We start from the raw sequence: 70934 nt of genomic DNA, 5'->3' as shown, positions 1-70934 counted from the left end.
TTAAAGGCTATTTATGGAACCACTCCAAAAAAATCTTGAGGAAGTCATTTTCCCTGGAGCATATACCCAGGAAACCTTTGAAGACAGTTTAAATGTACTCTTTTAACCTCTGAAATGGAGAGCATCCACAGCTCTGTTGAACCTAGGCTGTGAGAGTGAACCACCCGGAGAGCTTTAGAAATCCTGTTGCCTATGCCCTGCCACCCCAGAGATTCTGACTGAAGTGGTGCAGCCTGGGCATTTGGGTTTTTAAAAGCTCTCCAGAAGACTCCTGTGCACAATCAAGTTGGAAACTTTTGTTCTAAAACTTTTCTTCTTGAAGTGTGGTTGATCCATGGACCTGCAGCATCAGCCTCACTAGGGAGCTAGTTAGAAATGCAGAATTTGGGCCCAGATACACTGAATCAGTCTGCATTTTAACAAGATCTCCAGATGGTTCACTTGTTCAGCCAAAGTTGAGATTGTCTAGAACTCAGATAAAGAATGCTAGAAGCTGACCACATGTCTCCCTTAATTCAGGCTAGAAATGGTTTTCCTCTCTTATCCCCCATCTCCAATTGGGTACCAAGTCCTGCTGATTTTCCTTTCAAATAAAACTCCCTTGTGTCTCACAGTGTTATCCCCCCAAGAACCTTTCCTCTTCTTCAAGGGCCCTGCTAAAATAAATCCTTTCGTCACCTCTGCTCAAAAATGTTCAATGGCTGCCTCTTCCCCACCATTTCAAATGTGAATTTCTCTGCCAGACTCCAAGGCAGTCCCACATTTGGATCCAGGTGACCTGTCTAACCTGATTTCCCCAAGTGTCTCTCTGGTTCCAGCTGGTCTTTTCCCCAAGTCACAAGAGGCCAGCCAATTCTTTTTCTTGGCTCCTAAAAAACCATTGCCTTTGTCTTCCCCCTGCCTCTCCAAGTCTTATTCATCTTTCAAGGCCACTTTCTTTTGCTCCGGCACTTAAAATTTGAACCACTTAATTATGAGCCCAGCATCTTTTTACATCAGGGACTAATTTTCATGCACCTAAGGGCCAACTGACCATGGAGCTGTAAAACAGGACTAAATGCACCCTGGAGATGAATCCAACTTCTTCCCACTCAGAATAGGTTTGGGCAAACCTCTCTCCTCCCAGAAAGGTACCTCAGCTGATGCTACCCCATGACCGCACCTATGATAACACTTTGCTCTCAGCACTTCAGTCAGGCCAGGTGGTTTTTCCTCTTCCAGCAGACTAAGGGCCCTTGAGTTGAGTCCTGCAGCTTCTATGGGTCCAGTGTTGTGATCACTAACATAGCAGGTGGGTCCTGGTGCCACTTATGGGCAGATCATCTTGCAAGGTGGTGGTGGTGGTGGTGGTGGTAGGAGAGGAGGAGGAGAAGGTGGATAGAGAGGCAGGGACAAAAATTATCCATGGAACAATGGTAACAACAGCTCCCACGTGTTGAAGGCTATCTATATGCCAAATGCAGTTCTAAGTGTTTTGTATACTATTTCTTTATTAAAAAATCTTTTTACTCTAAAATAAAATAGAGATTCAGAAAGTCAAACAAAATAAATAATGAATATTACAGGGCAAATATCTTTGTAAACGCAATCCAGATCAAGAAACAGAACCTGGCTGGGTCCCTAGAACCTCCCATGTGTTCCATCCCAACCCAAACCTCTTATTTCCTTTCCTCATGAAACAAAGCCATTGTTTTGACTTTTTTACTGTAGTAAAACACATAACATAATTTAACCATTGAACCATTTGAACCATTTTTAAGTGGTGTACAATTCAGGGACATTAAAGATATTTGCACTGTTGCACAACCATCACCACTGTCCATCTCCAGACCTTGTTCACCTTCCACAACCAAGGTCTGTACCCACTAAACAGCACTTTATTACCCCCTCCCCACCCCCTGGCAACCACCATTCTCCTGACTGCCCCTGTGGATTTGGCTATGTTACTGAACTCAAACCTGTCTGTGCACCACATGCATGTCTGAGACACCAGTTTTGAAGCAAAGAAAGTTGGACTATCAGAAGGGAAGCTCATTCCCAAAGCTGCCTTGCCCTCTTGACCTAGGAACAGCTTATAAACAGGAGGAGAGGGTAAGGCCTTTCTCAAAACCTTGAAGAGAGACGACTTGCACCAATCTGGAGGTAAGTATTCTTCTACAATCAACGGGTAAATGGGGTGGAGGGGTAAGAAGGCAAAGTTCATTAAATAGGGAATAAAACAATGCAGAGCTAAGTTAATGAGGCAGCTAATACAACTATAGTTCTGCTTATGCTTTTAAAACAGGTCTAAGGGGTGCATGGGTGACTCAGTGGGTTAAACATCTGCCTGCCTTTGGCTCAGGTCCTGAGCCCAGGGTCTTGGGATCAAGTCCTATGTCAGGCTCCTGGCTCAGCAGGGAGCCTGCTTCTGCCTCTTCCTCTATGCCCCCACCTGCTCATGCTCTCTCTCTCTCTCTCTCTTAAATAAATAAATAAATAAATAAATAAATAAATAAATAAATAAGTAAAACAGGTCTAGGAACAAAGGGTCCAGCCTCAACTACTCTAGGTATTTCATGTAAGTGGACTCATACCATAGTTTTCCTTTTGTGAGTTCTTTATCTCACTTCATATAAGGTTTTTAGGGCTGTTCCAGTTGCAGCAAGGTCAGGGCTTCCTTCCTTTATAAGGCTGAGTGTTATTCCATTGCATGCACAGACCACTGAGGTTTCTCACGGCCAAACAGCTAGAAGATGGTGAAGTCAGAATTCAGATACAAATATACAGAAATACAAATATACCTAGAAGTGCTTCTTCAACAATGACTTTGAGTTCATGCTGTCAGCACCACCACTGAAAACCCTGGATACACATTAGTCATTAGGGCAACTTTAAAAACAAAATCATTAAGGGGTCCCACCCAAAGCCAATTATATTTCTTGCTCATGGGGCTCTAATATGTTTGAAAAGCATTCCAAGGAATTTTAATAAGCAGCCGGGATTGAGAAACACTGCATTAGCCCTTCCTCTAACTACCCGAGAAAGCCTAAATACTATTTGATCGACATGTAAATCTCATTCGGGACCGCCAGTGAAAAAAATTCAGGAAGTACTACCTGCCTGTTGCAAGTTAGGGGAAAAAATCTCCATCAAAGTAGTTCTCCTGCACTTCAGATATGCCCCTGTATATTTGATGAATCTATGAGGCAGTCTTCAGTTGTCAAGGCAACAGGGCAGGCTGGAAAGGAATGACGAAAGCCCCATTCTAGAAACCTTAACTCCCCACTGCCATCCTACTGAGCTGAGCCTTTCTGTCACCCATTCAGGCAAATGATTGATTAACTGAGCCCTTCCAGGCCAGATCTGGGGAGACTGCTATTGGGGATTAGTTGCTTGGTTATCATAACCTCCAGCTTCCAGGGAATCAGTGGGGGCCAGGGAGGTATCCACTGGGTCACAGCTGTTCTGGAGCAGTTGCAATTCCAGGTTCCTGCCAGCAAAGCAACAGACAACAGTGATGTTGAGATCAGGGCTCCTGGTGTTTTGTGCAGAAACAGAAAAAGAAGTTAGGCTTCGTTACCTACTTACCATTGCCTATCTTCTCTTTAAGCATAATTCATGGAGACGCATTCTGCTAGCACACCATTACTCACCAGAACTTAGTGGCAAACTCTTGGCAAAAATAGCCACAATAATTTCCTTTGCTGCATCCACACACCCAGGCAATGTGACTTTGCAGCATCTTCCATCAAGAGATGAAGGCCTTGAGTGCAGGCCAGTCTTATGATTTATGTGGCCATTAGAGGCAAGAGAACTAGTGGTGTACTAGTTCCAAGTGTGGGAGTCAAAGGGCCCCACACACTTTTTATTTCTTTTGTGGGATCCTGTCGATCATCACTATGAGAACAAGCCCAGGCTAGCCTTCTGGAGGATGAGAGACCCCAGGATGTGAGATTAGCAGCTGAAGCACCTCTACCCCAGCCAACTCAGCAGCTGATGACAGCAGATACACGAGTAAGCCCAGCCAAGACCAGAAGAACCAATTAGATGAGCCCTAGCCCTAAGCCCAACTAACAGAATTATAAGGCAAGAATATGGTTATTGTCTTAAGCCACTAACTCCAAGGTAGTTTATTACACAGAAATAACTGTGTGATATGTGTGTATCCGCTAACATAGTAAAGTTTTTATGTTCTATTAAGTTTGTGGGACTTCAAACTTGCCTGAGTGGATACCTATTCCATCATAAAGAAATGAAGTAAGATCTAATACCTACCCTTCAGAAATTAATAGACTTCTTCGAATAGTGGGAAATTATGGGCCTTTTGCCATTTGGACAAACTAGTCCAGACTTGCTGAGGAGTTCTAGGAAGGATTCAAATTGCCAAAAAAAAAAAAAAAAAAAAATCCAGCTGGCAATGATCTGGAATGTACTGGAGGGATGACTTTGCGATTTGCTGGTGGAAAAATGATGGGCACAGCTGTGGAAGTCAATGAGAACTCAGAGATAAGGCATATATAGAAAGAAGGCTGGCTATTACATCCATGTTGGGGGAATGTCTACATTTGGGGACAGGAGCAGAAAGAATATGGAGAGCTAGAGAGACTCGCAAGAGGTGGACAGCAGGCTACAAGACTGGGACAAGGCGGTGTCCCATACAGAAAATTGCATACTTCCTAAGCTTCACTCTTTACAGTTCATCTATTATACTCTTGTGCTGTGGATTAAATTAACTATATCCTCAGCTTATGGAACATATGTTTATATGAGGCCCTCTTGTTTTATGGCTTTATTTCCTTATACTCCAGCCTCCATTCCTGTTCATTCCCCCTTAATTGCTTGAACCATCTTTGGAAATAGCTAAAACATTTGGAGGTAAATCTGGTGACTAGGATGGGTAACTGGTCAAGGTGATTTGTTCCAACACCAGATAAATGGCCTCTCTCAGTGATGGCTAGTTGTAACCTGTAATCTTTCTTTACTCATCCAGCAGATATTTCTAGAGCATCCATCCCATGCCAGAAATATTCTAGGCACTCAAGACTTAACAGGGAGCAAGAAAAACATGTGGGTTTTTTTTTTCTTGGTTTGTTTCCAAGGACCTTATATTGTAGTGGGGCTGCATGATGAAACTATAAACAAATGTATTGACAGGATAAATTCAGAAATAGATTCAGCAAGTATGAAACACAGGAGGATGTGACTTGTTTGAGATGGAGGTTATTTTAGGTGGCATCATCAGAGAAGTGCTCTCTGATGAAGTTATTTTGGAGTCAAGACCCAAATGACAAGAAGGAACCATCTTGAGTAAAGCCAAAGAAAAAGAGTTCCATGCAGAAAGACTGGCAAGGGCAAAGGCCCTGAGGTTGAATGAGAGAGCCTCGCTCAAGGGACAGAACAGTTACCATAACTGGAAGAGGAAGATTGACAGGAAAGAGCAGGAGGGAAGGCAGTTGGAGAAGAAGGCAGGGGTAGTCCTGTGGGCTGTGGTAGGTGACCTGGATTTTAAGTAAGTACAGTGAAGAGGAAGTCACTGGGCATTTAGGGGAATGCCTACATTTTAGGGGAATCATTTTGTCCGCTCTGTGGAAACTGCATTATGGAGAACTAAGAGTGGCTGCTGGGTGCAGTGAGGAAACTGTGAGTACAGTGTGGAGGAATGGAAGCTTGGAGCAGGGATTGGCAGGTGCAGGGAGGGAAGAGGACAAGTTTGGGAAATAGAAATGAGTACACACAGGAGGCGCTTTCAAGTTTTTAGAACTCAACATTATGAGCCTCCTACATGAAAGCTTAACACAACACCCTTAGCCCATACATGCTATAAATACATAATGAAATAGACATCTTCAAAGGTGACATGCTTACCTCATCATTTAAAAAATTTCAGTGGTGAAAACTAGGCAGTTGATTTAATTATTTCAGCTCCTCAAATTCTTTGAAGACTGTGATGTTTCTGAAGGGAAATGATTCTGTTTAACAATGAGAGTTTTCAAATTTTCACTTACGGGCCAACTGAAATGGATAGTAATTTTCCACGTAGGCTTTTTCCTCCTTTCTGGAGAGAAATTAATGCTGCTCCATGGTGTCATCGTGGTAGAAATAAAGAGGTCCATGTGATATGAGCTGGACTGAGGGAAAGTTGCTTTGCATACTGAACGGGCAGCGGGCCGGCTGTTGAAAATCCTCTCAACAGAGTGACCTCCCTTTTGAGTGTGTGTTCTCTCTTCAGGGCTGGCTTCGTAGCTAATTTAGTGTCATTTAGCTTTATACTCCTTGAACTCAAGAAACATCGTATCTGACAGGATTAATAGCATATAAAATTATTGTGATTAAAGCCATTTCACTTGAACACAACCATCACTCTTGCGGTAGGCCTACAATAGATACTAAATGATTCTCGTCACAAGAAAACGCTGGGTAAACCCCAAAGGAGGGACGGTTAGTACTCATCAGAATATCAAGGTCCTGAAGAACAAAGAAAGGCTGAGGAACTGTTCCAGATTAGAGGAGCCCAAAGAGGAATGTCAACTATGTGCAACGTTGGATCCGAGATGGGCTCCCAGAGCAGGGGGTAAAAAATGCTATAAGGAGCATTATTAGGAGAACTGGTATAATTTGGATATGGACTGTATGTTAATAATAGTATCCCAGTGTAAAATAACCAGGATTTGGTCATAGTGTTTTAATTACATGAGGGAATGACCTTGTGCTTAGGATATGTGGGCTGAGGTATTCAGGGGTAAAGAGTTATGATATATGAAAATTCGGATGTGGTTCAGCAAGAAAAAACAGGAAAAATACAGAGAGACATGTGGCAAAACACGGTGAGTCTAGACAAAGGGTATGCAAGTGTTCCTGGTTTCATTCTTGAAACATCTCTGTGGATCTGAAATACACAGTGTAAAGAAAATGTTTAAGAGTTCTTGAAAAAGAAAAAGAGGGGCGCCTGGGTAGCTCAGTCCATTAAGCGTCTGCCTTGGGCTCAGGTCATGATCTCAGGGTCCTGGGATCGAGCCCCCTTGTTGGGCCCCCTGCTCAGTGGAGAGTCTGCTTCTCCCTTTCCCTCTATCCCTCCCCCTTGCTCCTTTGCAAAAGAAAAAGAAAAAGCCATTTTACCTTACAGATCACCTCATAGACTGTAAGGTGGACCCTGGACGAAGGTCATAATTAGGTATTTCTCACCGTGACTATTCACAGATGAGGCAACTGTGCCAGGAGAAAGGGGAGCCCTGGAATTCCAGCAGGAGCTTCTGGGATCGTTTTCATCCAGACCTTCTGGGGGTTGCTGACTGAAGCTACTGTCTCACGTGATCAGCCCTGCTTTTCTGCTATCTGGGTTCTCTCAGGATCTTTCTGTTCTCCATCTGTAGCTGTTCTTTGGTTTTCTCCCCTCAGCTCCTCTTTTAATGTCTGAGGTCCCACTTTCTGCTCCTTGACCTCCTGGGCTTCATTTTCCTCAACTGTAAAATGATTGCTGAGGTCTTCCCCCATCTAAAACTGCTAATTAGGGTGCTTCACAATATCCAATTCAGATCCCTCCTCTTGACGTCATAGAGAGCTGGAACAGGAGGACTGTCCATGAGAGGTGAAATCAACCACTAATCATTGCAACCTATGTCCAGCAGGTTCCATGTGCCCAGACCCATTCACAGTGGTTAAAATTCAGAATCCCCAATCAAGCAGACTTATTTTCAAATACTGGTTCTCTCTGTTCTTATTTGCTCTGGGAATTTGGACAAGATATTTAATCTGCCTAGAAAACCTCAACTGCCTCATCTGTAAAATGGGATCCATACTCGTACTTATTCCAAAGGGCCATTGAGAAGATTAAATGAGATAATACAAAGTGCCACATAGTACGCACTCATTACAAAACACTATTTCTTTTCTTTTCTTTTTTTAAAAGATTTTATTTATTTATCTGAGAGGGAGAGAGGGCATGTGAGCACAGGGAAAGGCAGCACGAGAAGCAGACTCCTCACTGAGCAGGGAGCCCATCCCAGGGCTCAATCCCAGGACCCCAGGTCATGATCTGAGCCAAAGGCAGATGATCAATTGACAGCCACCCAGGCCTCTAGACAAAACACTATTTCCAAATACTATTAATAATATTCTGCTATTATTTAGAATATAAGAAAAATCCCTTTCATCCAAGATTAATCCAATTGAAGTTCCATGGTTGAAGTTATACACAACCAGATAACAGTGCAGAAAGGCAAGAAATTTAGTGATAAAAGCTGTGTGGCAGAGATGAACAAGATTTTAGTAGATGAGGGAGGAAGGCCAGTTTGGGCTGTGATTGGAATTATTCCTGGCTTAAACACACAAAGTACTATCATGTATGGTACAACTTAAAATATATGTATTACGGGTGCCTAGGTGGTTCAGATAGATAAGCATGTGCCTTCCACTCAGGTCATGATCCCAGGGTCCTGGGATCAAGCCCCACATCAGGCATCCTGCTCAATGGAGAGCCTGCTTCTCCCTCTCCCTCTGCCTCCTGTTCCCCCTGCTTATGTGTGCCCTTGTTCTCTCTGTCAAATAAATAAATAAAATCTTTTAAAAATATATTTACTATTTTTGAAAATTTGTTAAATGCAAAATTAATATATGGATATATCTAACTTGTAAATATAATTTCGTGTAATGCAGACTTCGAAAAGTCTCCTTTATTGTCTAACCAAATCTCACCCTCCCCCCCCAGATATAATCACTAGTATCACTTGGGATGAAGTTGTTAAAGTTTTTCTTCTTCTATTCATTTTTGTTTAAATAGCCTAAAGCAGGGTAATAAAGGATCTAGAATTTACTGTCGTAGTGGTTCGTTGTTCCTTTTATCAATACGAAATCCCTTTTGTCCCTTTGATGCTTTCTGATTCTAATTTGCCTAGAAATACTGCTCTTCAGTCCTCTTTTGGTAGGTTTTACATAGTAGAGTTTTTATATGTATTTATTTTCAACCTTTGACATAGTTATGGTATAGATACATCATTTGTCAATAGTGTAGATCTAGGCCTTCCAGTTCTGGCCAACAATTGATGGTATATCAATGTCTATTTTGCTGTTCGTCCCATTACTCAGTTTTTAATTTTAAAAATGCATTTTTAAAATTTCCTAGATCTCTAATTGATTGGTTTTTATGACTACAGTACCCTCTTAGATTTGCCTAAAATTGGGATTATAACCATCTAAAAGTTTCTTCTGCTTGCTTTACTAATTGTGGTTCTCAGTTTGTTGAGTTTGGCGAGCCTTTCCATGTTGCTGATCCACTCAAAACAGATTCTTGTCCTGATTTCCTCCTGACCTGACTCGTGAATATTTTGTCTGTTTGTCATGGCCCCCATGATTGATTATGCTGGATGAAAAGGCTCTGCTTCTAGGTGGAGTATACCACTATCACCGTCCAGGTTTGGGAGTAGATGGTGGGCACAGTGTGTGCTGGTAGGCAAGGCATGACATCTTCTGGACATGAGTGATTTCCAATAGTCCTTTTGATCACTTCCTTCTAAGGACTGTGTTCTGTCTCTCCCATCTAACTGCTAGATTGACTTTACCTGGATTAAGACTCCAATTGAGCACCATCTAGCTGCTGGGGAGGCAGACCGGGAAGAGAAGTTAATGATCTGGCTTGTCTGTTGGCATTTTCCCAACCAGTGATCCAGAAGCCACCCCACCCAGGTCCTTGTCCACCCTCATTTTTGCTACCTTTAGGCTTAGAAGTACCCCACATTTTAAAATAGTCCTCTCCTACATGGGTTTTTACTCTTTATAGGATAATTTTATTTCCTTCTGATCTACTGAAAACACCCCTTCTTTTTTTTTTTTTTTTTGAAAACACCCCTTCTTGATTTCCAAACTGATTATGTGTTTGTCTTTAGATATATTTTCCCTATAACTTCTATGATTGTGCAGTGGGAAGGAGAAGTTACCAAATATTGTCAGGAGCCTATCTCTTTCTGAATAGACTTTAAAAACTGTTTTTCTTTTAGTTTTGTCCTCAAAGAATGGAGGAAATAGTGTTGCATTTATTTATTACAAGGAGTTATCTTTATATTCTATCAGAGTTATATTTCAACCCCTGGAAAGCATATTGCATTATAGAGATGTTCTTCTTAAAAGAGAAATCTTTGAAGAATGCCAAGGGTTATCTTGGCAGAAATCCACAGTAAACAGAGCTCTGGCTGGAAGAAATCACAACATGCAATCTCCCGGATAAATGATCCTGTAAGAGGAGGTACAATTCTGCCTCTGCCAGCACCGTGTGTGTACGTGCAGTGTGCGTGCACGTGTGCGCGTGTGTATGTGTCTGTGTGTGCTCTTAATAGAAAATTTTATTTGTAATTTCATGTTAGTTAGTGGCCAGTTATTGGCCAAGGCTTGAAATTAAATTAGGAAACAAGTACAATGAGAACTTGTATCCATCCCATGAGGGAGTTCCTCCTAGGAAGAAAGGACAACTTCTGCCTTTTCCTTCATAAAATAGCAAATTCAGCATTCAGGTTCTACTCTTTTATATATAAAGTGTAGGTTTCAGAAGGAACTCTAACCATTTACTCAGACTAGCAACACTGTGCTCTCCCCTCTCGAGCTCACTTCACTGATGGTTATTATTCATTCTTATATTCATTGCATTAGCTCATTTTTGCTTTGCAATGAACCCCCCAACTTTTATGGGACTTAACAGCATTTATTTAGCTCAGAAGTTGATTGGGTATTTTTCCATGCTAGGTTTGGCTGAGCTCAACCGGGCTTTTTCATGCATCTGTAGCCAGTAGGTGATCTGGCTAAGGACTGCCTGGGCTGTTGGCTGGTGGAGCGACTGGCCTGACTGGTCCATCTGTCTCTCATCATCCAGCAGGCTATGTTCACTCCTTTACATGGAGGCTGAGTTCCAAGAGCAGCCAGAGGGCAAGCCCCAAAGCATGAGCTCCCTTGTCTTCAGCTCACCTCATTCTTGTTTATGCACCATTAGTTAAAGCCAATCACAAAGTAAAGACTACATTCAAGAGGTGACAGAGTGAAAGAAATTTGTGACCATTTGTAATCTATCAAGTTATATATACATTTTTAAAGATTTTATTTATTTATTCATGAGAGACACACACAGAGAGAGAGGCAGAGACACAGGCAGAGGGAGAAGCAGGCTCCACGCAGGGAACCCAGGTGGGACTCGATCCCGGGACTCCAGGATCACACCCTGGGCCAAAGGCAGGTGCTAAACCATTGAGCCACCCAGGGATCCCCTATCAAGTTATATTTTAATTAAATCTGTTAATGTAGCTTAAAGATTTCTCCACAAACTTGAAGGTATTAAGAAAAAATAGGGAGGGAAATTGAGTTCTAGACCTGGTCCACCATTTTTTTTTTCAACATGATTTTAGGCAAATCATTTAGCTAGGGAGCTCAATTTTTCCAATATTTAAAATGAGGGGGTTGGATTATCTCTGAGGCCTCTCTACTCACTTTATTATTAGTGAAAAGAAAGTTGACATTTATCATAAGAGTTTATAAAAAAAATTCTTCTGAATTCATGAAAATATAGGAATTTCTACGCCAAGAATATGAGTTCAGGGTATTCCCAGATTCAGACTTTGAATACTTAATCCCCAAAGAAAAACTTTCATCTTCTCTTGGACTTTTTTCTATCTTTCCACTTGGTCTCTGACCAGATTTTTTAAGAGGAGGTCAAACCAATAAATTTAGGCTTAACCTTCTTGCCTTGCTATGCTGATCTGGTCTCCCACATCAACTTTGACCTCACATCAGACTGTGTCTGATACCTTCTTTTTATTCCTAATAGTTTGCTCCTAGTTCTGTCACACATTGATCATCAATAACCATTGGTTGAATGAATTGAATACAAAGTTGCCAGTTTGCATGGAGTAGAAGAAGAATATGTTCTTTCGAGGACTGTAGCTGCATATTTCTTTGGGAAACTGGAAACAGTGCAGGCTGTACCTCTAAGCCCAAGTTAGAGGTTTTCTACACTCAGGAAGAAACTGGTATGATTTGCTGTGGCCGTGAGAGGGGGGGAAAGCAGGTTGTTTGGTAAAATGAGGAGCTCCATCTTGCTTTCTCCAGGACACGAGTGAGTGGTCCCATTCTGTTTAGAATAGAATACGATGGTAAGGAAATGAAAGTTCAGCTACCCCCTGGGCATCACTGATCTGGAACATTAAAGGCCCTTGAACTACAGCTCTTTAGGGCTGAGCTTAGAACTGGCATCAACTCCCCCAGCAGCAGGAACAAATCCATTCATGCAGCTGTCTTGGTCTACATATGTGCACGCCAGCCCAACTTCCATCACAGAATGAGCACCAGGAGGGAGATGGGGAGGAAAACAGGTCATGTTCACCCTAGAAAACTAGCATTTGGATAATCAGCAGGGGATCAGAGATTTTTTTTTAAGTCATTGACTTTGCATCCAAAGTCTGCCACTATTCTGTCTTGGGTTTGGGCCAGGATTATCTCTGAGGATAAAAGATGGAAATAAGCAACCTCATATTGTATGGGATTTCTCCCATTTACCTTAAACATGTTACAACAACAAAAAAAACCCACGTTAAATAACAAAGAAAAAACCCTTGTTATTTTCACTGACTCACAACAGAACTATGAAATTTAATGCAAGATAATTTATTGATTAACTCACTGAAGTAGTTAGTAAAGATCACTCTTGCAGGGGGGAATATATATGATTTGGGGAAAAAGTGTATTCAAGGGATTCGTGTTCATTTTAAACCTGGAAGTATGACTACTAATGAAAAATTGAGGCCGAAGCTTCTGATTAAAATTGATTTAAGGGTGGCCTTACCCAAAGCCAAGGAAATGCAGTAGACATTCTCATTATCTCTCATGCTTGGTTGTTCTCCAATTAATTAATTAACCCTTAATTGTTCTGCATAAGACTCTTGTGAGCCAGGAACCTGGTAAAGGACTGCCATTTTCATGGGAAAGAACGTGAGACAGTGGGATGTAAAATGATCTCTTAAGTTATAGAAGGAATCTATATTAGCACTTGGCACAGAAGGTGCATCCTCCAGGCTGCTTCTCCTGCACCATAAGGGGGCTTCTCCTGAATAAGCAGATGGTTGCTCTTTGTTCTCCATCAAAGGCAGCCCTTTTAACTTAAAGCAGGAAGGAGTTAGATGATGCACCAAATTATCTGCAGCCTTTCCAGACAAGCAATTACGATGCCATATAGTACCTGGGTTTCCAAATCTTGCCTATTTACAAAGGGTTTAAAAAGGAGAGAGAAAAATGGGCATATAGAACCATACAATGATCTTTATCTTCTTATGACTGGCTGCATCTGAACTGTTTATTTCCCTGCCTTCTAAAGGGATCAAGAAATTTAAAGTGGAGAACGCATTTTTAGTACGTTGTGCAGGCAATGCATCGTGAGTGCTCAGCCATGTTCACATTCTTTTTCAACATTTTTAAATATTCTTCCAAATCATCTTGAAAGATTGAAGTAAATGAATATTTTGGTGGATATAATACACTGTTAGGCCCAAAAGCTCTTTATTTCAAGATTAAGGAGACGAAGAGAAATTACAATCAGAATAAATCCGGAAAACCGAAAGGGGTGGGTGCTCTTAATGAGTTGGCAGATAGACCGTGAAATCCCACCCTGAAAAGCAGGAACAACTTGGCTCCACAGCCTTACCTTCATTCAGATTCATGGAAGAAGAAATCAACAGTGTTTGAAGTGCCTCAGAGCAAGAATGAATGTGACAAGCACCAAGGGGATTACTGAAAGCATGAATCCAGCTTTGTGTGGCAGGGTTACTGAAATCCACTTTATTCACTTTTAAAGCATTCAGAGGGGGGAAAAAAAGAAAAAAAATACAGTATAAGCAGATGTTTCCTTTTCAGTGTTTTTAGAAAACAGTCTGGGCAATTGGACACAGTTGCTTCCTTGGTCCACACAAGCCATCATTGTTCTACAGGTGGTGGACCGTTGGATCCCCATGTGGGAATTTGCCCCAGTGTACTTCCTCCACCACACTCCATGGGCATTCAGGATTTAGACGTTTTGTGAATCCTGATGTTGCTAGGGAAAAGAAACCTTCCAGCTCCAGTTTAGAGGGATGAAGCTAAGGTCCCATGACCTTGGCCAAAGGATCAAATTGTCTTCCCAGCTGTAACAGGCTGAGTAGTGTCCATGCCCATCTTACCTCCATTCTTGTGTTAAAGCCCTAACCCCCAGTATTTCCAAGCGCTTTCAAGGAGGTAATTAAGTTAAAATGAGACCCACCTAGAGTGGGCCTTAATCTGTCTGGAGTCTTTATAAGAAGAGATTAGGACACCAGAGGCAAAAATACATTCACAGAGCAAAGGTCACATGAGGACATGGTGGTCATTTGCAAGCTATGGAGAGAGACCTTGGGAGAAACCGCCTCTCTGAGGACTTTCAGTCTCCAGAACTATGAGAAAGTAAAAATTCTGCTGTTTAAGCCACTAGTTTGTGGTATTTTGTGAGGGCAGCCTGTGCAGACTAGGACACCAGCTCTTGATTGTGTCTGCTGTTCAGCACTGACCTGCAATTGAGTGGACTTCCTGTGTCTAGGCATGCAGTAGGAGCTCAAAATTACTTGCTGAATGAATGAATGGATGAATGAATGAATGAATGAATAAAATTGACATCCCTCTTCTTCAGTTTCTTTATTTCTCTAAAACATGCATAGTGATAGTGATAGTAAGATCCAGTCTTGAGCATCATGAGTTTTACATTTCAAGCAGTTCCCATAGAACTTGGGCTATTTTTCTCTATTATACCCAATTGGTTTGCAGTACAGAAAATCACACAAATTAAAAATTGATGAGACAGGTCCTCTCACATCTGGCTCATCCTTTAATAGTTGGATTAGGTTGTCTTATGATATTCTTTACTTCCACCACTGTCCACCCCTGGAGTCCCAGTGAATGAATCAGACTCCAAGAAGTAGAACTTGGGCCCGGACCGTGCACTGGGGAGGGAGGAAGAAAGGCCAAGTCCTCGAATACTTCAAGTACAGTAAGTAGTAGAAGTTTCATGATTTTCATCCTGACGACTCTTCCACTATGGACTAGATTTGACTTCTCCTTGCTCACAAAATTTCCTCAGCTTCACACGGTCACCTCCCTCCCTAGGAAATAATCTTCCACAAGAAAAGCCCCTAAGTGCCATTCACAGGGCCAGGCTCTGGGCTGTCTATATTTCATGATTATGGAGCCAGCCTGCCACACACTCCATTAATCTCTCCAACCAGCCTCAGACTCGGACTGCATGGAAAGTGTATCCAATTTTAACCTGTCTTCCATGAGGCTTTGTTTATGCAAATGGCACTGTCTTGGGGAGCCCTGTGCCCTTTTTGTGTTCCCATGTCTTTTCCATTTCATCATTACATTATTTTTCATTTGCGACTTCTCATTGTTGATTTGCCTACATCCTGCATGCCCTTTAGGTCAGGAGCTTGTGAAGGCACACCTGACGTTGCTTGCTGTTCTTGTAACCTGTCCCCAGGTGTGAGCAGAGAGTGCTTAATAACTAAGTGATGGGCTGGGAGGTGCTGTTCATTGTCTATCTCTACCTTTGGTCCTTCTGCCCATCTTTAGTACTTGTATTCTTGATTTTGTTTCCCCTTGATGGTTTTTTCTGAGCTGTCACTCTAGTGGAGCACATCAAAACGGACAAGTATGCCATTGAGAGGTAAGCAGACAGGGAGAACGTTTGATGTTTTTAACTTTGAAATGCTGTGTGCCACCAGGAAAAGCCAATAGGATAATTTTAGCTGTACGGTGGGTGAGGAACACACCACACAAGGGATATGTGAGCTCATAAGAGCAGCCATTACAAGAAGAACTAAGATGGATGCCAATAAAGGGAGAGAAAAGGGGGCATTTCTCCCAGCCAACTGTCAGACCCGAAAACCGGGGGTGCCAGGGAGGAAAGCCCTGACAAAATAAAGGAGACGGAGGCTGATGGCAGAGAAGGAGAGCAAGACATCTAGAAAGTGCCACTGGAGCCAGCCTTCTTCTTCTGCCAAGGATGCTCTGCACTACTATGCATGGATCACTCCCAGAACCTGGGACACCGAACAGCGAGCTCAGGTACAGAGGATAACTGGCCCCAGGGCTCCTCCTTGCTGATTAGAATTTCCTTCTGTGTCACATTTAGATCTTTCATCCATTTTGAGTTTATCTTTGTGTATGGTGAAAGAGAGTGGTCTAGTTTCATTCTTCTGCATGTGGATGTCCAATGTTCCCAGCACCATTTATTGAAGAGACTGTCTTTCTTCCAATGGATGGTCTTTCCTCCTTTATCGAATATTAGTTGCCCATAAAGTTCAGGGTCCACTTCTGGATTCTCTATTCTGTTCCACTGATCTATGTGTCTGTTTTTGTGCCAGTACCACACTGTCTTGATGACCACAGCTTTGTAGTACAACCTGAAATCTGGCATTGTGATGCCCCCAGATATGGTTTTCTTTTTTAAAATTCCCCTGGCTATTCAGGGTCTTTACTGATTCCACACAAATCTTAAAATAATTTGTTCTAACTCTCTGAAGAAAGTCCATGGTATTTTGATAGGGATTGCATTAAACGTGTAAATTGCCCTGGGTAACATTGACATTTTCACAATATTAATTCTGCCAATCCATGAGCATGGAATATTTTTCCATCTCTTTGTGTCTTCCTCAGTTTCTTTCAGAAGTGTTCTATAGTTTTGAGGGTATAGATCCTTTACATCTTTGGTTAGGTTTATTCCTAGGTATCTTATGCTTTTGGGTGCAATTGTAAATGGGATTGACTCCTTAATTTCTCTTTCTTCAGTCTCATTGTTATTGTATAGAAATGCCACTGACTTCTGGGCATTGATTTTGTATCCTGCCACGCTACCGAATTGCTGTATGAGTTCTAGCAATCTTGGGGTGGAGACTTTTGGGTTTTCTATGTAGAGTATCATGTCATCGGCGAAGAGGGAGAGTTTGACTTCTTCTTTGCCAATTTGAATGCCTTTAATGTCTTTTTGTTGCCTGATTGCTGAGGCTAGGACTTCCAGTACTATGTTGAATAGCAGTGGTGAGAGTGGACATCCCTGTCTTGTTCCTGATTTTAGGGGAAAGGCTCCCAGTGCTTCCCCATTGAGAATGATATTTGCTGTGGGCTTTTCATAGATGGCTTTTAAGATGTCGAGGAATGTTCCTTCTATCCCTACACTCTGAAGAGTTTTGATCAGGAATGGATGCTGTATTTTGTCAAATGCTTTCTCTGCATCCAATGAGAGGATCATATGGTTCTTGGTTTTTCTCTTGCTGATATGATGAATCACATTGATTGTTTTACGGGTGTTGAACCAGCCTTGTGTCCCGGGGATAAATCCTACTTGGTCATGGTGAATAATTTTCTTAATGTACTATTGGATCCTATTGGCCAGTATCTTGTTGAGAATTTTTGCATCCATGTTCATCAGGGATATTGGTCTGTAATTCTCCTTTTTGACAAGATTTGACAAGATTTGACAAGATTCCATCAAAATCCTAGAGAAGAACACAGGCAACAACCTTTTTGAACTCGGCCACAGTAACTTCTTGCAAGATACATCCACGAAGGAAAAAGAAACAAAAGCAAAAATGAACTATTGGGACTTCATCAAGATAAGAAGCTTTTTCACAGCAAAGGATACAGTCAACAAAACTCAAAGACAACCTACAGAATGGGAGAAGATATTTGCAAATGACATATCAGATAAAGGGCTAGTTTCCAAGATCTATAAAGAACTTATTAAACTCAACACCAAAGAAACAAACAATCCAATCATGAAATGGGCAAAAGACATGAAGAGAAATCTCACAGAGGAAGACATAGACATGGCCAACATGCATATGAGAAAATGCTCTGCATCACTTGCCATCAGGGAAATACAAATCCAAACCACAATGAGATACCACCTCACACCAGTGAGAATGGGGAGAATTAACAAGGCAGGAAACCACAAATGTTGGAGAGGATGCGGAGAAAAGGGAACCCTCTTGTACTGTTGGTGGGAATGTGAACTGGTGCAGCCACTCTGGAAAACTGTGTCGAGGTTCCTCAAACAGTTAAAAATAGACCTGCCCTACGACCCAGCAATTGCAGTGTTGGGGATTTACCCCAAAGATACAAATGCAATGAAACGCCGGGACACCTGCACCCCGATGTTTATAGCAGCAATGGCCACGATAGCTGAACTGTGGAAGGAGCCTCGGTGTCCAACGAAAGATGAATGGATAAAGAAGATGTGGTTTATGTATACAATGGAATATTCCTCAGCTATTAGAAATGACAAATACCCACCATTTGCTTCAACGTGGATGGAACTGGAGGGTATTATGCTGAGTGAAGTAAGTCAGTCGGAGAAGGACAAACAGTGTATGTTCTCATTCATTTGGGGAATATAAATAATAGTGAAAGGGAATATAAGGGAAGGGAGAAGAAATGTGTGGGAAATATCAGAAAGGGAGACAGAACGTAAAGACTGCTAACTCTGGGAAATGAACTAGGGGTGGTAGAAGGGGAGGAGGGCGGGGGGTGGGAGTGAATGGGTGACGGGCACTGGGGGTTATTCTGTATGTTAGTAAATTGAACACCAATAAAAAATAAATTAAAAAAAAAAAAAGAATTTCCTTCTGTGACCTAGAATCAAAGAACTTATCCTCTAGTCTTTTTCCAATGGGCTCCTAATAGGATTGTAGAATCATGGGATGTTAGAGCTACAAGCAAGTTAGGAGGTTTTCTGGTATACCACAGCTTGTCATTTCTGGGTTTGTTTTCTAGTATGCTTCTACTGAGACAGAACATAGATAAAAATGCACAAATCATGGGTGGACAGCTCAGTTTGTGTTTCATTATACTGACATCACAAGCACCCAGATTAGGAAGTACAATATCCCCAACACCCTCAAAATCCTCACTAAGCCCCTTTCCATGGGTGACACCTTCCTACTCCAGGTTATCTCTATCCTTTTTTTTTTTTTTTTTGGTTATCTCTATCCTGATTTTTAATACGATAGATCTATTTGCCTGTTTTTGAAATTTATATAAATGAAACAAAACAGTGAGGCCTTTTTTATAGTTGGCTTCTCTAACTCCACATTATGTTTATAAGATGTATCCATGGTGTTGCCTGTAGTGATAGTTTGTTCATATCTGTCATCATGTAATATTCCATTATGTGAATTTACATTTTATTCAATGTCTTTATCCATTATACTTTTGAAAGCCATATGGGTCGTTTCTAGTTTGGGGCTATTACAAATGGCACTCTGAACAACACAGCATGTTTGCTGTGTTGCTATCACTATTGAATTTGCATGTAGATAGGTGGAGTTGCTGGGTCATAAAATATGCCTATCTCCAACTTCAGTCGGTGCAATCAAATAGTCTTCCTGGAGTGGCTGTACTAATTTGCACTTCCACCAACAATATTTGAGCATTCCAGTAATTCCACATGTGGTGTTGTCTGTCTTTTCCATTCTAGCTCTTCTGGAATGTGTGTTATAGTTTGCTTTTGAGATTCAAGGATTTGCAGTAAAGAAGCACCTGGCTGGCTCAGCTGGTAGAACATGGTGCATCTTGATCCCAGGGTTATGAGTTTGAACCCACATTGGGCATAGAGTTTAACTAACAAAAAAAAAAAAAAAATTAGAGTAAGACTCTTTTTCCTTAGAGGAAACATTCAATACATGGTTAGTATATATGCCTTTGGTTTCTGATGCCTAGTGCCAGAGCCATCTACAGGACTCTATTAACCGGGAAGTATTTAATGCCTAAAATGGAATGCTACAAAACAAGTGTGAGGCCTTCAATGAGCTCACATTCAACCTGGGAAGATAAGAATCCCACATATAACACTAACAGGCCACATCAAAGTCCCAAAGTGTTTGGGACTCATGTTAGAACTCTCTTAATGTTTGTTAAATATTGGGTATTAATTATTAAATGGAAACAGTAGAACCAGTACCTGAGTACAGAGAGGGGAGACATGAAAGTGTATATGCTGGGAGAAGCTTCAGGAATGAAATGGGACTTCAGCTGGGCCTTTAAGTGTAAGATATTTGCAGGTGGAGAAAGCTAGGAAAATATTTCCTAACATTTTCCGGGCAGATGGGCATGTACACTCGTGTGTATATAACCCTGAGTAAGTGTCTTAATAGCGACACTTACCAAAATTGCCAGCACCTCGAAGAGAGTCTCAGGGATCAGCTCATTGAATGCTTCAGAGAGTTGGTGCCATCCTTTAGGTTTCAGATTGTCCTCTTATATCTTGCTTTAGCTGTGACTTCAGTCATTTAGACCGAAAGGGCAAATTGGGGAAATGGCAGGAGGGAGGGGCTGTATTGAAAAAATGATTCATATACTGTCATCCACTGTTCAGAGTGGAAATGGATTCCAACGAATCTAGTCCCCATCTCAGATTTTGAAATATTGAATTAAATCTCTCATTTCTTGAAGGCACTCAAAAAGTAGAAATGTTAGCACAATTACATGTCACTGGAAAGGTCTCTAAGATTCATTTAACTGGGTGGGTATCTCTTCTAACCTCTTAAGTTGAAATCTGACAGATAAGGCAAATATTAATTTTCACTTTTTGTGTTTAGGAAACAAGACCTTCCAGACATCTCCTACAGAGAAACTACATTTCCTGGGCCTTGCTTGTAACTAGGTGAGCCCATAAAACTAAGTTCTGTTCAAAAAGATGTAGATAGAAGTATAGTTTGAGACTTTTGAGAAGCCTACTTAAGAGACAGTGAGATACACCTCCTCTCCTTCCTGCCTGCTGCCAGGAATGTGGATATAATACCTGGAACTCCAGCAGCCACTTTAAATCATGAGGTGATCTTTTGAATGGAAATGGAAAAATAGAGCAAGAAGATAGAGCAAAACAATAGAGGGAACATTGACCCATGAAGACTTTGTGGACCCGCCCTAGTCAGCTGTTTTTCAGTTGTATTTTATATAATACATCTCTGTGAGTTCAAGCTACCACAAATGAATCTCTGCTGTTAGCAGTAGAACACGATTCCCCACTGATGCAGATGGAGAGAAATGTGCGATCCATCTTTCCCAACCTATAGATTAAGGCTAATCAGTGGGTCCTGATGGTGTTCCCTCTCCATAGGAATCCCAGTGGAGAGGGATATGCACCTAGCCCCATGTTTGGCTCCCTGCACTACTCATGAATGTCACTATCTCTTCAGTTCAGGATTGATCTCAGGAACTGGGGAAAATAAGAAATATCTCCTCACATAAGACTGCAGACCTCTGTTATGACCTTTATATTAGAGACGCTCCTGGCCTTTGAGAGTTATCCAGAAATGTGAGAAAACTTTTCTTCTAGAAAGTTCAGGTGGAAGTTTGTAATTTCCAAAGTGAACACAGGAATACCTCTGGTCCTACGTGAATTTCAAGATATTTTCTGCTTCTGGGGTGCTTGAGTGACTCAGTTGGCTAAGCGTCCCTCTCTTGATTTTGGCTCAGTTCATGATCTCAGGGTCGTAGGGTCGAGCCCCACGTTGGGCTCTGCACTCAGCATGGAATCTGCTTGTCCCTCACCCTCTGTTCCTCCCTCTGCTTCTCCTCTACTCATGTGTATTCTCTCTTAAATAAATATTATCTTAAAAAAAAAAGAAATTTTCCACTTCTCTCATCAAGAGTAGAGTCTACATCCTCTTCCTTTGAACCTGGTCAGGTCTTTGTGGCTGTCTCAATTAACGGATGACAACAGAAGAGATTCTATGTGACTTTGAAGGCTGAATCATAATGGTAACACAACTTCTGCCTGGCACATGGGCTCTCTCTCTCTCATTCTCCTGCCACATGCATTTCTAGTTCTGAGCTGCCATGCAAGAGGTCCACTCCCCTGAAATCACAGTGCTGAACAGACCACACACAAGGAGATAGAGATGCCCAAGAATATCAGGCACTCCAGTCCTGCAGCTGTTTGCGTCTTGCCAACCCAGGTAGGGGACATAGGAGTGAGGAAGTCTTCGAGATGATTCCAACCCTGCCACTATCTGATGTGAGGTACCTCTCAAAGAGCTGTCTAGCTGAGCCTAGTCAACCAAGAGAGCTGTGAGAGAGAATAGTCAAATGATTATTGCAATCTCAAGCAACTAATTTTTAAGATGATTTTTCATGACTATAGAAAACCAGAGCAGCCTAACAGCTGTAGGTCAGGCTCTGAGGTGCCATTCATTCCTGCTCCACATTCCAGGCTTAGATACCTGCAGAAGTGTCCCTGGTCCTTCCCCTTTCACCTGAACTCCCCCAAGGATGAGGACTCACCACCCTGAAACAGCCAGCCTGATTCTCAGTGAGCTCTACAAAGTGAAACCTATCTCCCTGTGACTTCTACCTCCTGGTCTTTTTTTTTTTTAAGATTTTATTTATTTATTTGAGAGAGAGTAAGAGAGCATGAGTGAGGGGTGAGGGAAGAAAAAGCAGGCTCCTTACTGAGTAGGGAGCTGGATTTGGGGCTCAATCCCAGGACCACAAGATCGTGTCCCAAGCCAAAGGCAGCTACCTAACAAACTGAACCACCCAGCTGCCCCTCTACCTTCTCTTAAATGAAAGCACTGGGACTGTTCAGAGCAAGCCAGGTTCCCCCTCCACAAGCAAACTTTCAATTATATAAAGACCTCTTTCTTTCTTCTTATGAATTTTTGTTTCTCTAAATTTTGCTTTTTTTTTTTTCCTTTTCAGTGTGTGTTTAACTGCTTCCCCAAAGCCCCTGAGGAGCTAGGAGAAAAAGTGATGGGAGGCAAAAACTCTCTGTAAGGAAATATTCAGAGGGCAGTGATGTAATAGAAGATAAAAATCAAGATTTTATATGAATATTATGTATTCACTAGAATTATAATTATGCAATATAAGTATATAAAATAGATCATGAAGTAATACCCCTCCATAGAAACATTATATTAGAAGTGTGATATTCTGCTTGATTTTCAAAGTTTCCTATACTATCATTAAATTACCTCCAAAGAAAAATAAATAAATAAATAAATAAATAAATAAATAAATAAATAAATAACTTACCTCCAAAGAAGAACATGGTGTGTTGTGGCCTAAGGAAGGCAGAGATGCTAATGCTGAAGAGATATCCTGCCTACATATGTATGTGCCTCACTTTAGCTCTCAAAGGCTTTCCCTACACCCACAAAGATATAAAATGATTGTATTCATGCCCAGTCAGCCTGCTCAAGGTCAGCTGGACCATCTGACCTTTGGCCAGCTCCCAGAAAATCAGTTTACCCAAAACAAGTAAACTAAGATTCACTGTTTCCAGACTGTCCATAGTTTTTCTCTTTCCTTTCTCCTTTCCCTCATAAATCCTCTTCCTGTCTTGGTTTATTAACAGCTTTGGATCATCTCCCTGGCAAAGGGTCAATTTGCATGCAAAAAATCCCTAAATATATCTGAATAATTTTTTTTTTTTTTACTTTTTTTTAGCATTAAAATAAAGTCAGTCTGGCTTTTCATTTTCTAGCATCAAAGATACAAAGAAGCTGATCAGCACTATTTATTCCAGTTTATTTAACATTGCTTTCCAACTCTAACATTCTGCTATAGTCCACTCATTGTTCCTGAATATAACCTATGAATGCCTTACTTGTCTATTTATTCCCAGAGCTTCTTCTATGTGGTTTTCTTTGAGCTTCCAAGCTCAAATTCTCCCACTTCTCTGCATTCCACAGAGCCAGGGCATGTACCATTTTGTACATTTCATAAAGCGCCTCTTGGATCAGTTACGCTTTTGAAGTGTCTTCTCTGTTCAACAAGTTTGTCATGCCTGTGAGAGTGGAGATAGTGTATTGCACATGCCTGCTGTCCCCACCATAGAAAGCATGCACTTAATACATATTTTTTATTCCAATAGAAAGAACCTTTCTGAGTCAAACACAACCATGAGAAGAAATGGAATCTACCTTTTTAAGCACCTACTATGCGTTAAACTTGTAGTAGGTTATTTCCTATTACTTTATTTCATATAATCCATATGCTTTGACAGCATCCTCCTTAGGCAAGAGGGGCAAGAGAAGCGCCTCCCAGTCCACGGGGCCAAGTGGTTGTAACCACCAGAGCCTATATCCCTTTCCTTCATAGATTATGCTCTGGATCCAGGGACATCAGAATCCTCTGTCTAAATGGCCTGGGTCCCCTTTTTAGGGCTTCCACAGACCCCTTCACACCCAAGCACAGACCTTGTCCAAGGGGTAGCCTGTAGGTGACTTCTTGGGGAAAGGGCAAGGGCAAATTAAGGAGAGAAGAATAGAGCTTAGACTTGCCAACAGGACTCCAGAGAGTGAGAGAGCATTTTCCAGTCTTCCTCCTTTATGTGTGTACATATACATCTGAAAGCTAGGAACTGCTAGTCACAGAATAGGAGTGTCACTACTTATACCACTTATACCTCATCCATTCAGCTCTTTCATTGTAAAATACCACATACTCTGTTCAAAGGGTCCATGACCATCAGGATGGAACCAGACTTTACTGCTGGGATTATGCTATGTGAGAACAGGAAGGAGCATTGAAGAAACCATTAGGGGTAGCCATTCATTTCATAGATAAAGACACTAAAGCCCAGCAAGTATAAGCTGATTGTTCAGCATACACAGCCAGTAGCCTGAACCAGGGCCTTGACTTCAGGGATGTGCTGTAGCCAGCTTGTTCCAACTTGTAAGAAATCAGTTGTTAAATTTGCAGGAATTTTTCAAGCCTGTGACCATGGTAGGAGTATTTACATCACAGGAATTGGCTTTCTTCTCTCCTCCCCTGGAGAGCTAATTGTTAGACATTTACTAGAGCAGCATTGGCCTTGATTTTCTTTCCTATGTCTTGAGACATTGAATAGAAGCTTCTTAGGCTCTAGGCAGTTCTCATCAGCCAGTTATCCTACACTCCCTTGCTTCTCACTTTGGTTGAATGATTCCTTCATCATAGGGCTTTCTGTCCAGATTTCCCCTCAGAAATCTCTAGACTTGTCTATTCAACTATCTGCTTGACATCCCCACCTGGGCATCTCACTGTCATATGAAACTTGACCTATTCAAAATAAACACTGGATTCTCCAGCTGCTTCCTCCAGTCGGCTTATGCCTCAACACCATTCACTACTCCTCCAAAGATGTGCATTGGAACCTAGGAAGCATCCTTGGTTATTCCTTTTTTTCCCCTTCATACTGTGGGATTCAATTATGCCCCCCAAAATGTGAGCTGAAGTCCTTACCCCTGGTACCTGTGAGTGTGAGCTTGTTTGGAAATCAGGCCTTTGCAGATGTAAGTAGCTAAGATGAAGTCACACTGGAACAGGGTGGGCCCTTCATCTAATCTGACTGTTGTCCTTATAAGAAGAGAAGGAGAGACACAGAGAAAGACCCAGGGAGGCCACCATATGATGGCTGAGGCAGAACAATGTAGCTACAAGCTAAGGGACATCGAGGATCACTGGCATCACCAGGAGGTAAGAGAAAGACATGGAGTAGATTCTCCTCTAGAACATTTAGCGAAAGCATGGCCCTGTGACATCTTGATTTCAGATGTCTCTCCTCCAAAACTATGAGAGAATAAGTTTCTGTGGTTTTAAGCCACTTTCTTAGTGGTAGTTTGTGTCAACCAAGAGGAGAGGCAGAACTGAAATAAAAAGAAAGCATTTATTTGGGGTCTCAGAATTACAGTTCAGGGAGCAGAGATTCAGGTAGTAAACTCACATTATGTCGCACTAGGGAACAGAAGTTAGGAGTTTTTAAAGATGTAATGGAATGCTTATATAGGTTGTTTATGAAGATTTTGATTCGTGTTGGTGACAGAAAACATCTCGGTAGACATAAATGGTTGCTAAGGCAGTCACTAAGCAAAAGTCTGTTACTGAAGCAAGTTGCAGAGTCCTTGGAATATTTAGGATTTGGCCCCATTCAAAAGTTCATGGTTCCACCCAGTGAGAATGTGCAAAGAGCCCATTTCCTTAATGGCCTCCTGGTTCCATTTTAAAACCCCTTGATATAGCTGCCTCCATTTTATTTCACTTTTCACAATTATTACAGCAGCCATAGGAAACCAATACATCTCACAATCTCAACCCTCTCCATGTTCAATCTACCAGCAAGATCTCTCAGTTACATCTCTAAATAAAACTCAAATCTGTCTTCTTCTCTGTTACCATATTAATTTAGGCCACCCTCATCGTCAGCATGGATACTACTACCATTTCCTACCTGGTCCAGACTTGACTCCTCCAATTCATTCAGAAAGATCCATTCAAAGCCTCAAATCATGTTACTCTCTTCTTAAACATGTGATTTCCACTGCTCTTAGTATAGTGTTTGGATGTCTTAACATGGATTATAAAATAATACCTGATCTTTGAAACTCCCCCTCCCCCTCACTCTCCCTACTCCAGCTCCAGCTGTTTTGTTGTTGTTTTTAGTTCCTCAAATTTGGAAAATCCCTTTGCAGGAAGTATTTATTCTGCCTAGGGAGGTCTCCATTGTCCCCCTCCTACTTACTACCCTTCTAACTGCCTGCTCTTTACACCTTCAGTTCTATAAAGTCTTTCCCTCCAACTTTGTGTTTTTCCTTTCTTTCTTTCTATGGAAGATTGCATTTTTGATGATAGTCATAAATAAGATCTGCATATCACTTACCTTCTGAGTGCCCAAGACACTGTGGCTCTGAAGACATCCCAAATATCCTCAGAAGGGTACCCTCAGGAGAAACAAGTTTGACCCCTATGCCATCATCAAGCCCCCTGACCACCGGGTCAGCCATGAAGAAGACAGAAGACAACAACACACTTCTACTTGTTGTGGATGTCAAAACCAACAAGCACCAGATCAAACAGGCGTTGAAGCTCTATGACATTGATATGGTCAAGGTTAACACCCTGGTCAAGCCTGATGAAGAGAATAAGGCATATGTTCAACTAGCTCCTGACTATGATGCTTTGGATGTTGCCAACAAAAGTGAGATCATCTAAAAAAAAAAAAAAAAAAAAAAAAGTGAGATCATCTAAACTGAGTCCAGCTGGTTAATTCTAAGTACAAAGTTTTTCACCATTAAAAAAAAAAAAAAAATATATATATATATATATAGTCATATATATATGACTATAATAATATCTCCCTTCCCACAAGCTTTCTACAGTGTGAATTTGTTATTCCCACACCAAGAAATGGAATCCAATTTCCTTTTTCTTGAATCTAGGCTGGCCTTAGGACTCCCTCATTAACCAACAAGAAATTGCTTAAAGTTTTGTCGTGTGACTTTCCAGGCTAGGTTAAAAAATGTCATGAAGCTTCTGCTAATTTTCTTGAGACATATGGTCTGGAGGATCCTGGCCCCTATGTAAACAATCCAACTCCCCTGAGACCACCAGGCTGGAAACACCATGCATGGATGCTCCAGTTCCATGTGAGCTCAGTCTTTTAGCTACTCCTAACACCAAATGTATATGAAGCTGGTTGGATCCTCTACATCAGCCCAACCACCAGCAGAGTCCCACTGAGTGACTACAGTCACTCCAGGAGGAGTAGAAGAATCACCTAGCCACACTCTGCCTGAATTCTTGACCAACAGAGCCAATGAGACATAGTCTCATGCAGCTTGTTACGCAGCAATGGTAATGGTAATATCCCCATAGTAGGTCTTCACAAGCATTTATTTATTGGTCTGACACTTCTAAGAGATCAGAAGCTCCATGAGACCCACTAGCACATCTGTGCTGCTTACAATCACATCTTCAGTAGCTAGCACAGAATTTTCTAGCCATTCAATAAAGATAAGATTACCCCCAAAGTTTTATTCCTGTTTTAAGCTATTTAAAGCTTATCATTGTACAAAGATTTCTGGGATACCCTCTGCTGAATGAAGCAAAGGGGGAGCTCTTCCACTCTCAGTCACCTGTAATGAAATCTGACATTTGCAATTTCAGTCACGAGGAAATAACATAACTAATTTCTTTCAGACTTCTAAACTGACCAGTCTGACTTAGAATCTTCTACTGAACTGACAAAATGTATTATGTTATATTAATATCTTTCAGAGGCTGAAGTAATTTGGTAACATTAAATGTTAGAAAGCAGCTTCCTATTAAAAGTGGAAAAATAAAAGCCTGATTAAGGAGAGACTTTTCCATAGCAATAAGAGATAAATATTATTTCTTATTTTTCAACATCCATTTTAATAAACTCATTAACCTATGTGATATGATGTTTCTGCCAGTGGATATTAGGGAAATTTACAATAGTTGAACTGATCCCCATTCACTTTAAACAAAATAGAGTAGGAAGTACTAGCCTCATTTACATAATTGTTTTGGATTCCCTAGACAGAAATAATTTCCAGGGTTGTCATGTCCAAAAATAATCTGCAATTCAAACTAGAGGCTTCATTTTTTTCTTTTTAACTTCTTTGTGATAAGAATCTAAACTGTCTGATGTTGTTAAATCTTGCCTGAACTGTTCTATACATATCTTGGTCTCTTGTTGCAAGATGATTCTGACCACTCTAAAATTAGAGTATGAGCATGACATTTCTTTATTTTTTTAGAGCCCATCTCTTAAGATATGTGAAAATGCTACCAACCACAGATTCTTCTCTCAGCTAGGCCTCATGATATTTTCTTATATAGTCATCTAATATATGTGCCCAATAAGTCTAGGATTAAGTTACTACATAAATGTCATTCAAAACATGGCTACAGTTGACCCTAATGTGGAGGTTAGGGGTGCTGAACCTTCTTGCAGTCGAAAATGCACATTTAACTTTCAACTTCCCCCAAATTTAACTACTACTGTTGATCAGAAGATTTACTGATAACACAGTTGATAAACATATTTTTATGTTATATGTATGATATATGGTATTCTTACAATAAAGTAAACTAGAGAAAGCTATTAAGAAAATAAGGAAGAGAAAATACATTTACAGTGTTGTACTGAATTTATTAAAAGTAATCTGTGTATACATGGATCCACATGGTATAAACTTGCGTTGTCCAAGAGCCAATTGCAGTTATAAATTGATTACTTTGATTTTCCATCAAAAGTAATGAGCCATCTCAGCTACATAACCTCTTATGCACTCAGAGACAGTCCCAAATTGTGGAACTACTCATGTAAAACTCTTGGAGTTTCTTTTTTTAAACAAATATTTTATTTTTTTTAACTAATCTCTGCACTCAACATGGGATTCCAACCCACAACCCTGAGATCAAGAGTTGCATGCTCCACCAACTGAGCCAGCCAGGCATCCCAACTCTTAAACTTTCTAAGAATTATTTCTCAGAGATGGTTTCAATTATTATATAAGGCAGGACTGGTTATGCTATGTCACCTTAACAAATAACCCCTAAGTCTCAGTTAATTATTTCTTGCTTACGTGACATGACCAATTTGAAGTGGCATATGTGTGTAGGGGGGGTTTCTACCCATTGAAATCACTCAGTCACCTAAGCTTGACAGAGATCCCATCTTGGGATGTGTTTCCAAGATCACAAAGCCAGGAAAAAGGGCACTTGACAAATTGTACACTAGCTCTTAATGTTCCTGCCTAGGGGTGATGTGTATCTCATGTCCTCAGACTTCAGTAGCCAAAACAAGTTACAGTACTGTGACAATTTTCAAAGGGTGTGGAGAAGTGCAAGCTCTCCATGAGCCTGGCAGGAAATAAGAACCAGAATGTTTGTGCACTGATATAATGGTTACCATGAACAAGGTGACTCTGAGCCTCATGAACGGTGAAGCAATCTCTCTCTTCAGTATGGCATATAAATTCCAGACTTTGTCACTCTCACCTAAGATTTATTTCTAAATGGCCAGTGGAAGGCAGTTAAAATAAAGCTACAGAGAAATAGTACTTCCTTTGAAATAAATAGATGATTTGTGTTTGCATAAGAAGATAGTATTCTGAAAAAAAAAAAAAAAAAAGATAGTATTCTGTATCTGATAGTAGCTCCGTGACCTCAGAGCTAATTATTGTGAGATACCGGATAATCTGTGGATTAATTCTCTTAAAGAGGAAATGCTTTGGATCTTACTAGTCAAACTATCATAAGGGACCATCAGCATCAGCATCACCTGGAAGCTTGATATAATTGTAGATTCTTAGGCTGTATCCCAGATTTACTCAATCAAAATTTGATTTTAACAAAACCCTTCGGTGATCCATGTGTACACTAATGTTTGAGAAGCACTGGATTAAGATATCTGGGGTATGTCCATGAAATCGATGATATACCACGTGTGAAATTCCATAACTGAAGTCCAACATTTAAAAACGAACTTTCCTTTTTTAAATTTGGATTTTTCCAATTGTCATAGGGCTGAGACTAAATAAAAATTACGGTTTTAAATCATAGAAGCAAAACGTGCTCTACTTAAAAATTGCTATCTGCATAACGTTTTGCTTGTTAGGTGGCCCTAATGAGTCTGGCATCTTATTTTTCCAGTCTCAAAGAGAATGGCGGTTGTGCGACATTATTACCTCAAGGGAGGTCAGATGACACCATGCTGAGCACAACTTGCACATATCCTAATACTGAGCAGTGAGAAGTTCAGGTTCCCCTCCTACCGCAGCCCCACACATTTCTTTGGATTAATTATCAGGTCTTCAAAGGCAAACTACTCCTTCCAAACTTTAAAGAATGCATATATTATCATAGCTTATCTCAGATTCCACCTGTCAGGGGGAGATGCTATTATTCTTGTGGGTGTGAATGACACCTCGTTATTAATATTAACACAGTGGTACATATCAGGAGTGATAGTCACTTCTGTTTTTTTTTCCCCTGAAAACAAGAATATTTCCAAAAAGAATAAAATGTAAGGGCTGATGTGAACTGAAATAATCATACAAAATGATTTCCTCCCCAAATTGCAAAGGTGGGGTGCTTTTTAGGAAGTTTTAGCAAACAATCTCAACCAGCTAGGAAAAGGTAAACCTAATTTAGTACTCAACAATAATGTCTGGGTTTGTTTAATGCTTGTTGTGAAAATAATTTCACTCTACATAAATTTCTTAATATAATCGCCACCTGGGGAGAGAAAGAAGCTACAAACAAATCGTGGTACACTTTTTGGCTCCATCTCACATAAATAAGCTAAAATGTATCCACCAGTTTTATGATGCATTTTCCTGTAAACATGGCTTCATCTCAGAACTACTGCAGCAAGACCCTGAAAACATTTAATGAGAGACATAAAACATGTACAGATAAGGTAAGTAAATATTTGTGTATTCTGAGTCACTAAGAGACACCTCAGTTATCATCCTTGTAAGTTAGATGTCTTGACACAGTTTTATTCCCAATTGTTTGTAGACATTCTTCTGCTACTGCTAAAATAAGTGAATTTCATCATTAGTAGACACGTAAAGCCTGGCTAAGGTGTTACAGCGCTGCCTCTGGGTTTGGTTTGATAAAAAACCTGTTCCACAGGAACGTAAATCATGTTGCTTAACTGGAACGTGAGAGACTAGACTGAGCAGAACTCCGAGGAATACCATTTGCTCTTCTATTATTTTAGAAAAACATGTAAGATTTTGACACTGATTCCTGATCTGACCCTCAAGAGGTGAATTTAGCTCTAAAGGAATGACAGTTGTGATGCAGAACTCAAACTGGTCCAGGCACCTGATGCGCAGCCAGCCGATGTCTGAGACACCAACTCTGAAGCAAGGAGAGCTTTGTTATCAGAAGGGCAGCCCAAGGAGAAGGCAGGGGACCATTCCCAAAGCTGCCTTGTACTGTTGAGCCCAGGGACAGCTTTTGTATGCTTGGGGAAGGAGGTGAGTACACAGAGGAGGGTGAAGGTTTCTTGAAAACTTGACCAGGGGGTGGGGCCTTGAAACAATCTGGAGATATGCCTTCTTTCAGACAATGAAGCCCCCTTTGGGACCTGGCAATCAGGTAAGCAGTTAAGTTCAATACAAATGTTAGCATCATAGGGTCCCCGTTGGGTTACTACAATCAGTGGGTAAACAGGGGGTGGGAGTGGAAACAGCAAAGTTAATGGTTAATAAGAGGCACAGAAAAGATAAATAAGTAGGGAACAAAATGGAACGTGGAGCTGAGTTAATAACGCAACTAACGCAACTATAGTTCTGCTTATGCTTTTAAAGTAGGTCCAGGAACCAGGTGTCCAGCCTCAGCTGCCTTATAATACATCTGACCAAGGTTTAGATATTCTAATGCTCTTAACATAGTTCTATAAACCAGGCCAGGCAAGGCTTCTCACAAAACCAGAAAAGCTCCTCTCTCCCCGTCATTCCTTTCTCACTCCTGTTTTCAATTACTGGTTTCTCAAAATCATTCAGGAAACTATGGAGGACCCTTAATAGGCTATCGGAAAGCCCAGAGCAACTGCCCAAGGACAGGCAAAATGCACTAATTCTTTTTAAAAGAACCTGGGAAATAGCCTGCAAATCATTGTCACTGAGTTGGCATTAGATGATTTCTTTCTTACGGAGTAATGTATAGTAGCTGTTATTTAGTTGTTAATGAAACGTGCTGCATAGTCTGTCTTTAGCTCTCTGTGTTTTCTGTGGTATTTTCTTCTCATCTTTGCAAAGTCCTACCTCATTCTCTTTCAATAGTTATGATGAGTTCTTGGCCAGAAACAGTTGCATAATACTGTCAGGTTATAGCTTATTTTCAGAGAAATAGTTTGGTCATCTTCAGTAGCATTAAACGGAATGAATTAATTGTTCAGATGCCCATAGTAATGTGCAAGGCAGCTCTTCCTTTGTTATTCAGAAATTATTTTCATTTTATTTAGTTTATATTCTCTTTTAATGTGTTAAGAATATGCCCTTTATATTCACTCATATTTCCTTAACTAAGACAGAACTACTTACATTTCTTCTAATATACATATGAAAATAATGCTTTTCTGTGATTGTGTATCATCATGTCCTACACTTAAGTGCATCTTTGTAGACTATCACATTTGTTTAGTGCTGCCTAATTTTCCATGAAGCTTCATTCACTCATTCAATACATGTTTATTGAGTATCAGTTACTTAGGGTACTTGAGTGAACAAAGTAGACAGAAATCTCCACCTTTAAGAAGTGTACATTATTTTCAAGTTGTTGCAACTTCAGGTGATCTTTTATTTTTATTTTTTTTTCAGGGGGAGAGGCTGGTTTATTGGGGGCTGTGTCTCCCCATTAGGAGCCACGTGTGCCAGCCCCTCCAAGGGTGGCAAGGCGGGCAGGTGATCTTTTAAAAAATAAAAATCCCCAGGACGCCTGGGTGGCTCAGGGGTTGAACGTCTGCCTTCCTCTTAGAGCGTGATCCCAGGTCCAGGCATCAAGTCCCACGTCGGGCTCCCTGCATGGAGCCTGCTTCTCCCTCTGCCTGTGTCTCTTCCTCTCCCTCTGTGTCTCTCATGAATAAGTAAATAAAATCTTAAAAATAAAAATCCCCATTTAAAAACCCAACCTATTCGGCTCCTTCATTCATATGTACAAATCATAACCAGAATTTAGATATAACATAAAACATTTATTTTGTGTCCGACAGTGTGTTCACCACTTTACATATAGCTAGCTCACTTAATCCTCACAACAGCTCCAAAAGGAGGTACTACTATGATCCTTAGTTTACAGATGAGGAGAGGAGGCTCCGAGAGAGTACTTAAGGAGAAGTAGGAAAATTAATAAAGAGAAACCTCACTAAAGTGGACTGGGGAGGTTAGAGAGGGGAGTACCACTCAATGTCAATGACAGGAGGAACTGCCAGTCACAAACTCCGATTACAGACCAAACTACAGAATCCCCCCTGGTGAAGGATCCTCACTTACAGGGCCCGGCAGAAAAAAGATGCACACTGCATCTCCTCCAAGGAATTCATGAGCTCTGCGGGTCAGCCGATGAGCAACCCTCATCACCCCGAGATCTTGCTTTTTTCCAGTGGATTGTCCTTCAGAACGACCCCTTCCAATTTCCTCCTTCTGCTCCAGAAAGGTAACTTTCCCTGGCTGTGTTTGTGGGGTTCACCAATGGTCTGACTGTACCTTGCTTGTCTTGAAGGTTACAATTCCCTGCCATTCCCCACTAAATCCACTTCTCTGCTAGTGAAATAAATTTCGTTTTCAAAAAAAGTCTATCAGAAGACTCGGGCTTAGATTCCCCTTGGCTTAGAACAGCCGTCCCATACCGCAGATGCTACTTCACACGCATTTGGGGAGTAGAGGAATGACTGCACGTACTTCTCGGATTCCCATTTAGTGAAGCATCAACAACTCGTATCATCCTGGAACACTCTGGGCATTTTGCGGGGCGCGAAGATGGGGAGGCTGGTAAGGAGCTTTTCCCTCCACCCAGCGAGTGCAGCAGGGGGCTCGGGCGCTCCGTGCTCGGGAGGTGGTTCCCGCGGCGGGTGGGCGGGTGAGCGCGGGGGAGGCCGCACCGGAGCCGGCCCGGGGTCAGCTCAGCCCCCGAACGCCGAGGCCCCCGCCGCTCGCAAAGGGAAGTCAGCCCCGCGGCCCCCGAGCCCTGAGGAGGGCGAAGCCCACGAACTTCCCGCGCGGCTGGCAGGAGGAGCCGCCTGCAAAACCATACCGGGTCTTTCCTTCGTGCAGGGTACGGGGGCACGACGTCGCGGCTCGCTAAGGAGTCACCGCCCCTCCCCCCCCCCCCCCCCCCCCGCGGCAGGACCCCGGGCGCCCGCGTAAGCTTCTTCCCAGTCCCCAGCCACCCCTCCCGCCCGCGCATGCGCAGGGAGATTCCCAGCTGCCGCCCCTGGAGCGGGAGCGCATCGATCGACTCTGAGCTCGACTGCTCGGCTTGCCGGCGCTCGATTGAGGCGCGTGGAGCGTAACTTCCGGTAGTGGCTCCGTTTCCGGCCTTCGGTTCGCCCGGGACCGGCGCAGGCCTCCGGTGAGTCGGGACGCGTTCTCCGGTTCTCTGTTTCCGCTCCCCTGGTGGCCGGCCGCCCCTCGGCCTGACGCCCGCTCGTGGGATCAGGGAGTGGACGCGGCCGGTGGCGGGGCTGCAGGCGTCCCCTCCTGGGTTCGCGGAGGGTTGGCGAGACGGTGGGGGGAGTCGGAAACCGACGCGCGGGTCCTGTGAGGCCCTGGGATTCAGAAGTCTTGTCTCCAGTGGGGCGGGGCGGGGCGGGGTAGCTGGCCGCGTGGCCGCGTCCTGGGGCTTCGGCCGGCCGTGCCTGTGGCTGGAGAGGCAGGAGGCCCCTTGGCTCCAGGTGCCCTTCACCCAGTGCACACCGCCGTTGAACCTCGCGCGAGGTCTTTCAGAGCCTCCCCGTTGGGAACCCGGCCTTCGGTTTGACATTGCGCTTGTTTCCGTGACCCCAGCCTTTCCAGGTTTCAGGTAAGAGGGTCGCAAGCCTGAGAAGCGTTACCTTTCCCTTGTTCCCGAACAAATGCAGTGCCGATCTGTAGGCTTCTTCCCTATGGGTTTCCTTTTTTTTTAAAAAAAAAATATTTTATTTCTGTATTCATGAGAGACACAGAGAGAGAGGGAGGAGGAGGCTTCATGCCGGGAGCCGACGTGGGACTCATCTCAGGTCTCTAGGGTCACGCCCTGGGCGGAAGGCAGCCGCTAACTAAACCTCTGAGCCAGCCGCGCCGCCCCCCTGTAGGTTTTCTATACTCTTCACAGACGGTGGGTTTAAAATGGTGAAATGAAGGAATATGTGGGGCACCCAAGCAAATAAAGCAGAGTCACGGTTTGCAACTAAAAACAAGGTGAAAAATGAAACAGCAAAGTGTGTGTGTGCAAGAAAAGTGCAAACGACGAAGAGACGAGGGCGGAATGCCCAGCCCTGCTGTTTACTAGCTGAGGCCCTCCACTAGCCGTTGATGCCGCTACTCCAAGTGCTCACTGCCCATGTGAGAGCTTTGCTGCGACGCCTGTCATTTTGTCTCCGAGTTCTAGTAGGTAAATGCTGTGAAACCAGCCCCATTTTACAGCTTTGGGCCTGAGAGTTTAAGGAACTTGCCCGCTGTCAAGCTGCTAGGAATAAACATAGATAGCATTTGAATTCAGATGAGGTCGGTACTAGAATCGGAGCTCTAACCGGCATGCAGTACCGCTCTATCTGAGCCCCATGATTTCAAGTGGGTTAGAGTTGACCTTAGAGTCAGGACAGCTGGTGATGGTGTCTGTAAATCTAGTAGGGGTGAAAACACTTTCTAAGTGCGGACCCGTTAAGTATTGCTTGGTAAACTTCGTTAATAGTCTGTCTTAGTGATTTTTACTGGGCGCAGATTTGCTAGTTTGTTTCTCATTTTTCTTAAAATCCAAAGACGGCATTTTAAAATAATTTCATTAAATGGGGCACCTGGGTGGCCCAGTGGGTTAAGCATTGGACTCTGGGATCTCAGCTCAGATCTTGATCTCAGGGTGGTGAGTTCAAGCCCCAAGGTGGGCTCCGCCTACCTAAAAAAATAAGTGAATTAAATAATTTCATTAAAAACGTTATTTTGTTAGGCAGGTGAAGAAACTATTGCTTGTTGCAAGTGAAAAATAAATATGAAAATAAATGTATTGGATGAAATAATGTTATTAAAATCTGCCTAGGTACTTGGGCTCCACCCATGTTTTGAACCTGAGAACTGTTTTGTTTAAGAAGGAGGAGTAGCAAGTGCTGGAGAGGTTTTAAAGACTACTGACAAACTGGAATTTTCTGACATTTGGGATTGAAAGGAAATTGTGTAGATCCCTGTGTTGTATCCTTACATAGTGTGTGTGAATGCTCTGCTTATAACAGTATTTACTGTCTTTTTAGGCAATTTGAACAGTTTAACTGCAAACATGGATATCAGACCAAATCATACAATTTACATTAACAATATGAATGACAAAATTAAAAAAGAAGGTAAGTGCTTTTAAAAAAACATTTGTTTACAACCAAAGTGCATTTAATTACTAGCATCTTAAAAATTGTGCTGCTTGAAAACTTCTGATGTAGTAATCTTTGTCAGTACCTGAAATAATATCTTCTTCCTTTTTTGTGAGGATTTTAAGGCTTTTTAAAAACAAAAATAGGGACTGAAAATCTGGTGAATATGTTTTCACTCATAGATAAAATGGTTTGAAACAACTTAAAATTAGATAGTATAATGTGATTTTATTAAAATATGTAACTTTGTATAAATAAGTATGGTGGGGGGCCCTTGGTGCAGTGTCATTGTATAAAGAGATCTGTCGTTTCTTTCACAAATAAATTGTTTTCCCCTCTATTTTTGCTCAGAATTGAAGAGATCCCTATACGCCCTGTTTTCTCAGTTTGGCCATGTGGTAGATATTGTAGCTTTAAAGACCATGAAGATGAGGGGGCAAGCCTTTGTTATTTTTAAGGAACTGGGCTCATCCACAAATGCCTTGAGACAGTTACAAGGATTTCCATTTTATGGCAAACCAATGGTAAGATGATATTATTTTGGTTTGATCACTATTAATAATATGTTAAGTTTGTAGATACACACTTGAAACTTTGGCCATTTCTTTTTGCTTTTAATTAAGTGTTAAAGCAAGTTTAGGTTTATTTTTTTATTTACACATTTGGGTTTATAGAAAAGTTGTAGAGTTTATAATTCACTAGTTTATGTTAGTTCAGATAGGCAATAGCAAAATATATTGAAGTATACGATGTTTAAAAAATAGTGGCAGTATAGGCAATATTCTCATCTCAGGAACTAGAAGTTAACTCAGAAGATTGAAAAGAAATCTTTGTAAACTTGTAAAACAATACAAAACACAGAAATTATGGGTCAAAGAGGAAATCAGTTTGAAGTTTCAGAAAATCGCATAGTGAAATACCACATATCAGAAGCCATGTGGCCTAGAAAAAGCAGTGATCTAAGAAAAATTCATAGTTTTAAATTCATAGGTTTTATTGACGAATAAACAATGAGCAGCATTGAAATAGTTATGCATAGAAAATTTTAACCTCAGGAATGACATAGTAAGATTCACATTTAGCTGCTGGGTGAAGACTGGATTATGGAAAGGCTGGGGCACTTGGGAACTCAGGAAGCCATTGGTGTAGGCAGAGATGGTAGAAGATTGGATTAGGGTGGAAACCGTGTAGAGCAAGGGGTTCTACATCTGTGAGTACGGGGTACCTTGGTTATGGATTCCTAGTGCTTTTTCCTGAGACTTGGAATGGGATGAGAAGAAACCTTGAAGAAAGAGCCACGGGCGCAGTTTCCCAGGCCGTGCATCCTCATTCTGATTCTGCCATTAACTGGCTGTTTGCCTGTGTTCATCTTTCACTACCTATAAAATGTAAGCAAATTGGCTGTCCTTGAGCTAATTCAGAGGTCAGCAAAAACTATATAGGACTGGGTAGTAAATATTTGAGGCTTTGTGGTCCACGTACAGTTTCTGTCGCATATTCTTGTGTCTGTGCATGTTGTTAACAACTCTTTAAAAGTGTTTAAAAAAAAAAAAAAAGTCCTTGATTTATAGACCATACAAAAACAAGCCGTGGGCTGGCTGGAGTGTAGTGGCGATAACTGATCTAAACCCTTTTTTTTTTAGAAATGAAGAATTAGGCTCAGCAAGGTTAATTGCCAGACGAGATTATAATAATATAACCTATGGCAGTACAAGGCCTTGAAAGCTAACCTGACACCCAGTATTATGGTTTTCCCCCACCTTGAAACTAGGAGTTGGCAATCTGTCCTAAAGGGCCAAATGGTATTTTAGGCTTTGTGAGCCAAATGATCTCTCCTGCAGCTGTTTAACTCTGCCTTTATGACAGCAAAAGCAGCCATAGGTGTGTGTAAATGAATCATTGTGGCTGTTTTAGCAAGATCAAATTAGCAAGACCTAATTTACAAAAACAGGCAGTGTTGCTGTGGTCAGTGGTTGGAGGACCTTTATATATAGCACATTGTTTAGTTCGGGAGTGGGCACTTTTTCTCTGTTACTGGAGCAAGTTTTCTTTTCCTTTTCTATCCAATTCCCTTTTTCCCATCACTTCCCATCTGATGGGTACCAGCTGTGCGGAAGGCCTACATGCACTCTTTTTAATAAGTTGGAGTTTTCTGAAACCAGTTTGTCTGTCTTAGTAAGTACGAAGAAAAGGCATAATGGAGATTGCAGTTGGCAGGAACATAAGACTGGGTTTTAGTTTAAATTTAAAATTACGTTAATACGGAGGAACGATTTCCTGTAGAGGATTTTAGGGTTGTTTTGTTGAGTTGAAATGACAAGTTTGAATGTGCCTGTTTCTCAGATAAAGGAAAGCTAGAGATTGTTTGCTGTGTTTGCTGCTGGCTTCACTTTGCCAACTAATTATTTTAAATCAATGGAAAAAGTCCAATAGACTGATAATGCATTGAAAGTATTTTTGAGTTCCATTTTCTGCCTTCAGGAAGATAGCAGATACTGCCAAATTTCCAGCATCCTGGAAGAGGAGGAAGAATATTCTCTGAGCTGTCTTGTTTTGTGTTTATTTAGGTGGTTAGTTGCTCTTATGTTTTAATTCCCAACATACCAGATCAGAAACAAGCAAAATTTTCTATAACTTGGAACTTATAACAAAGTTATAACAAAGTTATCAAGGATATTTGTTTTTTTTTTTTAATGCCAAAAACACCTTAGTAATATAGAACCACCTTCCTGTTATGAAACCTTTGACATAAATGTAAGCCTTGCTCCTTTTCTAAGCTGCGAGTGTACTTTTTTTTATCCCTTATGGGTGTTTAGTCTAGACCACGTTTTTTCAGCATTGGTACTTTTGACATTTTGACCTGAATAATTCTTGTTGTAGGGGGCCGTCTTGTTCATTGTAGTGTTTAATAGCATCCCTGGTCACTACCACATGCCAGTAGCATAACAACCCAGAGCATCTCCATTCAATAGCACTAGTTATCCCCTGTGGGCAAAATCACCTGGGGTTCAGAACCAGTAGTGTGGATCAGCCATTTAAGAATGATGATTGAGATCAGAGATTTTCACAAGTGACTGTGTGTTAAGGACAGATCACTTAAGATCTGTTCAGGTCAGGGAGAAGGTTGAAGACATAGGGGAGATGAGAGGGAGTCCTTGGGACCAAGTCAGAATTAATCTAAGTCTGTTCCTTCTGGTCAGATGGTGACATGTAAAACCAGCAGTTGCTTGCAGGGGTAAGTCCACTTAGGGACCGTATGGTATAGCAGTCCAGGGCAGCCAGGGGTACTGAGCTTTGGGTATTGATGTGAAGGACAGCATGCTCCTCTCTGTTTCCCCAGTACACTCATCTCTAGCTGAAGAGAAAGACTTACTTTTGGTTTTGACAGATTTACTGCTTTCAAACCCATGCTACTTTAGAAGGTCACTTCTTTCCTTTCAGACTGAGAGGAAATTCATATTCTGTAAGGCAATTTTAGATAGTAATTTGTAGGACTCTTGTGTTTTGATATGATCCAGAGAGATTGTTTCAGCTCATTCAGCTCCAGAGAAGAAATGCTTCCTAGAAATGGAAGTTGCAGTTTGCAAATAGATAGACCCTAGAAAATAGTTTAACTCCTAGCAAAAATTTGGGGATGGGTGCTTGAATCTAGCTGTGTAATAATGCTTTAGACCAGGGCCATGGTATAGGTTCCACCATCCACTTTCTGCTTGTTAGAATTACAGAATCTCAGGCTTCACTCGGACCTGCATCAGAATCTGCAGTCTTACAAGCTCTCCGTGAAGTTCGGATGCACGCTAAAGTTTATCCTGGCATACTGTTCCTTCTGGCTGGCAGGAAGAAGCAGCAGCTGGCCTGGTTGCACTAGCTGCAATGCCATCCTTTGTTTCTTTTCAAAGCTTTTTAAAGTTTAAGTTGTTGCCACTATTAGTCATTGCATTTACAAATTATAGATGGGGTTCAGAGGAAAATCATTCTGACTCTTTAGTAGTTTAACTGTGGAAATAATAAATTCCGTATGATACATTCCACAACTGATCAGTACATCTTGACTCTCATTGAGCGTCCATACTAAAGAGTAGACAACTTTCCCGTGCATTTTTCTATTTTATGAAATTGAGAGCAACATTGGTGCAGATGTTTCAAAGTTCTATTTTTCCCATATGAGAATCTATGGGTTTTCTTCTAATAAGCATAGCACAATTTATTTTCATTTGGTGCTCAGTGTATTTGACAGATTTCCTTAGGGATATGTTTAAAACCAGCTTGTCGTGTATTTGTGTAATGAAATTTGAAATATTAATGAAGAGTGTAAACAGCCTTCAGCATAATGAATAGTAACCTGTCTCCATATAATTAAAACAGCGAATCCAGTATGCAAAAACAGATTCGGATATAATATCTAAAATGCGTGGCACTTTTGCTGACAAAGAAAAGAAGAAGGAAAAGAAAAAAGCAAAAACTGTGGAACAGACTGCAACCACTGCAAGCAAAAAGCCTGGTCAGGTGAGATGGACAAAAGTTCCTTGGTTTGGTGGTGTTAAGAACATGATGGAGATGTCTGTTTTCCACTTAGGAATGGTCTTTGAGGTGTGTGTCCTATGTGTGTTTGTTTAAAAGGTGCACTTGTAAGAAGCTGGAATCGGTGGAGTTCAAAAATTCCAATACTGGGCAGCCCGGGTGGCTGAGCAGTTTAGCGCTGCCTTTGGCCCAGGGTGTGATCCTGGAGACCCGGGATCGAGTCCCACGTTGGGCTCCCTGCATGGAGCCTGCTTCTCCTCTGCCTGTGTCTCTGCCGCTCTCTCTGTGTCTCTCACGATTAATAAATAAAACCTTGAAAAGAAAAGAAAATTCCAATATTTATATTTAATCACCAAATTAAAATATAAACTTTTATATATGCAGATCTATATTAAACAGTTTTATTTGAATCTGTATAACCTTTTAGTTCCATCATTCTTCAAAATATGTATTAATATCTTCAGGCTTATTTCTCAAGTTCTACTGCCCGTAAATAATGTTGTAGGTATCATCTTTAATTTTGAGTGCTACACACAAAGCTGCTTTCTTTGAAAATTCAGAAATTTAAAAATCTAATTTAAAATAACAGGTAACAGGGAGCGCAGCGGTTGTTGCGCCTGGGTGGCGCAGCGGTTTGGCGCCTGACTTTGGCCCAGGGCATGATCCTGGAGACCCGGGATCGAATCCCACGTCAGGCTCCCGGTGCATGGAGCCTGCTTCTCCCTCTGCCTATGTCTCTGCCTCTCTCTCTCTCTCTCTGTGTGACTATCATAAATAAATTAAAAAAAAAATTAAAAAATAAAATAAAATAACAGGTAACAGTGAAATTATCATCCAAAAAATAGCTACTTCTGGATTGAAAGTGGTTAGAAATCCAGTTCAAAAATTTGACTTTTGTCTAATTGTTTAAAAAAAAGAGACTGGTTCTTGTGTTTTGTATATATATTTCTCTATAATTTTATATTTGCATATTATAGTTTTATGTATTTCTCCATAATTTTAGAGATTACAGGTTAAATTTTATGACACAGTCTTTAAAATTTAGACGAGATCTTTCAAAATTAACTGAAAAAGTTTGTCAGTAACGATGTAAATTCTTAATGTAAAATAAAAAGGAGGGATCCCTGGGTGGCGCAGCGGTTTGGCGCCTGCCTTTGGCCCGGGGCACGATCCTGGAGACCCGGGATCGAATCCCACGTCGGGCTCCCGGTGCATGGAGCCTGCTTCTCCCTCTGCCTGTGTCTCTGCCTCTCTCTCTCTCTCTGTGACTATCATAAATAAATAAAAATTAAAAAAAAAAAAAAAATTAATAAAATAAAAAGGAATAAGAAATCTTTCAAAAATAATATTTTTTTTTTAAGTTTTTTATTTTAATTCCACTATAGTTAGCATAAGTGTTAACATTAGTTTCAGGTGTACAGTATAGTGGTTCAACAGTCCTGTACATTACTTCATGCTCATCACAATAAGTGCCCTCCTTAATCCCTCACACCTATTTGACTCATCCTCCTACCGTCTCCTATCTGGTAACCATCAGTTTGCTCTCTGTAGTTAAGGGTCTGTTTCTTGGTTTGTCTCTCTCTTTTTTTCTGTTTTTCCTTTGTTTGTTGGTTTTCTTAAATTCCATATATAAGTGAAGTCGTATGGTATTTGTCTCTGACTTATTTCACCAGCATTATACCCCCTAGTTCCATCCATGTTTTTGCAAAAGACAAGATTTCTTTTTCTCTCTCTCTCTTTTTTTTAATGGCTGAATAACTCTCCATAGTGATTATCTATCGATGGACACTTGGGTGGCTATTGTAAATAATGCTGTTATAAACTTAAGGGTGCATACATCCTTTAGAATTAGTGTTTTTGTATTCTTTGGTTAAACATTCAGTAGTGCAGTTACTGGATCATAAGGTAGTTCTATTTTTAATATTTTAGGGACCCTCCATACTGTTTTCCACAGTGGCTGGACCAGTTTGGTTTCCCACCAACAGTGCATGAGGTTCCTTTTCCTCTACATTCTCCCCAACGCTTATGGTTTCTTATGTTTCTGATTTTAGCCATTCTGACAGGTGTGTGGTGACACCTCATTGTAGTTTTGATTTGCATTTGCCTGATGATGGGTAATGTTTGTCATCTTTTCTTGTGTCTTTTGGCCATCTGTATGTCTTTGGAGAAATGTCTTCATGTCTTCTGTCCATTTTTAGTTGGATTGTGTGTTTTTTGGGTGTCTTACCTGTTTGTAATATACTTTGGATACTTAACCCTTTATCGGTTATGTCATTTGCAAATATCTTCTCCCATTTTGTTGGTCTTTTAAAAATTAATGTTATTTTTATGCAGTTATTAAAATTATAAACCTGCTTTTTTAGAGCAATCAGAAACCTTAACTCTTTTCTATTTTTTTTTAGGGAACACCAAATGCAGCAAATACCCAAGGAAATTCAACACCAAATCCTCAGGTAATCTTTGTATCTATGTGGTGCTTGCTTTTTAAAATAAAATTATAAACCAGTGAGAATAATATACAACAACTTGTATTGTCACCAAAAACTGAAAATAATTCCTTATATAAGACATTAAATTATATTACACTTTAATATAAAAACTCACTTTTCAAAACATTTTAATTTTTTTGAGGGAGGGAAAAATGAAACCTGACTCTGTTCCTTGCTTTCCATAATGTTTCAGTGATGGAATCAAAATGACAGATTTTGAACTCTGTGAAGGCAGGGAGTGAACATTTTTATTTTCCCTAAAGTACCTGCAAAGCCCAGGGCTTTACAGATGCACAGGTGGGGGGAATTGGCCAGGTCGACGTGCTCTCTTTCCATACCGGTTTGCTTAAAGCAGTGAACCATCTTTTCTAATAGAGCAGCGTTGTTTTATAACTACCATTGATCTGGTTTCTGAGAACAAATATATGTCTCTTTATATAGAGTTTTTAGAAATCTCTTAGCAAATCTCCTTGCTCAAGGCCTCAAGGAGAAAGATTTAGTGGTTCCTCTTGGTTCCTGGGATGCTCGACAAGATCCTTAAGGCCAGAGAATTCCTTGCACCTCAGAGCTTTCCTTCTTCAATTTGAAGTTATGTGTATTTTCCTAATGATCTACCTTTTCCTCCTTTGGAATCTTTCAGCAATTATAGTATAGTTTACAAATGCTAGCACTTAATTCTCTAAGCCTTAAGTTATTTTTAACACATCATCTTTTCTCTTTATGAAAGACAGAGAGCCTCTTAGGTACAGGACGACCCTGTCCCTATAGTTCCACATGACCCCAGGTCAGGATATCAAATAATTAGTTTAACATCTGATAATGTTTGTTTCTACTTATTTGGGTATAACTAGATGCTCTGTATATCTCATTTACTTGGAGAAAAGGTTAAAAGTCACCAAGTAGTGGCTTTAAATGGTAGTTCCAAATTTTGTTAAATGCTGGGAGACTGTAAACAATAATGCAGAGGATTGAAATCTGAGTGTTATTATTCAGGTAACCAGCTGAATATGGGCGATGCTGCTGCCTTCTCTAGTTTTGTTAGGATCTTTCAGTTATGTAACCCAGCTGACAGAGTTCTCCCATTACAACTGACTCCTGATGCTTAAAACTTAAATATTGTTTTAAATGCTATTAAATACTTTCAAGTTAATTAGTTTTGTAATTGTCCAGATTTGTATCAGGTGATTTGAGTGTCTGCTGAGTTACTGTTCAGTTTATGTTTATTTCTCTGGTGTCCTTGCTTTTCGACTTTAGTGTTTGATGTAGTGCTACGATTTCATAGTCCTTAATAAACTGGAATGTCGCTCTCTGAAGTTCAGATTTTAATATAAGAGCTAAATGGCTTACTATACTTTTTATACTTAAAAGCTAACTGCCTTTTTTCTTTATAATAGGTCCCTGATTACCCTCCAAACTATATTTTATTCCTCAACAATTTACCAGAAGAGACTAATGAGATGATGTTGTCTATGCTGTTTAATCAGTAAGTTTTTTCAGAAACCAGTCTGTGTTGTGAAAGCCTCCCAACAGGACAAATAGCACCTCTGTGGGTTAAATCCGTTTGTGTATCACACAGCAGTAATTCCTATAGGTTCCTTGATTTGGTCTGGGATTAATCATGTGAGTTGAAGCCAATCTGCAGATTTAGCAAATAAAAAGCTAAATTACCTCTGATGTTTTACTTACCAATTAGAATTATTTAAACAAGAAATAAAGCTTAGATACAATGACAAGATTGAACTAGCTTATACCTACATTTTTTTCATGGTATTATTTATATTTTAGACTCTTTCACCCTATTCAGGATTCTTGGTAGGATATGATACTTTTCCTAGACTGGTATCAGAAAGTTGTTTAACAAATTTAAACACAGAATAGACACTTATGTATTTGATATCCTTTATATATTTACATATATAAATTATTTCTCCTCTTATAGGTTTCCGGGCTTCAAAGAAGTACGTTTGGTACCCGGAAGGCATGACATTGCTTTTGTTGAATTTGAAAATGATGGACAGGCTGGAGCTGCCAGGGATGCTTTACAGGGATTTAAAATCACACCGTCCCATGCCATGAAGATCACATATGCCAAAAAATAACATATGGCATAGTTGTCTTTAAAGGACTTGGTGTTATTTAAAGTGTTTGTCTTGATAACATTTGGTCAGGCCATTTTAATAGTTGGGATGTGGGTGAGTGAAAGAAATTCTTGTGAATTTTAAAAAATAACTTAGTTTTTGTTTAGCCTTATTGAGCTATGAAATATGAAGGCCTCAATTTTGTACAATAAACTTTTATTTGTATTCTATACATAATTCTACATTTATTCCATCGTCCTATCACCAAATGTTTATGCTAGACTAGAGCACCTCTTAAGATATATAAAACTAATAAGATGCTTTCCTAGTATTATTTTGGAGCAGCTAATGGCAGAAACATTTTTTTTTTTAAGATTTTATTTATTAGAGAGCATGGGGAGGGGGGAGAGACAAACGGAGAGGGAGAAAGCGAATCCTCAAGCAGAGTTCTTGCTGAGCAGGGAGCCCAATGTAGGGCTTCATCCCAGGACCCTGGGATCATGACCTTAGTCAAAATCAGATGCTTAACGTACTGAGCCCACCATGTGCCCCCTTTGAATCTTTTTAATAAAAGAGAATTAGATCAAGCTCTTGATTACATTTTCTGTAGTTATTTAATTTTTTTATTCAAATAAACTACTACCCTGGAGGGTTTTTTGTTGTTGTTTTTGGTGGTGGTGGTTTTTCTTTTTTTTTCCTTTTTTTTTTGAGTTGTATTACTGGTAAAAACAATGCCCTAGGTGTTAGGGGGAAATGAGACCTGGGCAGTATCTAAATTTTAATTTATACCTAAGGCTATGATTCAGGCATCTTTAGAAATGGACAATTTTTTGCATGTACAGTAAATTGATCATTTTTCTGTTTCAGTATTTCCTTGAACAGAAGTTTGAATTTATTCATTGTATACTTAATGGGAAGACTACTTTTAGACTAATGTAGATTTTTGTCCCATCACTCTTATGAATACATAAGGAGGAAAAAGCAAAATAGTTTTTTTTCCCTAAAGCTGCCACATTTAGAATCTGACTCTTACTTGTATAACTTTAACTTAGTTGTCAAGTTCATATACTCCTGTAAAATGTATTAATTACTAGAAAGAGGACTGTGCTCTTGGGATGATAGAGCAATGCCAGTTGGCTATTGCATTTTCTACTTCCTTACTCTCAGGGACTGTCCTTACCTTGTCTCTGAAAAGATTTCACAGATGCCCCTGCTTTGAGTGTCTGTATGAGAGGAAGTAGAAAGGTCAGTGTGGCTGGAGAGTGAGAGGGGGATATATAGGTCTTTTTAAGGACGTGTAACATAAACTCTGAAATGGGAAACTTGAGATTTTTTAAAATTTAGTTACAATAAAATTCATTTTTAGTGGTTTTTGGTGAGTGACCCAATTTGATGAGTTTTGACCATTGTATACAGTTGTGTAATAACCATAATGAAGATACAGAGTATTCCATCACCTGTCTGAAAGGAAGGCTCCCTTTGCAATCATCTGTTCACCAGCCCCCAACCCCACCCCTGAACCTAGGCAACCACGTTCTGTTTTCTATCACTATAGTTGTACCCTGTCTAGAATGCTTTTGGGGGTGTCTGGCTGGCTCAGTCTGTGGAGCACACAACTCTTGATCTCAGGGTTGTGGGTTTGAGCCCCATATTGGGTGTAGAAGATTACTTAGAATTTTAAAAACATTGTTAGAATGCTTTTGAAGTTCATCTCTATTGTGTGCAACAAAACAGTTGTAACCATGGACAGGCATTTGGGTTCTTTTAATTTGGGGCTGTATAAAGGGCTTATGAACATTTACATGCAAATCTATGGACATGTTCTGTCAGAAGATTTTGATCACAGGAGTGACACCTGATTACTTCTGAAAGCTTTTTATTTTGATATAATTTTCAATTCATATCAAAAATGCAGAAATCGTATGCAGCTCCCACAAATGTTTCTGAACCATTCAGGAATTCTGCTGCCTTGATCCTCTATTACCCCTTAATATTCAGTGTGTGTTTCCTAAGTACAAGACCACTCTGCTACAAGACTGACTGCCATAGGACCAGCAAAATCAGGAAATAACATTAAGCCAGCATTCAATCTTATATTTTGCTCATGTCCCAAAAATGACCCACAATTCCAATCCAGGATCATGCCACATGCATTGTCTCTTCAGTGTCTTGTCTGTCCCTTGGCCTGTCCTTACTTTTCATGATCTTACTGGTATGTAGAAATATCTCTATGTCTGCATTTGTGGCTGCATCTATATAATTATATTAAAGAATGTATAGCAGTACCTCTAACTGCAATCGGACAACACAGTTTATTCTGGGTTTCCCCCTTTCCTTCCTTGTAACTCCTCTGCTCCCAATGATGGATGCGTTTACTTATTTGCTTAAATCTCCTGGAATGTTATCAAACTCTGGAAAGCAAGGCTTCAAGAGGGAAGAGGGGTAAGAGAAAAGGAGCTAAGTCCACTTTGAAGATGGTGGGATGAAGCTGTGATCTTCAGTCCTTCCTCCCCTTCCCAATCTGGGAGTTGCCAGGAGTTTCCAACGAAGTAGATGATGTGCCCATCTCATGTAGTGGTTCTCAGCTTCTCAGTTTAAGGCCGCAGATTGTTTCCAAGTGCCCACATCTCATCTACACCCTGTATCAATTAAATCCCAATCTCTAGGTGTGAAACCCAGTCAGCAGTACTTTTAAGGTCCTTAAGTGATTCCAATGTGAGCTAAGAACTAACAAAGCAGATTTCTATGTTTCAAAGTAGGTTGTAATGATTAGTTCAAATTGTATTTTTCAAAGGCAGCACATTGATAAGTAGAAGATGGTGCAGGAATGGAAAGTGTGCAGGACGCCTGGGTGGTTCAGTCAGTTGCTTGTGTCTTGACTCCTGGTTTCAGCACAGGTCATGATCTTGCGGTTGTGGGATCGAGCCCCTGCATCAGGCTCTGCTCTGCAGTCTGCCTCAGATTCTCTCCCTGTTGCTCACACTCACTCTCTCAAATAAATATATAAATAATCTTAAAAAGAAAAAAAAAAGGAAAGTGTTGCAAGAGGCTCACATCTCCATTTTCAACTTTAAGGCTTTAAGTATAGTCTGTTGGGTATTTAGCAAGCATTTTGTCCTTGGGAATATTGTATCCCAGTAAAGATCTAATGAAGACTGTGAAGCCCTGGCTTAAAACGTGCGCTGTAATTGATTTGCCCTTGAGCTGTACTTCTCAAACTGTCCTGTTCTTCCAAATCACTTGCGTAGTTTGTTAAACTGTAGATTGATCTAGTAGGACTGGGGGGAGGGGTGGGGTTTGAGAGGCTTTGTAAAGTGACGCTGAAGGTGCTGGGTTGGGGACCATGCTTTGGAGGCAAAACCTCAGTCTCTGCCCTGATGGCTTAGTCAGTCTTGATTAGGGCGTGTTATGAACCTCTTGAAATCTGGTAAAACCTAACGGCCTTCCTCAGGGAAAACAAAAATAAAACCAAAAGCATTCATGTATACACCTAAGCATACAATTTCAATGAATATCTATTTTTGAGTACTAAGGGTTTTTCTAGGTGCGAATAATGATAGAGCAAAGAGAAAACTAGACAAGTTAGACAAGTCTCCACCTCCTGGAGCTTTCATTGTGGTGTCTGGAGACAAATCGTCACCATGTAAACAAATAAGGCCTGTCAGGTAATGACAAGTGACGAGGCAGGGCACCGCGGTCACACGATGGACAGATTGAGCTGAGGAGTGCAAGAAACCAGTCTGTCTGAGGAGACATCTTGTCCAGAGCCCTGAGTCCCAGGCTATGGAGCAAGAGCTTCCCTGACATTAAATAAACTCCGGAGGGCCGGAGGTAGAAATGAGCTTCGAGTTTTCCAAAGACAGGAGCAGCTGGTATGGCAGGAACAGAGTGGGTGAGGCAGAGAGTGACAAGGAGGTGACGTGAAGGAGCAGAGGGACCAGATCACGCAGGGCCTTGTAGGTCATGGCTTAGGAGGCTGCTTCCACCCTATCCCCTGCCTAAACCCATTGTTCAAACCTTAAAGGAGCCCCTACCCCCGTTTTAAGAACTACAGATCGAGAACTAATTCAGGAAGGAGAGCAGAAAAAATGTCATTTGGGGATTAAAGGCTCAGAGAATGCACTGGAAAATCCAGAGGAAGGAGGTGAGCCTGCTCAGGACTGAGCCCCTCCCCGGACCCCCAATATCTTGCAGGGCTCCAGGTCCAACTGCTCACTATTGTAACTTTAAGTTCCAAATTGCAAAACATTAGTTTCCATCCCATCTCTGCATCTCTGCCCGCAGCCGAATGCTAGGACATGCCAGGCCTGCTGCAGATGCTCTTAGATGGCTTAACATCTCTTTTCTTTACTTCTCCACCTTCCAATAGCCAATAATGGCTTGGTGTAGCACCAGCCTTAGCTTGCTAAGTTGCTTTGATGGCTTGGTGGTGGCTTTATTCTTGGTGGTGGCTTTATTCCACGGTTCACTCTGCCTCGGGGGCGGGGGGTGGGGCGCTTGGACACGGTGTGGCAATCTGAGTTGGTGCAGTCCCGGTTTCTGCTAAGTGCCTCTTAAATGGCAATTGTCTTTTAACTTTCCTGTGTTGAGGGCTGGCTTGAGACCATCACAATCTGTAAAACAGCTGCCTGATCAGGCTTAAGAACATTTAATCAATGCTTCAGTTTTCCCGGAGACCCTCTTGGGTTCCTAGATTATAGGAAGGAAAAACACACTGGCAGCCTGCTTTCAGAAATAATTTCTAATTTATCCTTTCCTCGAAGTGAGACAGGAAATGATGAATTTAAAATCTCAATTCCGGGGCACCTGGGTGGCTCAGTCGGTTAAGCATCTGCCATCAGCTCAGGTCATGATCCCAAGGTCCTGGGATCAAGTCCCACATCGGGCTCCCCATTCAGCTAGGAGCCTGCTTCTCCCTCTCCCTCTGCCTGTCACTTCCCCTGCTTGTGTGTGCATGCGTTCTCCATCTCTCTCTCTGTGTCAAATAAATAAGTAAAACCTTAAAAAAATAAATATATAAAATTGCAGCATGCATGCAGCTACCAAACACTTGAAATGTGGCGAATGCAGTGGGAACATGGAACTTCTCATTTTTATTTAATTTATTGGTTTAAATTTTTAAACTATACTCAATTGGTATACTGGAAAACTTTTCAATGTGTTTGGAATATAGTTAATATGAGAATCTATTTTTCAACTGTAAATTTTATAAAATCAAAACACTGATCAAGTGTATCTTATACAAATTTAGCATCTGAATTGAGATATATTGTAAATGTAAAATTCATGAGTGTCAAGGACTCATAAAAGAGTATAGGGCAGCACGGGTGGCTCAGCAGTTTAGCGCCTGCCTTCGGCCCGGGGCATGATCCTGAAGACTCAGGATCAAGTCCCACATCAGGCTCCCTGCATGGAGCCTGCTTCTCCCTCTGCCTGTGTCTCTGCCTCTCTCTCTCTCTCTCTCTCTCTCTGTGTGTGTGTCTTGCATGAATGGATGAATAAAATCTTTAAAGAAAAAAACAAAAACAAGCACCCTCCTCAAAAATTTAAAAAATAAATAAAAAATAAAGAATATAAAATACTTTGGTAATAATTTTTATATTGATTATGTCAAAGTGGTAATTTTTTATATAATAGTTTAAATAGAGGGTAGTGTTAAAATTAATTTCAGCTATATCTTTTTATTTTTTTAATGTGGTTATTAGAAAATTTTAAATCCCTACTCTGTGGCTTGTACTATACTTCTATTAAACATTGCTGACTTAGACTAACACCTAGCAGCACTGGACCCAGTCCTGCTGGAGAACCTTTAGATAGGGTGCTTAAGAAAGGTGGCTCTAGCCTTTGCTGGGCTGTAGTTTCTTCACCCATAATGAAGATATTAAATTAAACAAGCTTCCAAATCCGGGCCAGCTGTATAAAAGATTGTCCCCTGAAATTACAGACACATAGTCACACCCCCACCTCCAAATAAAACCTTTTTGAAAAATAGTACTATATTTGGCTTTACCGGTTTATCCTCAGTTTTGTACAAAATTATTTTGTAAGTTGAATGCTTGTCTTCATCTTGGGAGGTGACTGTATTTTGGGGGGAGGGAGGAGGAGGCTCGGCTCTGAAATCTTATCATCACCAAGTTTACAGAGCATCCTGACAGAGACCTCTATTCTAGAAACAATGAGGGGGATGGGGGTTGTGAATCTTATGAAAGAAATACCAGCCCCAAACACTAGAAAAAGCAGCAGCCTACTTTCTGTCTTTCCTCATAGAAAGGAAATCTTTGGGGTCAGGGAAGTTTTTTATTCATCGCTGCATCTCTAGTGCCTAGAGCAGTGCCTGGCACACAGTAGGTGCTCAATAAATATTTGATGAATCGACGGAGCTGCATATTGGCACTTGAAGTGATTTCTAGCAGCGCCCCTCTGTCCATCGGAAAGATATCTGGAAGCAGGGAGAGGCTCTTACCCAGGAACATTTTGAGATTGAATTTCAAATGTTCCAGAGATGAAAACAAGATTGTTCCATTCTTTCCAACTCACCTATCTCTTCCTTTCCTCACTGATAGGGTCTAGACGTGTGGTAACAGCTCATGTGTTACAAACCATGTCTGCCTCAGAACAGACTCGACTTCCAAATATCCTATCGTGGCTGATTTGTAAGCTTAAGCATCCTTGATTTAGCTATTAAACAAATCCACATGTTTATTAATTGGATTCTTTTCAAGGAAAATTATGTGTCCAAAGGATATCCATCTCACAGTTTCAGCAGATTCCTATAGTTAGTACATCTTGGCTCATAAGTTGAAAGAAATGAAAATTGAGCTTAAAAACTGTTTTAAATGATTCAAAATTCTGATACTTCTTTCCACAATGCCCTGCTAGTGCAAAAATGCCACAGCTGAAGTGGCTTTACCAGTGGTGGGCTGTCTTGGATATCATTTGTGTTTTAAAAAAAAGACACTGAGTTTGAGTCTCCTTGGAAAAACAGATGCAAATTAGCCCCTGGAGCCCAGCAGCTGTTATGAAAGCAGAGGACTGGTGGGCTCCTTCCCATTGGCTGGGGGGATTTACCCAGATGTCTGGCTTCCACATAAAAGATAGGAACCACTGCAGTCAGTTTCCACTTCCAGTTAAAGGACGACAGCAAAAACAGCAAAAAAAGGAAGATGGCCAGACTATTATTACTTTTCCTCCCAGGTCTTGTGGCCATATGTGCCGTGTGTGGAATATTTATGGACAAACTTGCTTCCAAGAAGCTCTGTGCAGATGATGAGTGCGTGTGTAAGGACATTTTTATGCCTTTTGTTATTTTTCTATTTATATAATTGAAAAAAAAATCTGCTAATAGTCAAAAATCTGATTGGGCTTTAAGTGAATCTTCTCTAATGTCTATGTCGTTAGCATTGCTTCTCCTGGTCTGTACCTCTATCTTACTACAGAGAATTCTCTTGGTTAAGATCCTGTTGGGTGCAGCTCTCATACCATGGCTATGGCACTCTTCTTCAACTGAACAAGAGCTGTAAACTGAGAGTTATTACTCACTCTGATTTCCTAGTTTTCTGATATGCTTGGCCTTTTTACTGTTAGAAAAGCTAGGAGACTAAAATGTAGTCATTTCAATGTGTGTGTTTTTTTTTTCTTCCAGATACTATTTCTCTGGCCAGAGCTCAAGAAGATTACAATGCCCCAGACTGTAGGTTCATTAATGTGAAAAAAGGACAGCAGATTTACGTTTACTCGAAGCTGGTAAAAGAAAATGGAGCTGGAGAATTTTGGGCTGGCAGTGTAAGATGAGATCCTTACAAATATACACACATCTTGACATATGTTGCTCTTAATTTTTTCTCTATGACCTACCTTCAATACATTTTAGTCTTTAAAACTAGCTCTTATGAACAATGTAGAGGTTGTAAATGCAAGTTGCACAAATTCACATGTATTTGCTTTTCTTGCACGTTGAAAAAACAAAATTTCCTAACAAGACCAAACACAGGTTTATGTGATGTGTTGGCAAGAACTAGGCAATCACATGGGGACTCGAACATCCCAAAGAGTTTGAAATTTACTCAAATGTTTGAACAGGTTTGCCAAGTAAAAGGCATGCGTGTTGGCTGCCAGTCTCCACTTCAATATTTTAAAGGAAACTAACACCCTCTTCAGTTCCAGAGAATCTGCTTTCTTCAGTGAGAACCTGCTGGGGTAGACCCTCCGGAGGGACGAGGCAGGGCTGGTTTCCTGTCTGCATTTGCAGATCCACAGATAGATTCTCAAGTAATGAAGAATCAAATCTTAAATTCACTCCAGTATCTGTGCCCTTGAATTTTTAACGACTGAGAAATGCCAGTTCTTTAAAATACAAGTATCTATTTAGTTTCTTCTTCTTCTTCTTTTTTTTTTTTTTTAATCTACCGACTTTGTCTATGGGTTCCAAAAAGATTTTGGGTGGCTCACAAGATTGCATAAAATAAATGCTCAATGAGACTGGGAAGAACAGGCCGCAGAAGAGCAGATACACACTTTCTGTGGGTTGACTTAATTGCTGTGAGTGAACTTCAAATTCGGGTCTGAGGCCCCTGGAGCCCAGAGTAGAAAATTGAGGCATTGCCATTATGTAATTCTCATTAACAGCACATGTGATGCCAGAGGGTTTCTAGAAGTGGACTCACATCAGCAATCCCCTGACTGTTACTCTTCTGGGTGCTCAGGTTTATGGAGATGACCACGAGGATGAGATGGGAACCGTGGGCTATTTCCCCAGCAGCTTGGTGGAGGAGCAACACGTGTACCAAGAAGCCACCAAGGAAGTCCCCACTACGGTAAGTGTCTCAGAGCAGGCCAGAGGAGGCCTCAGACTCTGGGGTCATGCAGGTGTCAACAGTGCATCATGTCACTTACAAGATGTATGGAGCAAACCCCTTGCCTTGCAGTGGGTGCTTCCCTGAGACTGGGAGCTTTGGGAGAGCATTTACCCCTACTCTAGGGTTGAAAGGTTACTGAACTTTCTCCACTGGCCCCCTTTTGTTTTTAGATCCAAATTATCCTGTTAAAGAGTCCACATCACAAAGAAAAAAACTAAAAAGTATTAATGGACTCTTAACTGATGTTGCATTTATTTACTAAAACACTTGGGCTGGGGAAAAAAATGGTACCTGTGTTTAATTGACTCAAAACGTCCTAGAAAAAAAAATCTTTAGATACTTTATTTCTGTGGTAGATTCTACTTACGTTTGAAAAAGAAATTACGCTCTTTCCAATGCCCTGGGGTCTTGTGAACCCCAGAAGAGAAATAAAAGATCCCCTTTGAGCTACTTTGCAGGGTGGTTGTTTTGAAGAGCTTCTCCTAAGAACTAACTGCTGCGTGACATAATGCAAAACATTGCCCAGCCCACACAAACGGGACTCGCCTGTCATCACTTCTGAGCATTGAGCTTGAAGGTGTCCAATAACCACAAATTAAAAGTGTATTTGAGAACCTTCATTTTTAAGTAGTTTTTGACTTAAAGCGATAATTAGATCATATTCTTTGGGGTTCAACCTTATTTAAATTCCAAATTTCCCTTTGATTACCTATGATTTTTAAATAAAGAAACTGCCTTTGTTTTCAGGCCCTGTTGCTCAGTTCAATCTTGTTTGTTTGTTTTCCAGGACATTGACTTCTTCTGTGAGTAAGAAATTAGACAAACCTGCAAATAGAAAGGAAAAACTAAAAAGAAAAAAAAAAGTCCCTAATTCCTGACTTTTGTTTCAAGGCTGTGTTACCTTACAGGCCGGCTGGGCCTTCAGCGCCAGAGGTGGCAGATGACAGAGGGGGTTCCACTCAGTTTTCTGCTGGCCTGGTCTTCCCACCACCTGGGCAGGGTGACGTTCAACTCAAGTGGGAGAACTGAAAGCAGAAATTATGTTTCAGCCTAGAGAATCTTCTCTTCCACAGGGCTGCATACAGATGATAGTACAGTTGTGTGACTTCTAAATCGTTCTTGCCAGCTCTTTGGCTCTTTATACAAACTTGGTAGGTCACAGGTCTTCCCTTTGGACATGCTGTTTTGTAATTATTTGTCTCACTGGCCATTTGGAGTGTTATAATGTACCCAAAGGGGCTAAATCCTCAAGGAGTACTCTAGGATTGTTGTTACTTTTAATATTTGATGCCTTTGGGTTGTGAAACTAGTGGGAGTAGAGGAGCTCTTTGGACTCATAGATATTTAGACTATGCCTTTTGTTTTTAAAAATAAATCACAAATTATTTCAATTGAAATTTATCTTCTAATGACCAATTTACCTCTCCCCAAATTTTAAATATGTGTGTATGTAATAAGGATGGAGCAGCTTATGAAATATTTGTAATGGAATAGTTCCCCCTTCATATGTGCTGTTACTGCAAACATTCGAGCTTCAAGTTCAAAGACTAGGTGTGGGGGGTAGCACAGAAAGTCTATGGGTTGTTTCTCTACTTCTCTTTCAACTTTGAATATCCTCTTCCTGTGCAAATTCCCCCAGTCAAGGATAATGTGTGAAGCAATCTGGTAAGGGGATTGGTGGTCCCAATGGATGTATACATTTTTCTACATTTAATTGGATATTTGCTTTGACTGTGTATTCCTCGTATAATTCTTTTTATGTAGTCATGAGTCTTTGTTTACATGTAATTAAAATGCCTATGCTCAAAACAATTCCCAATTTCTGACTTAAAAAAAAATTGTTTTAAGAAATTTTTCACCCTGGGGTGTCAAAAGTCATGGAGAAGCTTGGAAGTGGGGTTAGTCTTCAGTTTTCTGTGGTCTGTTCATCCCACCAGCATGAGGAGGCGGGCATTTAGGACAAGTTGGAGACTGGGACCACCCGGGGTCATTTTCCCAGCGCTGTCCACTGTGGTTTGGGGTGAATATGTTTTTGCCAAATTCCTATGGGATTCCACCATGTGAAATGGTACTCCAAAAGAAGCCCCCTCAAACCCAAACCTACCTGTCCACGATCTCTGTCTTACTGTACTCCATACAATGTTTCAGGAAGCATCTAGGGTGGTCAGCACAATTTTAAGTAAGAGGCATTTGGTCTACCTCTGTTTCTATCTGCCTCTCACTTGCTGGCTTCTCTAGTCCAGGTACCCCATTATCCCTCGAGACACCCAGCACCCCCATGGCACTCCCATGGCCAAAGCCCCCATGCATCTGGCCTCGTGCTTCCAGCCTTCCTCCCCAGGCACAGGGCTCTGGGCCACAGTCCCTCCTGGCAGCACCTGGCTCCCACTCACCAGAACCAGTCTCATCCAGGACTTTTGAGGTCACTGATTGGTTTCCATCTCCTGGGGGCCTAGCTGCATCCACAGAATGAAAGCACCTGCAGGGACTTTTAAACACCGTCTAGCCATTGGAAGATAAAGTGCCACCCCTGACCCAGCGGCAGCTTGGGCCTCTCCTGGGAGCTGGTTAGAATGTAAGGGGCACGCTGCAGACTCTCTGAATTACAATCTGCATTTTAACAAGACCCCAGACTCGAGATCCATGTATGCATTGTAGGGCAAGAGAAAAACCTCCTTCTACCCTCCTTGGATCTCTGGCAGGGCCTCAGAATTAAACTGACATAGACAGATTATCAGGAGAAAAGCATGTGTGTTGAATGTAATATTTTTACATGGAGATGGGAATCTTCAAAGAGAAAATGAAGACACAAAGAAGCCATTAGAGCCACATGGCTATATACCTTTTCAGACAATGAATAATAAATTGTGTACATGACAAGACAAAGTGGCTCGGACTCAGGACAGTAAATTGTGGCCCAGTGACTAGGAATGTATAAGGAGACCTGTGGAAGATAAAGGTGATTTCAGCAGGTTTGTTTGTACAGGCCCATCCCAGGGCCAGCTCCCAGTGCCCAGTGATAAGAGCATTCTCTTCCCAGCACACGAAGGGCACCTTCCTCGTGGGAAATTTTATGGCCTGTTTTAGGGCAGAAAGGGGGAGGTCGGAGAGCCCTTCTGGCATCTGTGCTTTCTCAACCGCATTCAGCTCAAAATGATCAATATGCCACAGTGACATCTTTTGGGGTAGCGTGCTCTGAATCCCTTGGACATGAGAGGTTTTGAGAACCACTGATTTTAGTTCTCTCCTCTCATCTGACACATAAATAAATGAAAAAAGCTTGAGTACCGGAGAGTTGATGCAGCTCTCCCAAGGTTAAACAAGCAGGGTTTCAACATTCCTTTTTTTTTTTTAAAGGATTTTATTTATTTATTCATGAGAGACACACAGAGAGGCAGAGACACATGCTTAGGGAGAATCAGGCTCCCTGTGAAGAGCCCGATGCGGAACCCCAGGATGATGACCTGAGCCAAAGGCAGATGCTCAACCACTGAGCCACTCAGGTGTCCCAGTCAACATTCCTAACCCGGTATCCCTACCCCATGTTGCAGACACTGGCTCAGTAGTCTGCTCGTCTCTATGTTAGAGGAAAGGCAACCCTGGGGTGGAGAAGTGAGAATCTGGGGGGCAATGAGGCCTTCTAGGACCCATTCCCACTTGGAGAATCTTCCTTCCCTCCCTCAAGGAGCAAGGATATCTTGTACCTCGAAGAGGTTCTCAATCACTGACATTGCTGCTTGGCAACCTCAGGAGCTCAAGAAATCGGAGACTAGGCCCTGGGAGGGCATGAGGAGACAGGGAAAGAGGTAGAGCACTCCAGATGGGTAGCTGGCAGTTTCCTGAAGCAAGGGACATAACACGAGGTTTGTTGTGGCAGCTGCAAGGCTGTTCGGGTCCACTTCGAGGGTCAACTGTTGGTCACGTCCTCTCTAAGACCTCCCCCAACAGACATTAAAGAAAACAAAAAACCCCAAACAACTGGGCCTAGGGATTCCTGAGGGAATTCCAACTTGTAGGTTTCCTCTGTACTCCCCAAGCTGAAGGTGTGTGTGTGTGTGTGTGTGTGTGTGTGTGTGTGTGTGGAGTGTGGTGTTTAAATTTTTCTATATAGTTGTCCTGTTTCCTCTTGGGAGAGAAATAAGGATTTCACTGTCCTTTATGTATATACAATGGAACATTCCTCAGCTACGTAAAAGAATGCAATCTTGACATTTGCAACCACACGCATGGAGCATTATGCTGAGTAAGATAAGTCAGGGGAAGGCAAACACCAATCTGATTTCACTTATGTGGAATTTACGAAACAAAGAAACAAAGAAGAAGGAGACAACCCAAAACACAGGCTCCTTTTTTAAAAACATCTTTTTTCAAAAGACTCTTAACTATAGAGAATCAAACTGGAGGTTGCCAGAGGGGAGGTGGTGGGAGTTGGGGGAAGTAGGTGCTGGGGATTGAGAGGACGCTTACCGGGATGCACCCTGAGCCACGTACACAGCTGTTGAATCACTATGCTGTACACCTGAAACTAATTTAAAAAAAAATAGAATTTCCTCATCCCTGACCTCACAGAACATGGGAGACAATATGCACAGTGGCCACAGGTAGTCGAGGCAGGTAGATTTCAGGAGCCAATTTAGTGCGAATAGTGAGAGTTGGCCTCAAGCAGATCTACTCGATGGGGTTAACAGAGCAAGATGAGAGAAGCGGTGAGGCCCATCAGAGGTGAGAAGAGTCGGGGCATGGTAGACACCAGCAGGCAGTAAAAAGAAATGTAATCTTGTTTAAGGGAACTGAGTAATTGGTGGCTCAGAGGGGTCCAGGGGACAGAGCCCGGGGCACCGCGGAGCAAGGTGGGCTGTTGCTCCTAGGTAGGCCGTGCATGCTTGAGTAAGGTTCTGACCTTGCTGGAGCTCGGTTTTCTTGTCTATCAATGAGGTAAACAGCGTCTTTCTTGCTGGGTTGTTGCGAGGCATAAATATAATGTGGGGTGAAAAAAAAGGGGGGGCAGCCTGGGTGGCTCAGCAGTTTAGCACAGCCTTCACCCCAGGGCATGATTCTGGAGACCCGGGATCGAGTCCCACATCGGGCTCCCTGCATGGAGCCTGCTTCTCCCTCTGCCTGTGTCTCTGCCTCTCTCTCTCTCTCTCTCTCTCTGTGTGTCTCTCATGAATAAATAAATAAAATTTATATATATATATATGTATATATATATATATATATATATAATGTGGGGTGTAAAATAGAACACAGGGGGCTCTGGGAGTGGGACCCCTAAATGGCAGCCAGTAATATCTGACCCGGGGGGTTGGAGGGAGAATGGACTTCCCTCAAGGAGTTGTGCTGTAATCTGCCAGATGCTTCACTGGTAAAAAATTATAATTTCCCGTTCAGGCCATCTGGAATTTCTAAATCAAAGATATTTCCAGATTGCATACTTTTTTTGTTGTTTAATTTATTAAAAAAAATAGACCTGAAATTACCTGAAATAATCCATTAGCAATTTGGTGACATGGTACAGAGTATATGAGTGTAATTTTGATGAGTGGTCCACAGGCCCTCATTCACCCCGATGTGTGAGGGTCACTCGCATCCCACTAGGGACCACCACACCTTATAAGAATCAATATATTGGGTTCTCTCTATATTTTTTACCTTTGAGACCTACAGCCAGATGGGTATCAGTATGTAGATTAATCATATTTAGGCTCAACAAGGTTGCATTGTCTCATTTGCATAAAGCCATCCTAGCAAGGATGTCAATAGCAACATCTCTTGGGAAACCTATTATTATTTTGGAGGGGAGGAGGGGCGGAGGGAGAGGGAGAGAGAGAATCCTGAGCAGGCTCCGTGTGCTGAGGGCACAGCCCCGGGCAGGGCTCCATCTCACAACCCCAAAATTACAACCTAAGCCAAAATCAAGAGTCAGTCACCCAACCAACTGAGCCACTCAGGTGCCACAGAGTATCAGATTTCTTATTGGCTACATCTTTGTTATGTTAAACGATCCTACAATAAATACAAGTGATTTTTATAAATACAAGTCGTTTTGGCTATATGTGGTGGTTTCCCTATATTATGTTGAAGCCAAAGGACTGACTGTAATGTGAATTGTTGTAGACTTGAGACCCCTTGGGGCTCTTGCGCGCCATGTGGCATGATGGCTCAGGCTTCTGTCATTTGTGTGGCCATGTTCATGTCACTGAACCTCTTGCCTCCCATTTAAGTCATCTACACATAGGAATAATAATGCCTTTGAAGATAATAATAACTAACTTTGGGGGGTAACTATGAGGATTAAATTAAATGAGATACAGTATGCAAAACCACCCAGCCCGTACACAGTGGGTGTGTAGTCAATGGTAGTAAAACTCACTTCAAAATGAGAGGATTTTAAAGCGTTTTTGAAAATTTGAAGAACTGCACTTCTTTTGTTTATTTGTTTAGTGAATCAAAAGTATGTCTTTAGCATCTTTTCTTTCTAGAATACTTTCTTAATTTTCCTTGGCTTTTTGGAAGTTGTATACAAGGCATCCTGCAAATACTGAGCATGAAGATACGAACACACATGCACACATACATGGATGCAAAACTTGGCAGATGCTCTATCTAATGTGTGCGATGGCACATCTCCCCTGCCTTCGTTATCAGCGGAGTGTCTCTGGTGCTCTGTCAAAGAGACATTTAAAAAACACCTGGCAAAACAGAGCCCTAGTGCTCTCCAATTTCCAGCTGTTCCCTTCCACACCCTCTTTTATCCTTGGAGAATGTTGCAAATGGCAGCTGGCCATGGGATTCTCTGCCCTATCTGGTGCCCAGCCAACAGTGACTTGACTTGACTTCACATACTCCTGAGTGTTTGTGATTGTGATATATGCTGGAGATGACTAATAAATAAGTGGCCAGGAGCCCTTTTGAGTAAAACCCTTGCAGTACTGCAGAAACTATGAACATTGACCTAATTATCCAGTCTATAGATTTGGAGGACACCTCATTTTCAGAGTACAAGCTTTTGAATTCCCTTTCTTGGCCACTTCCCCAGAACAAATATCAGCAAATGGCAAGAAAGGACAATTTAAGGCAGGGTTTTGATCATCCCAGGAAAGCACTAGGAACTCCTCCCTGCAAGTCAGGCAGCATATCCCTGCTAACAGCAAGTCTTTTTGTTAAAAGTCATACCTTTTGTTCAAGGAGGAAAGTGGTTGGGAATGCTACTTTTCCTTTCTGCAAACCTGTAAGAGATTAATCAGAATCCACAGCAGGTATTAAAATCAGAGACCTATCCTTTCCATTCCTGACCTTGAGTTGTGTGTGTTTTTTTTTTAGGATTTTATTTATTTATTCACCAGAGACATAGAGAGAGAGGCAGACACATAGGCAGAGGGAGAAGCAGGCTCCATGCAGGGAGCCCGATGTGGGACTCGATCCCAGGACCCCGGGATCACACCCTGAGCCAAAGGCAGACGCTCAACCACTGAGCCACCCAGGTGTCCCCTTGACCATGAGTTTATAAAACTCTTTCCTAACCAGGCCTGGCAAGATTTTTCAGACTTGCCATGGGAAATGGAGTAACTGGGGTGATTGTTGGAATGTCAGGCCTCAAGTTAACTTTGCCAGAAACAACTAAGTTATTGGGGCCCTTGCCCCTTGCCCCAGATGCTTTTGTGAAGACAGTTTGTGTGAAAAATATTGGAGTCACAGCTGACTTAGCTCATTGTCCGCAGCATGACTAAATTCAGCAGCAGTTTTTGTGCAGTGAAGTTTTAGAACACTCTAGTGGATTTCATAAGCTTAGGAGAAAGATAAGTCAAGGTGGCAGTGCCTTTAGCATCACCCACTCCTGACCCTAGATAAATGGGGGCATTTATTGCTTCTTGTGTTTATTGGCTGAGGAGACGCTTGTGCCCCCATGGATCCGATTTAATACAGGGAGATATTAAGCACTTTCATGTAGTATTTAAAAAAATCTCTGGAGGCAGCGAGTATTTCAGATCTGAGTGGAGAGAAGAAATAGGAGTGAGCACCAGGAAGAAAATCTAATTTCTTCAACAATCAGCCTCATCTATCTGAAATGATGAGGGGGGAAAAAGTAAGAAAGAAATTACACAAGCTAATACTATTCCATGTTCTATCCTTGAAATACAATTTTGGAGACTTTAAAGGCCTTCTCATGTTACAATGTCTGACTGCATCGCCTGCAAATACCACCGTCTATCAGTAATTTAATCGGGAAAAGAGTATATTGATCCACATGCTTCAGAGAATCCACCTTCTAACCCATCATTAACAAAGACAGAGAATGCTCCCCAAGCTGTGATTTAAATATTTTTCTAAATGGAAATGACTTTTCTGTCACCCGTGAGCAATTGTTTTAATCATTTCTTTGCAAGCTGTGCTCAAGTGAGTGTGTTTGGGAGGTAAAGATGAGATGGTGCTGGTAATACCCACGTTCCCTGCCTCTCATCTCTTCTTATCCTCTGTTCCCCCTTTTCCTATTTGCTTCAGCAGGTGAATTTATCCTGGCTGAATGCTTCAGTTGGGTTGGGAATGTTAACCCCTTTGAGCAATTCTATGTCAAGCTAGGGGACTGGGGTAGGGAGGTGTTGGGGGCTGAGTGGCAAGGGTGTGGGAGAGGTAGGGGGAACCCAGGTCAGCTTTGAGATTTCTACAAACCAGAAGCAGAACCCCTGATGTGTAGTCCCTAGCTGGCCATCCACCCACCTGACTGGACCCCAGTCACTAGGGTTCACAGTTCCCTCCTCTCTCGCCAGCCCCTCTGGTGACAAAATGATTTAAGGCTCTTTTTGTCTGCCCCTAGATCTTTCCCTGAGCCTAGGATCCTAGTAATGATTAATACTGCCACACGGATTTGCAGAGAAAACTTGAGCCTTGACTCCCAGGGGTGCATGCAGGCATGCTGGTTCCGCCACCAGCCTCAGCTGGGCCCATGGGGGGCAGCAGGCAGGAGAAGGAACAGTGGGTTGGCAATGCTGGTCTGTCCTGCAGGAGAAGGCCACTCTAGGTGAGATGTGTCCCCCAAGCCCGCTGTTATCTGAGGCAGGCAGATAGATGATCACAGGAGAAGAGAATCACTATTTCTTGAGCACCACCTATATACCAGTGTCTCCTATGAGGCTCTTTAGAAGCAGACCCTGACCTGAGGACTGGTTTACAGTGATCTACGGGGGAGTGACTATTCAGGGGAAAAGGGAGAAGGTAGCAGGATAGGGAACGAGTTCAACAAGGGTGTAATAACCTCCAGCAGGGTCCTGTGGTGTCCAGCTCCTGCCTAATCCTACTAGGGCCTCAGTGGGCGGCAGGGTACACCTCAGAGGTGGTCTGGACCCATCCAGAAAGCTGAGCTCTCTTTTGGCTCACTGTTTTTGTTTTTAAAGATTTTATTTATTTATTCATGGAGACACAGAGAGAGGCAGAGACATAGGCAGAGGGAGAAGCAGGCTCTCTGCAGGAGCCTGATGCGGAACTTGATCCCAGGACCCCAGGGTCACGCCCTGAGTCAAAGGCAGATACTCAACTACTGAGGCACCCAGGCGTCCCATGGTTCACTGTTGATTAAGGTCTGTGGGTTCATCTCATCTTGGCTTTCCTCCTTGATCAGCTTCCACGGGTCCTGAAACTTGATGTGCACGTCAGCGGTCGTGGAGAACTTTGGTGGGATCAGGGTGACACCCAGTGGAGAGCTTGGGATCTGGCACACGGAGAGACGTTTCCAAACTTGAGTCCGCAGCCCCGGATATTAATCAGTAGGTGAATTTTGAATGAGTGACAAATGCTAAGAAGGCCTGAGCAATTATCTTGCTCTCTCTCTCTCTCTGTTTTTCTTATTAATCTTTTTTTTTTCTTATGCAATCTCTACTCTCAACATAGAGCTTAAACTCACGACCCCGAGATCAAGAGTCACATGCTCTATGGACTGATCCAGCCAGACACCCTATTTTCTGAATTGTAATGAACCATTAGACAGAGCTGGCTCATCCTGACACACATGCACCACACCTTCTGGAGCTGTGCTTGTACAGAGAGAACCTCCATTCTGCAATCAGCTTGTTACAAATGAGCATCAGCAATTCCCTTTCTTCATAATCTGAAACACCGTCTTTTTGCTTCATGCTCTGACTGTGCACATCCTCGCTCCTGATGTCACATTTCACAAAACGCCCTTTATCAGCTCCAGAAAGGCTCAGGGCGAGTGAAGGGCTGACAGGTGATGTGATGGGGACTGAAGGCTATTTTGCATTTCTTCCTACATTCTTTTAAGTCTCCTCTAGGAGATTGCTTAATTGCTTTTCAAACAGCTATCATGTCCTCCTAGCTTTACAGCTTCTTCCAGAAGATGATTACAATGTCCTATTATTTTTCAAGCCAAAATAGTGCTTCCTTACCCCTCAGTAATGTATGCACTGTCAATTTCAATAGCATCGGCTGTCTTTCCCCAACATGAATCTCTTTTTCCCCTTTATTCCCCTCCTTTGCTATTGTCATCCTCTTTGACCTTTCTCGGAAGAGCTTCTGAAGCACACAGATATATTTATGGAGTATCTGTACATTTGTGGATGCAATTGATGGGGAGCAGAATATATCACCCCAAAATATGCCACCTGGAATATCGATTATTTTGAATTAAAGTTACTTAAGAAAAAGCCATTGTAAGAAGGACACTCTGACCCTCTTCTGTCCCCCTGAAAGCAGGAAATAAATCCCCTGTGTGAAGGATACTCTCCCAGCACCTGGCAGGGAGGGGGCATCCTGATCACCAGAGATAGAGAATTCAGGATGGAGAAGTCTGCATAAACGAACCTGGCTGCCACTTCCCTAATAGCAACCCCAACCCCAAGCCCCTTTGTTTTGTCAAATTTTCACAAATTATTGCTTCTTTGTCTAAAAGGCAAAAAGCTGCCAGCTTTGGTCACTTCTCTGAGTCTCATGCCTCTATGAGTTCCTGTGTATATGAGATTAAATCTGTTTTTCTCCTGTTAATCTGATTTATGTCAATTCAATTATTAGGCCAGCCAAAGAACCTAGGAGGTAAGAAGGGAAATGTTTCCCTCCCCCACACAATTAAAATTTAAACACTCTCCATTTTGTCTAATGTTGACATTTCTCATTTCTGGAAGCAAGAATTTACTTAAACGTTAATAACTATATGTGTGATGTACTTTTCAGTGCATACTTCAGTCCTGAGAAGAGGAGAAAGATACCGTGCAGCTCTCTCATCTATTAGAACTGTGGGTTTGTTGAAAAGAGACATGTAATTGGAGACCTAAAGCCTAGTTGGAAATGTATTACTTTATCTTATTCCAGAAACGTAAGAGAATGTAGACTTTGGAAAGAAGATGGAATTTAACTCCTGTTTGTTATGGCTCATAAGCTTGAATGGGGCTTCTGTGATAACTATTTTTTGAAGTTGCTGATGAATTTAAGTTTAAAAGAAAGGAAACATTCCTGTCCTTCTCTTCAAAACCTCCTGCCCTCATGTGACATAGTATTGCTTTTTTTTTCTTTTTTCTTTTTTATGATTATTTTTCAAAATGGACACTCTGAGCAATGGGAAGGTATACGATGGCTAGAATACACACTAGGGGTTGGAATTTGGATTTGGGTGCTCCGGATCCCACATCCCCGAGGCTCCTGAGAAGGAAGGTGAAAGAACTGAGTGAGTTGTGAGGTATGAGCTTCATTAACGTTGGGCAAGCATCAGAAGATGCCCCCAACTCCTGACTTGGGGCTTCTGGGGCACAGGCTGCGTTGAGAGTGTGGCTCAGACTGGCAGGCCTGCATAAAGTTTCTTGGTTCCTGCCACTCCGAGTCTGTCACCCAGTCTGTAGCAGGGGATGCAACTAGCCATGGGACAAATAGCTTATGCCACTCCGGTATAGATGGAGAAGCTACAACGATGGAGAGGAAGAAGAGCTCGTCTCCCAGACTAGCCCAATGAAACTGAGTTCCAGGTGCCCCCAGTGATAACTTTCTTGATCCAGCACCCTCAGTGCCTGTCTTGTCACTCACCTCACTTTCCCACACCCTGACTCTGATCTCTGGAATCATCTCTCCAAGGAATTACTTCTGCTCGTATCCCTCTTTCAGGGCCTGTTTCTGAATCAAGACAAAACATGTGTCCAGAACATGAGAGACTCCTAAGTCTGGGAAACGAACTAGGGGTGGTGGAAAGGGAGGTGGACAGGGGGTGGGGGTGACTGGGTGACGGGCACTGAGGGGGGCACGTGATGGGATGAGCACTGGGTGCTATGCTATATGTTGGCAAACTGAACTCCAATAAAAAACAAAAACAAATAACAAAAAACATGTCCGGTTCTGTCCTTAGCGGGCAGGCCTCCTACAGGGGAGCTGGAAGCAGAACAGGACGTGGGCAGAAGGCCTGGCACGCAGAGGGGCAGGAAGTGACGAGGCAGGGCCATAGGTCTAAGCCCAGGGGTCCCCAACCACTAGCAGAGCCGGGCACACTGAGTGTCTGGGAGTCTGACCCAGAAGATTTACAATTCCTTCCTCGTTGGGGAAGAGATGGTGGGAGGCAGAGTGGTGCAAATTTGGGATTTCCCTCAGTGTCCAGCCAGCCCAGCCCTGAGACAAAAGCCAGAAGCCAGAAGCGAAAGATTCACTTCGAACCCGCTCGGGTTCGTCCCTGGCTGTGCCCACATCAGTGTGGCAAGCCTTAAGCTGCCTGGGCTGGGCACTCCCCGCAAGCTCCCATCCGGGCAGGGGGACAGAATCCGATTTGACTCTATTTTATATTCAAAGCTTCGTGTGCCCTTCGCGGCCACCCCTCGCTCTCAGATCCATCACGCCAGGACTTAACTGGCCAAACAAAGCAGTTCTGCCTTTCGTCCGCCTCCCGGTGTGAACACACTCAGGGCTGCGAAAATCTTGTAGTGCCGCCTTCCGGGTGTATTTTATTAAAAGGTAAGATCATGCTCGAAGCAAAGGTCAGGCAAACATTTGCTTAACGCTTCAGTCCTCAACCGGCTGGGGAGTATTTCCTCAAGTTGGAAGCTGAGGAAGACGGCCCCAGGTTAAGACAGGTCTTTACTTAAAGGTCAAACCAAAATATAATGGGAAAGATGAAAACAGCTGGAAATAGGCTTCTTCTTCTTCTTCTTCTTCTTCTTTCTTTTTCTTTTTTTAAAGATTTTATTTATTGGGGATCCCTGGGTGCTCAGCGGTTAGCGCCTGCCTTTGGCCCAGGGCGTGATCCTGGAGTCCCAGGATCAAGTCCCACATCGGGCTCCCAGCATAGAGCCTGCTTCTCCCTCCTCCTGTGTCTCTGCCTCTCTCTCTCTCTCTGTCTATCATAACTAACTAACTAACTAACTAACTAACTAAATACATAAATCTTTAAAAAAAAGGATTTTATTTATTTATTCATGAGAGACACAAAGAGGGAGAGAGGCACAGACACAGGCAGAGGGAGAAGCAGACTCCATGCAGGGAGCCCGATGTGGGACTCGATCCCTGGGCTGAAGGCAGGCACCAAACTGCTGAGCCATCCCGGGATCCCCCCCACCCTTTTTTTTTTAAAGGGAGACTGGTTCTAAGTAGAGACTTGCTTTTGCTTTCAAAGTTTCAATGATTCACAGTCAGTTTTAGAAACACAGTTGTTCTCTGAAACAAATGGGTAATTGAGGAAGTGCAGGCACAAATTTAAACAGGAGGAAGTGACCAAGTATTGGGGATGCCAACACCCCCTTTCCCAACACCACCCAACCAAGTGCTTTGCTTCTTCATGACACCTGCTTTCCAGGTGCTCTGATGTTCTGGATGGTTAGGCCCAGGGTCCCATTTCCCAAAGGGACAGGTGGACTGGGGACTAGAGTAGCTACTTTTTTTTTTTTTTAAAGACAGCGAGAGAGTACGAATGGTGGGGAAAGGGACAGCAGGAAAGGGGGAGAGAGAATGTTAAGCAAGCGCCATGCTGACACGGGGCTTGATCCCATGACCCTGAGATCATGACCTGAGCTAACATCTAGAGTCAGATGCTCACCTGACCAAGCCACCCAGGTGCCCCAAGGTAGCTATTCTTGAATCTGTTATGGGCCAGATACTTGACATCGCACAGGTGCCAGCAGTGCAGGGCCCTTTGGCTAGAGGAAGGGATTACAGAGACCAGCAGGTCTCTGGGGAGAATACGCAGGGTTGAGAAACTCCCCAATTTTCCTATAGCCCCACATGTAGGAGATTGCCCATACTTGGATCAGGCTCCAGACCATGCATCCTTATTTCATAATCAAGTGAATGATGAGGTGCGGTTGCTGTGTGGTGCTTTCCCAAGCCTTGGCCATGCCCTCCCATAGCAGCCCCAGTAGCTTTGCTCATCATTGGATCTAATCAAACCCTCTCTGAAACCTGTTGGACTCACCAGGTGGTATAAAAATGGCACTCTGATGTACCTAGATTTGACAGGTGGTTTTGCCTGTCTGAGATTTATGGCAGGTAGTTAGTTAACTTCTTCAAGATTCATTGGTACTAGTTATGTTTTTGGAAATACTGCTTTATTGATTGGTAAATACTTCCTGTAACCCCTCAAGTGTCCTTTTCCTGACATCCTATCTCTCAAGCTCTTCCTCTGGGATCACCAGGATCTCCAACAGTTAGAAGGTTCATTAATGCCTAAAACTGCATTTGCCCTCAGGATTCTGCTCCATCCTGACAGTGAGAGTAATACTGTTTGACAAGCTAGTCTAGCTAGCTCCTGGACACTACTATTGCACTTTTCATGTGAGACAGATAAATCACCCTTTAAGCTGCTGAGAATTTGCTTACTTGCAGCTCAGTGAATTCCCCACTGATAAGTGCGCTATTTCCAGGACCATGCCATGTGTGTGGCCTACACTCAGTTATCCGAGTAACAACTTGGGCATGTGGTCTAAAGGAAGGAGACTAAGAATCTCCTCTTGATTAGAGGAGAGAATCATAAAGAGGAGAATCTTTGACAAAGTAAGTACTTCAGGGTAGTCTGAGAAGGATAATTTGAATCTCTTCATTTTGGAAAAGAAAGAGAGAGAGAGAGAGAAGAACGATCCATAACATGTACTCACGGGATGAAAGGGTTATTAGAAAGAAAACTTTGGAAACTGCTGAGTGGTAATATTTCTAACCCAAGTTAATAACTTGCTGGAAACCCAAGAGGAAGGCAGTTCGTCTTAGCTTTGCCATTAAGCACAAAGCCAAAGCTCTCAGAATGTGATTTATAGCCCTCAGAGCTCTGTGGATTTCATTACAAAGTACTAAATAAAGCCTGGCACCTCTCAAGGTGTCCCATAGCCCAGGATATGGAGAGATATGGGGTTTTTGCCAAGGTCAGACTGCAGGCAGCAGGGAGCCCATGGATATGAGTTGGTTAAAGAAGAAACACAACACACACACACACACACACACACACACACGATATGGGTAGTAGGTAGGAGCACTATGTCTGAATCTCATGCCTGCTGTGGCAGATTATAATTTCCAAAGATGGTCCCATCAACGTATTCTTCTTATAATGGATATAGATCCTCTCCCATCAGGAGGTATGTGTGTGGGGTGTCTCTTCCCCACTTTGCACCTGGTGGGTCTGTGACTATGATGGAGGGGTAAGTCATATAAGGCGATGAACTTTCGCTGGCCCTCCCAGGGTCTTTGACCTCGAAATCCTGCCACCAGCCACATGGAAAGGCCACTGTAGATGTTCTGTCCACAAACCTAGCTGATGGTCAGCATTGACCAGCCATCGTCAGTATTATCATCAGCAGACATGGGAATGAGTGAAGCTTCAGAAGATGCCAACCGTGAGCCTTTGAGCTGCTCCGGGGGAGCCATATGATGCAGAGATGAGCTGTCCCTATCGAGAACTTTCCAAACTGTAGGCTCATGGGCAAAAAAATGTTATTTTAAAACACTAAGTTTAGGAGCAGTTTGCTATGCAGCAATTCTTCGGAGTGTAGTGCTAACAAGAGTTGCTCAGATATCACCCGTGACAGAGAATGTATCCAAAGGGACAGAGTCTACCAACATATTAGCAGATCCAAGTGAATATGGGAAGGCGACACTCTGGGTCTTAACAAAGCCTCCGTCAGGCCTGACTTTGTGGGGTTGATTGGCAGAAATACTG

At 41.9% G+C, this 70934-nt stretch overlaps 2 protein-coding genes and 2 long non-coding RNA genes across 9 annotated transcripts; 3 read left to right on the top strand and 1 right to left on the bottom strand.

Annotated features, from left to right (window-relative positions):
* The first annotated feature begins 31450 nt into the window (after positions 1–31450).
* On the top strand, positions 31451–33267 carry LOC118352298 (uncharacterized). The gene is made up of 3 exons (XR_007405521.1): positions 31451–31790; positions 31879–31911; positions 33135–33267. It is a non-coding gene; the product is annotated as an uncharacterized LOC118352298 (long non-coding RNA).
* On the bottom strand, positions 33065–34631 carry LOC125753517 (uncharacterized). The gene is made up of 2 exons (XR_007405522.1): positions 34215–34631; positions 33065–33411 (listed from the first exon to the last, which is right to left on the bottom strand). It is a non-coding gene; the product is annotated as an uncharacterized LOC125753517 (long non-coding RNA).
* A 114-nt stretch (positions 34632–34745) lies between these two features.
* SNRPB2 (small nuclear ribonucleoprotein polypeptide B2) lies at positions 34746–46605 on the top strand. 5 transcript variants are annotated; one of them, XM_049100414.1, is made up of 8 exons: positions 34782–34884; positions 35606–35904; positions 36755–36844; positions 37220–37392; positions 41234–41374; positions 43792–43842; positions 45273–45361; positions 45818–46605. In XM_049100414.1, the coding sequence occupies exons 2-8, from the start codon at positions 35826–35828 to the stop codon at positions 45975–45977; spliced, it is 783 nt and encodes a 260-aa protein (XP_048956371.1). In that variant the 5' UTR covers positions 34782–34884; positions 35606–35825; the 3' UTR covers positions 45978–46605. The 5 variants fall into 5 exon arrangements, with proteins under 5 accessions (XP_025325039.1, XP_048956371.1, XP_048956370.1 ...); XM_049100413.1 differs by lacking the exon at positions 34782–34884 and adding an exon at positions 35119–35334; XM_049100415.1 differs by lacking the exon at positions 34782–34884 and adding an exon at positions 35199–35334 and having other exon boundaries at positions 35606–35900.
* Positions 46606–51633: 5028 nt separating this feature from the next.
* On the top strand, positions 51634–56662 carry OTOR (otoraplin). Of its 2 annotated transcripts, XM_025469251.3 has the most exons (5): positions 51634–53234; positions 53599–53738; positions 54659–54769; positions 55599–55614; positions 55720–56662. In XM_025469251.3, exons 1-5 carry the CDS (start codon positions 53120–53122, stop codon positions 55863–55865), a joined length of 528 nt encoding a protein of 175 aa, XP_025325036.1. In that variant the 5' UTR covers positions 51634–53119; the 3' UTR covers positions 55866–56662. The 2 variants fall into 2 exon arrangements, with proteins under 2 accessions (XP_025325036.1, XP_025325037.1); XM_025469252.3 differs by having other exon boundaries at positions 51648–53234; positions 55599–56662.
* The last annotated feature ends 14272 nt before the right edge of the window (positions 56663–70934 follow it).

This window comes from Canis lupus, chromosome 24 (genome assembly GCF_003254725.2).
Source record: "Canis lupus dingo isolate Sandy chromosome 24, ASM325472v2, whole genome shotgun sequence".
NCBI lineage: Eukaryota > Metazoa > Chordata > Mammalia > Carnivora > Canidae > Canis > Canis lupus.
The sequence above is the reverse complement of the archived record's forward strand: the minus strand, read 5'-3'. Positions and strand labels throughout refer to the sequence as shown.

Excerpts from the sequence above, each read along its gene's own strand:
- SNRPB2 (XM_049100414.1), top strand. The coding sequence starts at position 35,826 with ATGCCGCTACTCCAAGTGCTCACTGCCCATGTGAGAGCTTTGCTGCGA. Across the intron at positions 41,375-43,791 it reads CAAGCAAAAAGCCTGGTCAG|GGAACACCAAATGCAGCAAA; the intron begins GTGAGATGGACA and ends ATTTTTTTTTAG. Across the intron at positions 43,843-45,272 it reads ATTCAACACCAAATCCTCAG|GTCCCTGATTACCCTCCAAA; the intron begins GTAATCTTTGTA and ends TCTTTATAATAG.
- OTOR (XM_025469251.3), top strand. The coding sequence starts at position 53,120 with ATGGCCAGACTATTATTACTTTTCCTCCCAGGTCTTGTGGCCATATGT. Across the intron at positions 53,235-53,598 it reads TGCAGATGATGAGTGCGTGT|ATACTATTTCTCTGGCCAGA; the intron begins GTAAGGACATTT and ends TTTTTCTTCCAG. Across the intron at positions 53,739-54,658 it reads GAGAATTTTGGGCTGGCAGT|GTTTATGGAGATGACCACGA; the intron begins GTAAGATGAGAT and ends CTGGGTGCTCAG.